The sequence below is a fragment of the Arachis hypogaea genome, chromosome 5 (genome assembly GCF_003086295.3).
Source record: "Arachis hypogaea cultivar Tifrunner chromosome 5, arahy.Tifrunner.gnm2.J5K5, whole genome shotgun sequence".
Classification (NCBI taxonomy): Eukaryota; Viridiplantae; Streptophyta; class Magnoliopsida; order Fabales; family Fabaceae; genus Arachis; species Arachis hypogaea.
Window position 1 is genome coordinate 107,411,998 of NC_092040.1, and position 68,485 is coordinate 107,480,482.

A 68,485-nucleotide genomic window follows, 5' to 3' on the forward strand; every position below is an offset into this window, starting at 1 on the left:
CAGGCAACCAAACCTAAATACACTAAACAAGAAACAAAAACTAGTCACTTAAAGCAATAACCATAATCAATAAATAGGAAATACTAACCAGGCTACTAAATCTAATCCACTAAACAAGAACTAACCAGGCACTTACAACAATAATCATAATCAGTAAACAGGAAACACATTCAGTCATTCAAACCTAAATCTACTAAACTAGAATCAATTTGAGGTACTTTCAGCAATAACAATAAATAGGAAAAGGGATGCTTATCCCATACCGCCATCAGACCAAATGGTCAACCGTACAATGGGAGGTGGTGGAGGGGTATCAGCTACCTCGCTTCCGTGGGAGGACTCTGAGGCCGCGACATTCGTCGCTGGAGGCGGCGTTGCCGTGGCAGCGGCCTGCTAAGCAATAGAAGGTGGCGTCATCGCCGTAGATGGAAACATGTAGTTGGGGTGGGACCATGATGAATGGTCGATCTGCTAAACCCGCAACCTGTGACACTATTGGGGTAGTCAGAGTACAGGGAGAGGATCCATAATTTTTGGGGATACCGAAAGAATCCCTCCCTCTACCACGACCACCACCACGTCCACGACTAGTAGCCTGATCCCCAGCACCTCTACCTGTCATGATGTATGTAAATAGCATACCAATTAACAGAAATTCAAAACAACAAATCAACAATAAATAATAATACCAATGTAATTCTTATAATGAATACCACAACATTAAGTTCAACATTTGATGATATAAACAGCAAGTATCTTAGAATAGAACCATTTCAACCATAATATGTATTATCGGATCTAAATCAGATACTAAGTGTGGAAAATACTTCAATCAAGCAACTTGGCATTTACACACAACATATATACACAAACTCAATTAGCAAATAATTTCCAACACATTACAATCCTTTATCACAAAGAGATTTAGTTAACTATGCCAAGCATATATCAGACATCCTAAATCAGATAGTAGGTATAACATGTAATTTAAAATGGACAATAGACATAGAGGCATATAAACTCACACTTGGCGTGCACATACATCAAAGATGCAAAATCAACGGAACTAAGTAACAGTTGACAATTCAAATTCAAGTCAATGCTATTCAACTAAATTTCAGCAATTGTTCAACAAAACAAATAGTCTTTTAACATCAACACAAATTCAACATATTCAATACAAAATCAGTAGCATTATCCATCAATTTAGTCAATTTTCAACACTTTCAGCAATATAACACAAACCAATAATTCTAAAATTAATCTATCTTAACCACCTAAAATTCAATAAAATAAAAAAAATTAATTCTAACTAAATTAACTAACTAAAAATAAAATAATGAAACAACCTAACCAAAACAAAATTTGAAAAAAAAGAAAAATAGAGTTAAAAAAACCTAGAATGCAGAACAAGGAGACAACAGAGAAGAGGTAAAGATGCAGCAGCACTATGATGTTGTCGGAGCTAGAGGTAGCGGAAGGATGGTCGTTGAAGGCTGGGTAACTTGCTAAAGGTTGGGCAGCAGCGGCGCGATGATCATGGGGCGACGGTGGTAAGGCGGCACGAGGAGAAAGGAGAATAAGGAAAACGGGAGAAGAAAGGAGGGGTCGATGGTGGGTGGACTGCGACGGAGAAAATGTCGTGATAATGGTTGTCTCGGAGGTGGTAGATGGTGGTCATGCAGAGAGTAGAAGAAGTGAGAGAGAGAGGGATGGTGGTGATGGTGGTGAATCATGAATGAGGGTGAAAAGGGTTCGTGATTTGAATTTACGCCCTGTTTTTGTCGGATTTACTGTTGAAAAAATTCAATGGTACACCATTGTGGGTAACCAAAATGCAGTGTTTCACTAGCTAATTGGGGGTACCGTTGGATTTACCGTTGAATTTTTCCGATGGTAAAGGATGCGCCAATTTAATTTTTTTCTCCAAATATTTACCGGGCGGATTTATCGTTGGAAACCTAGATCTTCCGGTAATTACTTAACCTTACGAATTCGTCGTCGTTACCACCGGTAAATTCGACAGTAAATATGCCACTACTCTGTGACACTAAATCTAATAGTAAATCCGACGATACTCAATATTTTTCTTGTAGTATATCTTGCATTACGTGAAATGTTATCAACTAAAGTCCTAGAATCTTTAGAAAATGTACAAACTTAAAAATTAAATAACAAAGAAATCATCTAGCATAATTAAATAATAAAATAGTTAAACAAACACAACAAATCAGAAACACATCACTAACAATAATCACAATACATTCAAAATTAATAATCAGTAAACTAAAATCACAAATTCACAACACACATCAGCAGCACAACCTTTAAAATAATTAATATAATCAATAATCAAATAATAAATAAACAGCAGCAACAAAACCATAACAAATCAATAAACAGTTAATTAAAAATACAAATTCACAACACACAACAGCACAGACCTTCGAAATAATCAATAATCAATTATCAAATAATTAATAAACAACAGCAGCAAAACTAGAGCAAATCAATAATAGTAAATTAAAATCGCAAATTCACAACATACAATAGGACCTTCGAAATAATCAATAATCAATAAACAGAAGCAGCAGAACCAAAGCAAAAAAGACAAAAAAAATGAAGAATAGCTGAAGAACAAGCGAGCACTGAACCACTAACCTTCAAAGACAATGCCGATAGACCGTTGACCACGACAAACGACGCCGACCAGATGACGGCGAGCATCTGAAAATGATGACGAGCAACTGAACATGACGGCGAGCAGATGATGACAACGAATGGGCCAATCTCGCGAAAGAAGAGAGCATGGGTTGGAATTCGAAGACTTGGAGGTAGTGGCTAGATGAACGGACCGACGACAGTACATTTGAAAAGATTCTAAAATAATAGGCAATACATTTGAACTTAGTTAAAAGAAAAAGTTGAGTACATTTATGACATGGCCGACCTTCGAAATGCTTGTCCCTAGTGATGTAGGCTTGCAACTTTTCTTGAGGCTTATTTTTTTCTTTTATTTTAAATTTATCCTTCTTTAAGTCACAAACAAAAATTATTAGCAAATATATGGAATTATATATCATCCAAATAATAAGGTTTAAAATTTTAACATTTAAATTATATTTATTTAAATTTTAAATATTTTAGAGTAAAATATGTTATTATTAATAAAAATTTGAGAGTATTATTTAAATAAATATAGATAAATATACATATTAAAAATTTAAAATATTATTTGAATATATGTACTAAAAATTTGAATGAGTTAGTTAAATAAAAAAATTAAAATTTAAATAGAATATAATTCTATTTAATTCAAATTATATTAGATTAAATCAAAATAATTTGAAAAATAAATTTAAATTAGCACTGTCAATCATTTGCATAAAATTGAATTAGATTGAAAAGTATAAATCAAATCAATATTATCCAAATCGTTTAAAATTATATTATTTTTACCATTTGAATAAATTCAAAATGTACTACAAAATATAATCTTATTTCATTGATAATACAAATGATAGATATAAATATATCCCACTCACTCTATGCTGATATATATAGTGAAACTCGTGTATAAACCGTTGGATTCTTTTCACGGTTTATACATGTTTTATATTTTCACAGAAACGGCCTCTACCTCTCAAATTTTTTATCAATATAAATCGTAGAACCTCTCCAGCGATTTACATGTATTTAAATCTGTGAAATTTCTTCTATAGTTTATATAAATTTATAAAAAGTTGTATTTTCGTATTCAAACTGCAAAAATTATATTTTCTTAATTTTAAAAGTTAAATATTTTATTTTCGTAAATTACCCTTTAAATATATTATATTTTCCTAGGAATAATATGGCAAAAGTGTAGTTTTCATCATAATAATAATAATAATAATAATAATAATAATAATAATAATAATAATAATAATAATAATAATAATAATACCTTTGAAGTTTTGAACGTTCATTGTATTAATTGTTTTATCATTATATAGTAATCATTGTTTGGTACGTATGGGCACTAGATGAGCATCATATACACCAATGGCAATAATATATATATACACCATTAGTCTCGCTATTTTTATTCATTTTATATCTAATTTTTAAACACGGTTAAAGTGAAGTATCGCAAAGAAAGAATATAAAAGGTCAAGAAAATTTATTATTTTTAGTTATTATTTTTAAATTTAATTTTTTTAATTTAATATTTTAATAATTTTTTTAATTTATATTTTTAAATATTAATAACTAATTAAAAAAATTTAAATTAATAGAATTTATTATTTTTAATTATTATTTTTAAATTTAATTTTTTTAATTTAGCCATCCAATAAAGTTTTTTCAGTTTATATTTTTAAATATAATTTCGTTAAATAACTAATAAAAGTTTAACCAATAATAAATTAACAAATATTTTTAAATTATATTTTATATTTTAAAATTATAAAATTAATAATTATTAATTAAGTTATTTAAAATTAAATGATTAAAATTTATTTACGTATACCTTTTTTTTTAATATTAAGGCTAACTGCAACCAGAACTCATCAAACCTTAAACCTTCAAGAAGTCAACGCTTTAACGAATCAGTGATTGTCGCTACCCCCCGAATGTTTCCTTATTATAGTGAGTGCTAATAATTATATATAACATAAAAACATAGTAAATTCTACCTATTTTTTTCTAAAATAATATATAAATTTTTTTTATATTGTATTATATTTTAATTAGTTATTTATCTTTAATTTGAGTTATTATTTTAACTATAATTAGATTATATTGTAATTAAATTTTTAAAAGAGAAAAATGTATAATTTATTAAAAGATTATAAACTAATTGTTTTTAATTTTTTAAATTATATTAACGTGACCCTAATCTTAAATTCTTCTTCCTCGTCCCTCTTAGTGTCACTCAATAACTCTTCTTCACCTGTCAGCCTCTCCTAAAATCTCAAACGACCGAACTCCAGAGTTCAAAAATCACGATCGCCAACTCTTCTAATTCGTCTCGCCAATTCCGATACATCTCCAACACTACGCGTGTCTGTGGATCCCTTATTTTGCGTCGTCGCGTTTTCTTGTTCCGGTACGTCTCTCGTCGTTGCGTCCTCGTCTGTTGCTGCTGTCATCCCTGGTCAGAGTCTGCTTCGCTGTGTTTGGACAGGTTGATTTTCTCTCTTTTTTGTGTTCTTAAAATTCTCTATCAGTTGACTTATAATTTAATTATAATCAAAGAGCCGATGCTGCTTGGAAAGCGCGACAAGGATGAAAGAATGGAGAAGGACAAAAGATTAGGATATATTTTCTGTAAATCATTTGGAAAAAAAGTTATATTTTAATTTTTAATATTTTAAAAAATTGTATAATTAATTATCTATTTTAAAAATTAATTTAATTATAAAATAGTCTATCTATAATTAACTTAATAACCAATTAAAAAAAGACACATTATACCAAATAAATTACATATTATTTTATACAATCTAATTAATAATTTAACTGTTGAATCACTAATTCAATTATTCAATAATTTAATTGTATGTCAATTATCGATTCAATAAGTATAAGTTAAAAAATTTTAAACTTTATCAATAGCTCAATTAACTTTAAGTACGACAGATGAATGCAATAGAATAATTTAATTAAAATGTATAAATAAAAAATAAAACTAATATTATATTTTTTTTTAAATAATAATGAGAATAATATGAATAAGTACACAACATCCAAAATATATAAAGACAATAATCAAGTGATGAATTGCCTTGCCACATCTCTCTTACTATTTTCAATCTAATGAATATTATAATATTCATGTAGCAGGTTGTTTTCGCCGTTTCTTATAGAAAGATTTGATTAATCCTTTGTAGTTCACAATATAGTCCAATTCTTTATAGAAGAGTTCCATTCTTTTACTTTGCTATACCATTACATTGAGGTATATATATATATATATATATATGAATTGTCTATGAATATTATTTTCCAACAAGATGTAGCAAAATCACCATATTTGTATTATTTCCATTGTCTATCCTAAAGCACTTTGATAATTTTCCTTCTAATTTCAAGCTATGATTACGCTTTGAATTCTTTGAATATTAGGAAACGCTTTGACTTCGTCATGATAGGAAACATCTATAGCCATTTCCATAAAAAAATATTTTACTAAAAATTATTAAAAAAAACCTTTTTCATATATATTTTCAATAAATTGATGAATACATAAAAAAATTTTAAAAATTATAATTTTAGAATACAATATAAATAAATTCTATTTTCATTTATTGATTACAACAGAAAAATATTTTAGTAATAAATTTTAAAAATAGTGACACATTAATAAAAAAATATAATATATTCTTAGTCACTATGTTTATTTGACCCCAAAAAAAATTAATTTTATGTAATCAAATAGCTCTCTCTCTCTCCTTCCCTCTCCTTGAGGGATGTCGCCGCCACCACCCCGCCTTCAAGGTAGTGCCAGCCTTAGCCTTAGCTTCTCTCTTTCTCTCTATCTTTCGTCCACTTTCTTTCTTCTCAAAAATGATTTTTCTCAATTTTTCTTTATAAATTATTATAGAGTGTGATTTCTCTCTATTTACTCTTTATGTAAGACTAAAAAAAAACGTGTCAGAATTTGAAAAAAAATGTTAAATAATAAAAAATTATACTTAATAAAATAACTAAAAAATAAATTAAGAAGAATTGAGAGGATTCATTTTTTTAATTCTATTTTAATAACTTTTTTGTGGTGTTTTTCCCTTTGTGGTGGTATTTTTTTGTTTCCTTTATGATTAATGTTAATATGATGTTAAAAATCTGAAAAGAAAATATTATAAAAAAAGATTTTGGTTTATAAAAAAAATTTTAGATTTAAAAAATGTTTAAATTTATGTAAAAAAAATATTATTTTACTATTTTGTAGCACATTTATGTAGATATAAAAAAAATTTATATTTGTCTTTATTTTTATTTTTTAAGATTTTTAGTAATTGAATATTAAGCTTCTCTTCGATTATAATTCAACATATAAGATATTTATCTTTTTTTATGTAACATTTATATTGTTACGCTATCTATAAGTACCGTTTAATTTTTTTGTGAAGGAAAAATGATTTCTTCCAAAAAAATATTGATTTTAATACACCTTTTGGTCCTAAATAATTATTTATAGTTGGAATTTGATTTGGTTTTAAAATAATGTCTATTTAAGAAAGTTAAGTGCTTTTTAAAAAGTATAGATAGATAATAAAAATATTAAATAATGTGAATAATAGATATATCGAATGTTTAATTCACTAGGTACATAAATGGTTATTTTAATATTAAGATTTAGGTAAGTAAGTTAGAGTATAGTGTATTTTGTTTGAATTGGTCAATTTTAAAAGTCAGTTGTTCAAGAAATTGAGAAAGTTATTGGTTATCTAGCATAATCCAATTTTTTTTAACTAATAACCCTATTTAAAAAATATTTATACTTCATAATAACAAAAGTACAAAACGCATCCATATTTAATTGATCCTGCTTTATATATATATATATATATATATATATATATATATATGAGGTTAACTCATGTGATCTTCTTTCGTAGTACCAAATTCGCTATATATCTTCAACATTTCTCCAGCAAATTAAATATACTCAAGCCATTGACACGAATTCTGAGTTTATTAGTAATATCACAAATTTTTTTGCAGGGTGAGAATTTGGATCATCAAAACCATACAAATTCAGAAACAGACAATGTGAAGGAGCAATCCATGATAGTGAATGGCACATCTCATGCATTTCGTGGTTGGTATGCTGATGGACCCTGGCAAGGTAATAATAATAATAGTATTATTGCTTCTTTTTATTTTAAGAAAAATGTAAATAGATATTTTTCTATCCCAAGGCTTAAACCTAATCCAAAAAGTGTACTCAACCAAGAAAGATACAACAATATTCAACTTAAATTATAATATATATATATATATATATATATATATATATATATATATATATATATATATCTTACTAATAGAACTTTATTCACTTTTATTTTTTTTTTAATTTGGTTCAGTTAGCAAATCTCATGCATGTTTGTAATATATATATATATATATATATATATATATATATATATATATATATATATATATATATATATATATATAAAAGCTAAATTAATAAAAATTAAAATATTAAACGGCATTTTTAATAATAGAATTTACAAAAAAAAAACTTTTTAAATTCAATTACTATGATGCTATAATTAATATTTTTTATTGTATTAATTTTTATAATATAACTAGGTGTTCAAGCGTTTTTTAAATTAAGTCTTCAATTAAATTTGTTGCGTTTTTTTTTTTCTAATATGTACATATGTGTTACTATTGTTGCTTCTTCTTCTTCTTGTTGCTTCTTTTAATGTTATTGTCGTTGTTGCCACAATCGCGATCATTATCGTCGCTGTCGCCATCGTCATTATCATCGTCATTGCCACTACCGCCTCCTTCATCTTTTTCTTTAATGATGATTTTTTTTTCTTCTCTTATTTAATTTTTTTTTCTTTTTTTTCTTTCTCATCCTCTTTCATTATCATCATCGACACGTCGTATTCGTCTTCTTCTTTTTCTGAGTAAAAAAATTTTGATGTACAACACGTAAACTTTTTAAGGATTACATGTCCAAAACATTGACATGCAACCAACAAAATACGCACAACATATAACTTTTGGTGTACAATACAAAAATTTTGATGCATAACACAGAAATTTTGGTGTGCAATACAAAAATTTTTAGAAGACTATATACCTAGAACAATGACTAACCTAACTAACAAAATACATTAATAGCAAAAATTTGTGTTATATACAAAAATTTTAATGCTATATGCAAATAAAATTTTATGTGTTATAAATTTATATGCTATATATCGATAAATTTGTGCTATGTACAAATTTTTTGTGCTTTGTGCAAGAATTTTTGTACTATATTACTAAATTTCTATACACTCAAATAAAAATTTATATGTTGCAGAAGTGTAAAAAAAAAGAGAAATGATGATGTATGAGTGCATTTTTTTTGTTGGACTTGTGACAATTTAAATGAACTTAATTACAAAAATGCTTCTATTCGTAACATTTATATCTAATTCAATCATATATTTAGCAATAATTTTAATTGAACTTATATCTTTATATTGATGAATGGTAATACGCTTTGGAGAAAGTAAAGATTATAATGCTTTTTAAATTTTATATCCTAAATTTTAAATTCTAAATTTTAAATTTTAAATTATAAATTCTAAACTCTAAATTTTAAAATCTAATAAAAACCTAAACATAAAACTAAAACCAAAATTGAAATTAAAATTTTGCATTGTGATTTAATTCCAACTCTTAAGTATAGTATTATATTTATTTAATAATTTGGACAAATTACTTAATTAAATTGTTTAAAGATTAAAATTATCATAATACAATTTTTGTAAACTAGAAATATATTTGCAATATTTATATCTTTATATAAATCGTGAGAGGCTATAGTGGATTCAAGATTGAACATAAACCGCTACAAGATGTAGCAGTTTACGTTGAAACGCATGATGGCCAGAAACCGCTAGCAATTTTTGAAAAAATTGAACCATGAAAAAATCACGAGAAGCTATAGCAGTTTTTTTCTCAATTGTGTTATTTTGAAAACCGTGTGATTCTGCAGTTGTTTCTTTATATAGGGAATGTCTACAAATATCCGGTATAAGGTAATGGCGAAGTAGTATAATGTCATTTTTACAAATAGGGAGTGAGGAGAGTTTTTTTTTTTTTTATCTCTAGTACATTGCTTTAGAAAAATTCCAAAAAACAAAAGGTACGATGTTAAGCTTACTGATAGAGAACCAGTGAGTATTTTTATTCGGTCAACAAATACATTGTCAAAGCTAAAAATCAGTATATTGTAAAAGGTTTGAGTGTGTGGGACAAAGTGGGTAAAGAAGTTGTTCTACAAGATTTCTATTGCGGTTGCGTCAACTGGTGTGAAGTATAAAACATTTGTGATAAGGTCCAACGAAGATATACAGGTTTTGTTTCATTGTTGGCGAAGTTTTCCAGAAGTGAGAATACACGAGCTATATATGCCAAGCTAGAAGATGGCGTCGACAGTTCTGGGGCATCAGCACCAAATTTTCAGTCGACTACGGTGAGAGTGCTTCTACCTTGATGCTTGTCGTTGCGCCTGCTTTTCTATTGATTGATCCTCCTTCTATTGCAGTTGGGATAGTTAGGTCACCCTGTCTGATTCCGAATATTGCATGTGAGGGCGAACCGGATCGGGTTAAAAATGCGATGCCAGATGATGATTCGGGTGAAGAGCCTGCTGGCACTATTGGGGACCGTAATGAGGATCGGATACCCGGACTAACCTACCAATATATCAGAGATCGACAAGTTCTGGTACACACCAACATCCTCCACATTTTTCAACCCTAAACTTGGAGGCCATCGATCAACAACCAAACATTGATCCTATCTTTGGAGGTCAAAAATTGTATGAGAAAAATGCTGCTATGAAACCACTATAGTCTCTTGTGATTTCTTCGTGGTTTGATTTCCTCAGAAAGATATAGCGATTTTTGGTCATCACGCATTCTAACGTAAACCGCTACACCATGTAATGGTTTACGTTCAATCTTGAATCCATCATAACCTCTCGCATTTTTTTATAAAGATGTAAATGTTGCAAATGCGTTTGCAGTATTAAAAAGTTATATTCTAATAATTTTGATCTCCAAATAATTTAATTAGGTAACTTGTCTTTACAATAAATTCTAATGATTTTCTAGGATTTCTCTTTACAATTTACGACATGCTTAGTATGAATTAAAGTATTAATAATATTTTTTATTAAATAAATTAAAAATTGCTATTTTAATAACTCGAAGCATATGTTGTGCTATTAATATTGACATCTGGACAGGTGAAGCACACTTGTATAAAATGGAAAAGGTGATATTTGAAGGGAAATCTGAATTTCAAGAGCTTCTTGTATTTGAGGTATGCTTTGGCAAACAATATTGAGAATATTTGATAGTCCTTCCAAAGCTTACTTGTTTGCATTTCACAGTCAGCAGGACATGGCAAGGTTGCAATTCTGAATGGATATCTCCAACTGACAGAGAAGGATGAGTTTGCTTACCAAGAGATGCTCACTCACCTTGCTCTCTGTTCCATTCCAAATCCTAAAAAGGTTTCGTTTTAAGCCATATAACATGGAATATTATCCATTATTTACGTCAAATTAAGGAATCAAAAGGGTTTATGAACATTTCAGGTGTTGCTAGTAGGAGGGGGAGATGGTGGTATTCTTCGAGAGATATCTCGCCATTCCTCGGTGGAGCATATTGACATATGTGAAATGGACACCATGATCATTGATGTATGTATCTACTACCCTTCATATTTTAACTTTCGCATGGTTTTCTTATCAAGTTTCACAAATTAAATTAAAATGATGAGTAGCGCACTTAATTAAATTTAGGATAAAGTACTATTTTAGTATAGACGAAGCCATAATTTTGTCTCAAAGTTTTAAGTGTCCTAATTATATGTCGAATATTTTATTTTATCCTATTTTAATTACTTGATAAAATAAAATTAAAATTTTTTCTTCTAAAAAATACCATTTTGTTTATTATGATTTTTTTTAGGTAATGACAAAATTGTAATTGTAGTCATTATAGTGATGGTTAAAGTGATTTGAGAATACAAATGACAGAAAAATAAGAAAAAAAATATAATAATAAAAAATAATATTTTTGAATTTTTTTTTAATTTTGACGAAAAAAGGACGAAATAAAATATCTAAAATAAAAATAATATATTTTAAATTTTAAAAACGAAATTAAAATTTAACCAAAATGGATGTTAAATACTAAAATAGTATTTTATTCTTAAAATTAAAATTAAAGAAATGCTGCGCATGTATACAAATAAGGCTCATCTAAAGTAAATAAAATGAACAAATAAAAGTTTAATCATCCCTAAATTAGAGTAATAATTAAACTCTTTATTTTATTTTATCATTTTTCAGTTAAAAAAATTCCTTTTCCCATGTATATATATACTCTCTCCTCATCGATCATCACTTTCTTGATGTGTTTGATTGAGCTCACAACAGGTTTATAAGCAATTCTTCCCTGATATAGCTGTTGGTTATAAGGATCCTCGAGTGCATGTTCACATTGCCGAAGGTAACTAAAAAAATATTAGATAAATTCTTAAATATCTTTAAGAATGATTTTTGCACAAAACTAATGTGCAAAATTAAAGTTTTATAAATTAGATAAGAAAAATTTTATTGCTATGTATATTATATCCTTTCTACTTCAATTATTATTTGATGAAATCATTGAAGTAACAATAACAATGTTACATATATACAAAAATGTAATTTTGATGGGCATGCAGGTATTGGGTTCATCAAATCAGTTCCTGAAGGGACCTATGATGTGATCATATTGGATGCTTTCAATTCAATGGGTAAAGATAGTTGTTTCAATTCAATTGAGAATATAGTGATGATTAAAGTGAGAAATGAAAGAGGTGGATATATATATATGCAGGACCATCTGCAAAGGTGTTGTCAAAGAAAAGCTTCTTAGAAACAGTAGCAAAGGGTCTAAGAGCAGGAGGAGTGATGTCTGCTCCTGCAGATAGCTTGTGGCGTAAAGGATTTGTGGTTGCAGATACCATCGCACTTTGCAAGAAAATATTCAAAGGCTCAGTCAATTATGCTTGGACAACCATTCCTGCATATCCCAGGTAATAACCTTTTTTATTTAGGACATTCTATGCTACTCATGCTCAAAATTTTCAGCACCTATAGTTAGAACAAGTGTGTATTCTTTTTATTTTTGCCGTAAGCACTATGGTCTCATATTATTACTGACTAATCCTGTTAGATAATCAATAGGAGCACACTCAATTACTATCATTTTATTTTAAGTTTTTTTTTTTTTTAAAGGATGTGCATAAAAAAATCTAAATTTAAATAAAAAAATATAAAAATAATCTAAAACCATTTTAAAAATTTTAAATTTATTTTGAAAATTCTAAAATTATTTTAAAATTTGCTAATAAAAAAAACATCCGAAAATGTATAAAAAAAATCATCCAAAATCTAATAAAAATAAATATCAAAAATCATTTTTAAAAATTTCAAAACCTAACAACGAAATATATAAAAAATATTGAAAAAAAAAACATTTAAAAAATTAATTAAGAACATCTAAAATTATTAAAAAAGTCATCCAAAATTCAAAAAGTAAAAACATTCAAAGCATAAGAAAAAGAAATATTTGAAATTTGAGAGAAAGAAACATTCGAAACTAAGGAAAAAGAAACATTCAATACCAAGAATGAATGTCATGGACTAAGAAAAGCCACATTTGTTGTGTTTGAATGTCATGGGACACGATGTCTAAAACAGAGGTTGGTGCGTTTAGGAAGGGAGGACTACGGCGGTGATTGACGGTGCTGCGTTTGTGACGGGAAGAGTTGCAGCGGTGATCAATGGTGATGTATTCGCGAGGGGAAGAGATGCAACGGTGATCGACAAAGCTGCATTCGTGATGGAAGAGCTACCACTACAAGAAAAATGATGAGTACCGTCAGATACAATTCGACAGTGTAAACTTCGTCAGTAACTAATTGCCGATAGATTTATTTTTCTGATGTTAGTTACCGTTGAAAATTATCCGACAGTACAGTTGGCGCTAAACATTGCAACTTCACGCCGCATTACCGTCAACAAAATCCGACGGTAAGTTTTTTTAATTTTTTATTAAACTAAATTATTCTTACCGTCGGGTAATTCCAATTGTAAATTTGACAGCAGCCTTAATTTTTTTTCGAACTTATAGTAGATCCCAATAATTAATAATTGATAGTCAACTCCCAATTAATAAAGAATAAATTAGTAATTTATCTGAAAACAATGATTTATATACGATGTGAAATATCAAATATACAAAATTAAAACAAAGTCCTAATGACTATGGAGTCTAATAGTCATCGTTGTCGTAATCAAAACAAGGCATGCTTGTGTCACGTCAATCTATCGTCATCCTTACCTGAAACAATGTAATTATATTACAATCTAATCAAAGTTTGATAAAGAAATAAATAAGATAGAACTAAGTCTAGCGTGCGTTGTAATTATATGATCTTATTAAATAAAGTTCAAACATACAACAAGCTAATTAAATTATGTTTAGGTTAACATTATTTAGATTCATCATCGTCTTCTTCCTCTGGTTCATCATCCTCCTCTTCCGAAGTAATTTCTTGATCATCAAACTCGTCATCTTCTTCTTCGTCTATATCGACCTCCTCTTCTTCTTGACATCATCATCTTCTAGTGGTAGTATCTCATCATCCACTTTAAGGTCAATGATGTCATCATCCATAATAACCAACCTAAAGATGATTGAATCACTGGTATCAACCACCATTTTCAAAGGAGTTGAGTCATCAATTTAGTAAGGTTGAAAAACCTCTGTCCTATTAGATCGATGCGACTTCTTAATTTAGTCTTAACTACAACCATCTAATTAGACTTGTATAACCCCAGATAAGACAAATAATATACTTATCGTGCATAACATTCACCTGAAATAGACCAATCTAGACATTCTTTCTTCATATAGATTATGTTGTTTTTTAGGAGTTGTATTATCAAGTGTTGTATTTATTTTATTTTTCAAGAATTATGTTGTTTTTCATATAAATTAACAAAGACTGAATTGAATTTTACTATTATGGTTAAACTAGAAAAATAGTGTTGTTATAATTAGTTTTTAATGGTCTATACTACTAAACTTGATTAATTCCAATTATTCTTTGTTGGGCCTAAGCCCATTCCCGATGAGCTTAGTAGGTATGTCGTATGAGTTGTATTTAATGGTAAAAGTGCGAAAATAGATTTTTTCCAGTTTTTTTCACACTTGAAAAAATTCAGCGTGATCTTTCATTTTTGATTTTATAAGTGGGACCAAAAATAAATAAAAGAGAGTGTAATGAATACTTAGATTAAACACTGCACACTATCTAATTTTTTATTCAGTGGAGAGAATCTACTCCCTAAAAGTGCTAAATTCCGCCAAATATAAAACTTATAAAGGTGCTAAATAATTAAAAAATCTGAATTTAATTTGTGATATTTCAATTTTCTTTATTAATCGAAGAAGATAGTTTTTGATCTTTCGGGGATTAACTTTATTTTTTATAAGCTTTTTTTTTATTGCATGGAATTAGTTATAACAATCCTATTAATGTTTGTTCTCTGATTTAATTTGCTTTAACAGTGGAGCGATAGGATTCATGCTATGCTCCACTGAGGGGCCAGAAGTGAACTTTAAAATTCCAGTTAATCCATTGAATCCAAAGAAAAATGGGGTGGCAAAGGGGCCTACTAAATTTTACAACAATGAGGTAATTCATTTAATTTGAAAACATTCATGTTTATGGCTTATATTAAGTTACCAATTGGGTTTTGTAAATATTTCATTATTTGTTCCAACAATTATTTATTTTAATCATTTCAGATCCATGCTGCTGCTTTCTGTCTTCCTTCTTTTGCAATAAAGGCTACGGAGGATGATGATCCCAACATGTTTTGATACTCAAATGATGAGAAGTTCTACTCTCCTTGAAAGAGGAAGAAACTTATTATATCCTATATTGATTTTAATCGCAAATTTAATATTTATTATACTTTCATTTTTATGTTGTTTTTCAATTTTCTGTTCTGTATGTGTGTAGTTTATATCAATGTGGAAGAAAACAGAAAAAGTATTTACATTATGAAAGAAATTAATTTCAACTTTGTCATTTTCATGTTGTCAATAATTATGTCCACTCCTTGTTATGTCTAGAAAATTGATTCAATTATCAAAGATAAAAAATAATAGAAATGATCTATATTTTCCCTTTCATTTTTTGTTCTGTTATTTCTTACTAACTATACAACTAAACTTGCTTAGTTAGAAATAGTCAAGGTAAGTTATATTCTATTATGCGCCACATTATTAGTGTTTGTAACAAATAGTTTTTTTGAGGTTCCATGTAAAAATATCATTCCAGATGAATATTATATTCTCTCCTCCTCTTTTATTCATGAACTAGTTAAATCATCAATATGAATAATGTAGTAATGCATGTACTACCATCAGTTCCGTAAAGAACTTCCTTCTTGGAATGCTCTAACCACTACTACCATGGTAACTGAATATTGATGTCATGTCTAAAAATCTCTTGTGCACCCTCTAACAGGCTTGCGCTCAGTATGTAATTCAAGGTGATATACGATATTCTTCTACAAGGGGATAGTGTATTCACCCAAGGATAGATGAAGTGTGTTCACATTCGGCCTCTATTTTTTCATGAAGACAGATATCAAGATATTGTGAAAGATAAAATCACGTATCTAATTATAACAGGTTCAACCAATAATTTAATGGTTGAACTAGTAATTCGGTAGAGTTAAACTCCATTTTGGTTCTTGAGATTAACGAGTTGCATTAATTTTGTCTTTGACTTCTCAATTACCACAATTTGGTCTTCCAAATTAAAAAAAGTACACTAATGTAGTCCCTCATGTATTTTTCGTTGCTGAAATTCAACATCGTTAGTGGCGTAGTTCAAGCCTTATCACGCTAGACATATTAAAAGGACGCAGTATGTGTTTTGGCGCTAATGAAGGCATTAAATGACGTCGTTTGATGCCGACGGTTTGAATAATACTAAAACGTTATACTTCTCCCTTTTAATATTGTTCAAACCATGAAATGACATCATTTAATGCTCTTTTAACGTCAAAACGTTTACAACGTCGTTTTAATATGTTCAACATGGCAAGACTTGAGCTATCTCACTAACGGCGTTCAGGAGTGACTATATTGGTGCACTTTTTTAAATCTGGAGGACCAAATTATAGCAATTGGAAAGTTAGGGACCAAATCAGTGCAACTCGCTAATCTCATGGACTAAAGTGAAACTTAACTCAATTCAGTATTCTGATTTTGTTAATTATCTCCACTTAACTCAATTCAGTATTCTGATTTTGTTAATTATCAGTTCGGTTATGATAACTATAGCGATAACTAATAGATGCAAAAATTTAATTAATTTTAAAGTTAATTAAAGTTTTTTTTGGTAGATTAATTAATTAAATTATTTATTTAAAAAATTTCATATTTTATGAGACATTTGGGTCCAAATAATCTCTTGGACTCTTGGGCTGCCAGTTAGGGTCGATAACGCCTGACTCTAGTCCTTTTTTGTACTAATTGGGCCTTTAAATATTAAGGAAAAGACTAAATCCAAGATTAATGTCCCAATAAAATGTTAACTTTCAATTGCGTACTCGACCAGAAAAAAAAAAAACTTCAAGTCTTCAATTGACTCATGACCAGAAAACATATTCGATATTTCCTTCAATTCATAACTACCGATCCCCGTTATTGTAGCACAATGGAGGAACTGTTGTTATTATATCATTAAAATTTAATACTCCCTTAAAATGAAACAATAAAAAAGAATATCCCAATGATGTGTACGCAAGCACGATCTTTGATTGTTGATTCATTTTGGGAGTTTAAAAAGGTAAAGAAAGAAAGAAAGAGGATAAGAGTGGAACATTCGAATACTATGCACCACCTTTTTACGGATAAGGACTGAGGAAAATTGTGGAGTTCGCACTTTGGAAGATTTTTTTCTTTTTTTTCTTTTCTCTCCATCCCATCACAACATATATATTAAACAACATAATAATAAATATATATACAAGAAGGTTAACGCATATTTTTATAAACACGATCACGCAAGTTCAATTATTTTAGGGTTATTAAAATTAATTTGATAAATGATTTGTAAACTTGTTATAAATATTTTAACATTAGTAGGTGATGTGTTAAACACTTAAACTTATCTAAATGTAAACCTACCCAAAAAGCAAAAGAAGCATAATAAAACTTTTGCACTCTGCAATTCGCTGTACCAAACCCTTTTGGTAGGGGTGTTCCAACACATGACGATCCCACATAGCTTGCCTCAATCTCAGGGTTCCAACATATCACATTCAAGGCTTATCCCACACCCTACTTTCCAATGTTTCATATTCTTCAACCATATTATACATGCTATAGCACAAAGTAGTTATGATCATGATCACTATCATCACTGTATAAGTATTGTTAAAACTCAAATTATACTTTTTTATATTTTAGATTTTTAGTAATATATTTTTTAAATTAAAAAAAGTTGTTAAATAATAAAAAATTACTTTAATTTTAATAACACTGTTTAAGTTATCATAACCACTTATTATAGCATAGACACTATAATATATATTATATATATACTAAAAATCAGTAATTAAATTAATTATTTATATAAAATCTATATTAAAAATAAATTAAATAATAATATGTGTATATATTAAATTATTAATACATATATTTATAAATATAGAAATACATAATAATTGAATTTTATTGTCTATAACATTTTTGGTACACCAAATTCTACAAAGTTCAACTTGTAAATGGTATTAATTTCCTCACTCGTGTCCTGAATTCCTGATTCAATCACCAAAGAAATTATATGTGAATGCGTGATAGTAAAAGGGTTTTGAAAAGTCTATATATTTTGTGGGTTAATTAAATAGGACAAAAATTAAGATTTTCCTTAAAAAGAAAAAAGAAAGAGAGAAAAATACAATACCATAAAAATGGTGTTATCCAAATAATAGACTACAATCTTAGACGAATCTTATCTATAATTGTATGGTTTGAATTGCAAGTCCTTACTTGTGGAAGAAATACTTTAAAATAAATTTTGTTTCCAAATACGAAAAGTTAATTAATTTCATACATAATGTAAAATAAAATTTTTTTAATTTAATATATTTTAAATATTTATCAATAATAAGTTATAATTCAAGTGGTATAATCTCTCCATATTTACTTAAGAAGCCGTGATTTCAAATTTCTATATCTTTAGTAAAAAAAATATATATTTTAAATATTTAAAAAACATCACCATTTAATTATATATTTTATATGTTTAATATTTAGGACAATCAAGAATCACACTTTTACTAGCATGCCGACATACATAATCAAATAAATGTGTGTACAATTTCAAAATTAATCTCACCCGACAAATTTTTTTTTTGGTGACTATCTCACCTGACAATTAATCTCATAAAAGTATTTTATACTTTTTTATTTACTTTATGCTTTACATTTTATAAAAAAAATCTATTAAATAATTGTCAAATTCTAGCTGCCCAGTGCCCACGGTGCATTTATTAATTAATAGGTTTAACAAAATAAGTTGTTGAGAATGGCTAAGGCGTGGATTAACATCGTTACATATATTAATTATTGGCTTGCTTTGAGTATATTCGCGTGACGTAGTGTGGATGATTTTTCTTTTCTTTCCTAAATAAATATTTAACTTTGGCAAGGACGCATTTTTTATTATAGTAGTTTACGTTACCTGACTAATTAAGAAAATTTCATTGTGATTTAAAAGGTTCTTGTCACAGAAAAAAAGTAATTAAAAAACTATTTTAAAAAAGAAAACATTTTCCATCAAAAAAGTAATTTAAAAAATCTATGTAGAATTTAAAAAATATTTTTTTTTAAATAAAATTTATTGAAAATTATATTTGCTTAATTAATCAAACGCCGAATTATTACAATTGCATTTTACTTATTAGTTTATTTTTTTAAATTATATTAAATAATTAATAACATAAATAACAGATCTTAAATTTAATTATTATTAAATATTAATTATTTATATTACTAATTAAATTTAAAATTATTTTTTTTTAATTTCATTATTTACATTGTTTAGCAATGTTGTTGTTTATCGGGCCTATACTTTTCCTTTTCGCTACAACTTGAGTTATTCCGTCTTCAACTAAGGAAGGTAGAAAAATTGAATGTTCTAACAAGATTATTGGCTGAGGGTTGGAAATTGGGAATCGGAACAGCAGGAATAATCGTTAATCAATACTACAAGGAAAGAATATGAATACCATATATCATGTGTGACTGAAGAAAAAGTCAACGAATCCAATCCAATCCAGGTGGATAGATGTTGTCTCCAGCATTTCTAGTAAATTGACTTCCACAACTCACTCCAAGGTTTTTTTAAAAAAAAAAAAAATGAAAGGTTCCTCGTCATTACCTTAAATTATCATTAAACATGCTTCCTTATTTACATAATTGCCAAATCATATCTATATGACTATATTCATATACTATATTTAAAATATGCTGCAAATATGTTTGCTCGGTTGCTAGTTGATGATATAACTTGAACTCTTAGCTTGAATGGGAGATCTCCTATTCTTTAACATCAATAGATGGTAGGAACATTTATCTCCAAATGATTCTGATGCTAAAATCAAGGTTGAGAGAGTGCTAATTTAGATCCTAAATTGGGTCGATTCTCCTGAAAAAAAGGATGAATTTTTAATTTTGCAACGATTTAAAGAAATAATGATGAAATATATTTATAAGGATTCTAATATTAATGGAGATCTGAGGTAATAATTAAGGTTAAAATATGTCTATTTTAGGTGAAATTATTGTCGTTATTTAATTTATAGTATTTAATTTGAACAAAATTTGAGCACAATCCGATTGGTTCTATTATCTAACGAAAACACAATATAGCTAAAATATAATTCAAATTTACTTCGAGTTCGAGGTCCAGCCTACTACTCTTAGAAGGGATATTTTTGAGAAAATTGTCATTATAGGCCTTGTTTAAGAGCTCGCGGACAATTTGTCGAATTTCAAACAGAGACTTTGAGATGATTTTATTGCAGCAATGCACTAGCTTGAATTGGTGAATGTATGTTGAATTGGTGAATGCCACAGCACAAAAAAAACCTAGTGTATTACTATTCGTACCAGGCGTGGAGATCCCAAATTAATGCGTTGAATAGATTGAAGATTTTATTTTTGGTAGAAACAAAATTAGACTAAGAAATAACCTACAAAATATTCCTATACTTAAGTTAATAATATATTATTATTATTATTATTTGGTTTAGAATTTACCTATCGAATTTTCTTTTCTTTTATCCCTTTATTCCGGGATTATAGTTTCTTTAGGCAATTATTGCCTTTATGTCGTGTTCTTAATGCCATAATCTGATAGTTTCATGACTTATGATTTAACAGTTTCACGACTTAGTAATGTGGCTATTATGTTGTACCCGATGTTATCTTGTAACGTCAGATTTTGTTTAATTATTATTTCATGTGTCATTATTTGTCTAGAACAATGCCCCCCACTCGAGTCTCTTAATTTTATGACTTCGTCAAAAGTATCCGAGTTTATGAGGTTGGATTTAAGTGATATCCTTAATCAAAATTCTAAGGGATCCGTAAAAAAATTATTCAATTTCCTTCAGCCTTTTTTGCACAGCTATAATTTTACTGGATTTACGAACCATCAGGTTATTTATGAATTCTCTCTCCATCAATCAATGCTATATTAATGTCTAATTAAATAATATTTACTTTAACTTTACTTTCGAAAATACTTCCTTTCTCTTCAAGGAGCTTTCTTCCTTTTTTTGCGAAAGGCTAGCTTTTTGCAACTATTTTCGAAGCGCCCTTCAAATTTAAACAAATTTCGATAAGGTTTTTTTAGCCTCTTTTCTTTTCTTCAACTTGTTAATGTACATTTCTTACTTTTATGTTTCACACTTAACTTTTTGTCATTGTCTTATGTATTTCTTCCATGATTCTAGTCATTGTTTCATACATTTCTTTTGTGACTTTAGTTTTTATGCCTGCCACCTTTGATTAGGTTAACATAGTAGGGGTACTATTGTTTTAGGTTTTCCTATCTTAATAACAATGGTTTTTATACTTCTTTTGGCCCCATTCTTCCAACACATTTCTAAACTTTCTAGAATTATGGTGAATTTTTAAATTTTCTGAGTTGACTTTAGAGTTTTTCAATCCTTTGTTGCATAGTGATGGTGCCCCTATAAGTTTTTTCGAGATGTCGAGGAAAAAGGTTATTGTGACTCGTGAACATAGTGGTGCCATTAATCGTTTGAGGCCCCAACCTGCTCCAATTCCTACTATGAACAGCAAGCTCAAAGTGGATATTTACTCTTGGATTTTCAAAGAGGTTAAGGCTGTCCCTTGTACTATCACTCAAGAGGAGCTTGATAACTTGCAAGAAGCTAGGGTTATCTTTAATTTTGGCTTGAGCAATTTGTATGTTTTTTTGGTTCCCAGACCAGGGGATCATTTATGCCATATTGATGAGCACGCTGGCAATGCCCCTGACTAGTTCTAGATGTACGAGACTCTATTTTTCTGAGTTGGGATTCGACTTTCTTTTTCCGATTTTCAAGTGAGCATCTTAATTTACACTGGATGTGCTCCTTCTCAACTACATTCGATTAGTTGGGCCATCGTTCGTTGTTTTGAACTTTTAAGCTCGTTTTTAGATATTCAACCTCCCATTAGAGTTTTCTTCTACTTTTTCACTTTGACGATGCCTTTTAGATCATAAGGCCATAGGTTCATCTCCTTTCAAGGTGTTCCGAATAGAAGAATTTTTAATCTATTTAAAGAGTCTTATCATGAATTCAAAGAAAAAATTTTCAAAATTGAAAGGGTTGAAGTTTCGATTCCTTTTTTTCATGACCTTAGAATGTGGGAGGGAGTTAAACTTATATTGGAATTTCAACATGTCTTCTCCAAAAATCCGAGTTAGTGGTGTTAATGCTACTGAGCTTGTGAGCATTAATATGTTAATGTTGCTATTGAATGAACGTCTTTTTAGTTTGAGAGACATTATAGTGAATGAGAAGGTTGCTCAGAATGCTATAAGTAAGCTTTTCCTTCTTATTTTTTTCCTTTTATATGTATGATTTTATTTTTACATTGAAACCTTATGTCTTTATTTTAGTTGACGTGGTTGGAGGTCTTGCTGCCATCGCTGCTATGAAGAGGAGGTTGGAATCTCAATCTATCTTGTTGATTAATGTAATTGGTGACCAGGTTTCCTCTTCCGCTACAATTAGCCACCAACCACTACCTCAGAGAACCGAAGAAAGTGGAGAAGGACAAGGTTCTGAGGTTCATATCTTGGAAGAAGATTCTTCCATCAACTCTCCAAAGAAGAAAAAAATTGAAGAACACAAGAACATCGGAAAAGATAATGCGGATGTTTTGGCTTCATTGTCGTTTGACTATGTGTTAGATAAATGATTCCGGGCTCTTGACTTTGTGGATCATCACCTTCTGAATGATGATGCAAAACTAGGACTTACTAAAATGTCCCTGGAGGATACCATGGTCCGAGTTCAAAGAATGCTTCTCCGTCCGGCCACATATGTTTGAGATACTGAGGTCGAGATTTCAAATCTTTGTTTAGATTTTTTATCAAAGGATACAAAAATTGCTGATGCTAATACTCAGATTCAGAATTTGAACAACTCAGTCACTACCCTTTAAAAAAAGCATATTATTCTCGAAAATGAGGTAAAGAGTTTGAAGGAAGCAAAGGCTTCTTCTGACATGAGGAAAGATAATATGAAGAAGCAGGTTTCCGAACTTATTGCAAAAGTTGAGGAACTCGAACTCTCAGTTAAAAAGGCTGAACGTGCTGTTATGGATGGGGTTTTTTATGCTGAACGGAACATCCTTGACCAAATCAGACTGATAGCTCCCGACTTGGACGCCTCCGATGTCGACGCTTTCAAGAAAGTGGTGGATGGAAAAGCTGATTCTATCTTGTAATATTTTTGCAATATTTTCTTATCCAATAGTACCCTTAAAACATTTTCTAAGTGCACCTTTGATCTTAGCCTTTGACTATTTATTTTGGTGATTTTTTTTGGACAAGTATCTTCCCGTGTAATTGGGACATAACTTTTTAATTACTTAAGCTAATCTTATGCAATTTTATTGTCTTTGTTTGAATTTGATAATTGCACTTTTAACTCTGTTATCATTTTCTGATATTGTTATTCAATGCAATTGGTAAGTTTTAATTTTTGTTGTCCCTTTGTACATGCTTTGTTTTGATTTTAAGAATATGCTATATCGTTGAGATAGTATAAACGTTGTACAAATTAAGAAAACAATAGAAACTTTGGATGCGAATAGATAAAAAATGTTTATTGATGAAATGAAATACAAGGTTTCTAATTCTCAAGGCATTAAGGCCTCATTAAAAACCTAGGTATCTAGGAAAAGAGTGTCTTTATTTCTATTATGAGATAATCCTAAGAGTAAACCTTTTCAAGTAGTGGACCACATTCTAACTTCTCGGTATCTCAGTACCATCTAAGGTCTCTAGCTTGTATGCTCCCTTGCCTAGGTTTTCTTTGATTCTGAAGGGTCCCTTCCATGCTAAAGCAAACTTTCCCAGAGATACTAAGGTTTTGACATCAGCCTGTTTCAACACCAAGTGCCCTCCTGGGAAACTTCTGGGATTGACTTTAGTGTTATATCTTTTTGCCACTTTTTGTTTCAAAGCTTGTTTAGTTAAGTTAGTCGCAGCTCTCACCTTGTCAACTAAGTCCATGCTTTTATGATTCTCCGACCTTCCTAAGATCATTCTGGGACTAGGTTTACCAACTTCTATTGGGATTACCGCTTCTTCACCATAAGTTAGCATGAATGGCATTTCTTTGTTGGAGGATTGAGTTATAGTTCGGTATGACCAAAGTATCGACCATTATTCGTAACCCCATGATCCCAATGAATCACTAAGTGCTTTTCCAAACCTCGCAGAATTAATTTGTTTGCGGTTTTGACATATCCATTTGTTTGAGAGTGTTCAACCGAGGCAAAGATTTGACGGGTTTTGAACCCATTCAAAAACTCTCAAAACTTAGAATCTGTAAAGTGTGTTCCATTATCTGTAACTATTGTCTTAGGAATTCCAAACCTTATAAGGACCTCTCTCCACACGAACATCCGACATTGGGCCGAAGTAATATTTTCTAGTGGCATAGCTTCAATCCATTTTGTGAAGTAGTTTATGACCACTATTAAATATTTTACCTGACCATGTCCTTGTGGGAATGGTCTTAACAGGTCCATGCCCCACTTGGCAAATGATCTTTTCGATACGACAGATACAAGCTCGTGGGCCGGGGGGTGCGAGATGAAGGTTCCCATGGAGTTGGCAATTTGCACCACTTTTTATGTACCCCATGGCATCGATAATAATGGTGGGCCAATAATAGCATGTTCTAATGATCTTTTGGGCTAACGACTCCTCCTCTACATGATGTCCGCAACAACCCTCATGAATTTCCTTCAAGGCATACTCTGTTTGTTGAGGACTTAAACATTTCAATTATAGTTGTGAAAAATCCTATTTTATATAGTTTTCCATTTATCATCATATATTTAGCTGCTTTGAATCGCAACTTCTTTGCTTCTTTAGCATCCTTGGGCAGAATCCCATGCTCTAAATACATACGATGGGATCCATCCAAATGCTAACATCACTGGAATGAAAAATCATAATATTTGATTTGTCAACAGAAGATTTTGTGAGGACTTCTTGTTTGCTATGATTTTCGCTTCTAGGTTTAGTACTTGCTAATTTTGATAACACATCAGAACGTGTGTTCTATTCCCTTAGTACATGCTTAATAAAAAAGGAATCAAAGTACTGTACCTCATACTGTACTTTCTTTAAGTACTGTTGTAATAACAGAACTATTGTCCAGTATTCACCGTTAACTTGGGACGTTACGAGTTGTGAATTACTGAACACAACGATTGCCATTACTCCGACATTCCAAGCTAACGCTAAACCTGCAAGTAAAGCTTCATATTTAGCTTGATTATTGGAAATGGGAAAATCGAATTTCATCGATGCCTCAATCACCATGTCATCACCCTTAGTCAAGATAAGACCGGCACCCCCATTTTTCATATTGGAAGCCCCATCAACATGAATTTCTCACTCCGATACATCAAAAACTGGATGGGTCATCTCGGATAAAAAGTCAACCATCACTTGAGCTTTAACAGCTAAACGTGGTTCACATTATATATCAAATTGAGACAATTCTATAAACTACCTTACCATCTGATCTGTTAGGTCGGGCTTCTGTAGTATCTTTTTAATAGGTTGGTCGATTTGCACTACAATTAAATAACTTTGATAATAGTGACGTAACCGACGTGCCGAAGTGAGTAGAGCAAAAGATAACTTTTATAGTTTTGAATACCTTAGTTCGGGACCTTGGAGTACCTTACTGATAAAGTATATAGGTCGTTGGTGCTTACTTTCATTTTCCAAAACTAAAATTGAAGCCACAGTTTCTCCAGTGATAGACAAGTAGAGATATAAAGGTTTTTCGAGTTTCGATTTTGCTAGGACAGGAGAGGATGATGGAAAATGTTTGAAGTGCTGAAAAGTTTTCTGACACACTTCTATCCATGCAAAATTCACACCCATTCTCATTAAATTAAAAAATGGCTTTGCTTTTTTAGCGGAAGTGCCAACAAACCTTGACAAAGCGGCTAACCGACCTATACACCTTTGTATCTCCTTGAGGTTTTGAGGGCTCGACATGTCTAGGATAGCTTGACATTTCTTAGGATTAGCTTTTATTCCCCGTTGAGTAACCATAAAGCCTAAGAACTTACCTCCCCAAACCCCGAACGCACATTTCGTCGGGTTCAACCTCATCTGATGAAGTCGGAGGCATTTGGAAATCTCTTGTAGATTAGCAATCAGGTCAGAATCTTGCTTAGTCTTTATCAATATGTCGTCGATGTAAACTTCTGTGTTCCTTCCGATTTGTTGCTTGAAGACTTTATCCATCAATCTTTGATAAGTAGCTCCTACATTTTTCAAACCAAAAGGTATTACAGTCTAACAATAAATCTTTTTAATGGTAATAAAAGTTATTTTCTCTTCATCAGGCCTATGCATGGGGATTTGATTATACCCACTATAGGCATTTAGAAAGCTCTAAATATGATATCCTGAGGTCGAGTCGATCATGCTATCGATGTTAGGTAGGGAAAAAATCCTTTGGGAAAGCTTTAATTAAATTTGTGTCTATGCACATATGTCATTTTCCATTAGATTTTTTCACCATCACAACATTAGATAACCATGTCGAATACATCAATTCTCGGATGAGTCCAGCATCCAACAACCCTTGAACTTGCCTTTTAACCTCGGCAGATCAGTCGGGCGACATCTTCTGTCGTTGCTACGTAATTAGCTTGAAGGCAAGATCAACGGCAAGTTGGTGGGACATGAATGTGGGATCAATACCCGTCATATTAGAAGGTTCCCAAGCAAATAAATCCACATTATCTTTCAAAAAATTCTGAAGTTTTGACTTTAAGAGATAAGGTAATATCTTGTTGATCATGGTGTATTTCTCTGGTATGTGACGATTGGATTTTTGATGGTTTAGAATTCACAAATGAATTCTTGTTGCAAGTATAGTTTCTAAACCAATCATTAATCCTTTCATACAAAAAGTTGTTTGTCACTAAAACAAACCCCTAAAATCTATAAACCGAAGTATTTAAACCTCGAGTCGTTCTCCCTAGGAATTACAATAAAGTGCCTTGTTATTGGTTAGAAATGTGTTTTGGGGTTTTTGATAAGAAGCATGAAAAGTAAATGGCAATGAAAATAAACTAACAACTAACAAAGTTCTTGGCAAGATATGAGAACTAGAAGTTCTATCCTAGTTATCCTTCTCAATTGTGATGAGTATTGTTCATTGCTACCACTTAGTTAACCCTTACTAAAGAAAGGAAAGTCAAGTGGATGAATTGACTTGAGTCACAAGTCCTAGCCAACTCCCAAGGAAGGAAAGACTAGCTTTAGTGCACTCCAAACCAATTAGCAATCTCTCCAATTACCAATCAACAAAGGAATTAGATAACTCAAGTGTCACTAATTACTCTACCTAGGCCAAGAGGAACAAAATCTATACTATATCTAGAAGAGGCATTTCAACAAACACAGAAAAGGCAATAAAAGTAAACAACATAAATTGCAAGAATTAAAGGGAGGTCTAACTACAAAGGCAAAAGATCAACAATAGAAAAGTAAAGAAGAACAATTATTATGAATTACCTCTTATTGAATTGGAAGAATGTAGAAAGAACAATACTAGATCTACAACAAAATGTAAGAACAACATAAAGAAAATTACAACAAAAGAATAGAAGAAGATGAATGTAACAACAAAGAATTGAAAGGTAGAAGTAGAAGAAAGCAAAGATTAAAACCTAGATCTAAGAACTAATTCTAATCCTAATCCTAATTCTAGAGAGAAGTGAGAGCTTCTCTCTCTAGAAACTAATTCTAACTACTAAACTAAACTAATGGCAACTAACATATGTTTCCCTCTTTACTCCTTGGGTTAAATAGCATCAGAAATGAGTTGGATTGGGCCCACAAGGCTTCTAAAATCGCTGGCCACGTTTTGTTTCAAGTGGACTAGGTGGCAGCAACGGCGCGTGCGCGTACTTTGCGCGTGCGCGCCACCATACTTGTAGCAACTATGGCAAATCTTATATCGTTTCGAAGCCCCGGATGTTAGCTTTCTAACCCAACTGGAACCGCATCATTTGGACCTCTATAGCTCAAGTTATGGTCATTTAAGTGCGAGGAGGTCGGCTTGACAGCTTTCCGGTTCTTTCATTTCTTCATGAGTTCTCCAACTTTTCATGCTTCTTTCATCATTCCCTTGATCCAATCTTTGCCTCCTAAACCTTGAATCACTTAACAAACATATCAAGGCATCTAATGGAATCAAGGAGAATTAGATTTAGCTATTTTAAGTCCTAAAAAGCATGTTTTCACTCTTGAGCACAATTAAAGGAGAATATACAAAACCATGCTATTTCATTGCATAAATGTGGGTACAAGGTGATAAAATCCCCTAAAATCAATACAAGATAAACCGTCAAAACGGGGTTTGTCAGTATGTCACCGATTTAAAATTTTTCCATGTTCCTGATAGCACCAACGGGCTTGATGTAGGGGTCTCCTAACCCCACCACCCCAGGAAGATGCTATTTCAAGTGTTGATCCTTTAAACCCAATGCGTCAAAAGCATTTCTGAAAAGCAAATTCGAATCTACTCCTGTATCAACCAAATTTTTTTTACGATTCTATTCCCCAACTTAACAGTGATAACCAAAGGCTCATCATCATCATATGTGGTGTACTGGAAATCTTCTGCCGTGAATTGCAAAGTTGAAATTCTAAATATCTTCAAAACTTTCAAGTTTGCAACCTTAAAATCTTTCTCATTGTATTCTTGGATTTGGATTTTGATAATCCATTTTTACCCGCCACTACATTCACCACGACTAGGGTTGTTTCCTCCGGGGCATCCGTAGTCCTTGTATTCCTTGAGTATCTTACTTCTCAATCTTCATTATCAGTCTGCCATTTAGGCGGCCTGACATGGTGAACAAACTCGGGAAGCTTTCCATCCTGAATTGTCTGTTCCAGTACATCTTTCAAATCAATATAATCTTCCGTTTTATGACCATAAAATTTATGATAGTCACAATATTGCAACTTATTCAGTAAAACCCTTGGCCGAATTTGTCTTGCTTTTGGAAAAAAGACCCTATGAGATACTTGTTAATATACTTTCGGCAAGGATGCCACAAGAGGTGTATAGGTAGTGAACTTTCCGACTTGAGGAACAGAGGATTTCGGGAATGACGATTATCCCGATCCTCCGACTTTGTTTGGTGATGGAGCTGGGTTCTTTCTTTTCGTTGATACCACCTTCGAAACATCCTCATCTCGCATGTATTCTAAGGCTATTTAGTGAATTTTTTCCAAGGATTTTACATCTTTGGAAGTTAAGTGCCTTCTGAAATATCCTTTTAATAATCCCGTAATCAAACACAGACACACGACTTCGGGAGTTCGTGTGTTCACTTCCAAAAGGGCTTTATTGAAGCGATCCAGGTAATCATGGATGCTTTTTCTAGATCTTTGCTTGATACCAAGCAACAAAATCATATGCTTAGCTTGGGTTCTTTTATGGTAAAATGTGCTAAGAACTTGGTTTTGATGTCAGCAAAAGAGATAGATCCGAAACAAAGTGTGTTAAACCATACCATTACTGGGCCTGACAAGGTCACTAAAAAAGCCTTGCATCGGATCGCATCTCCTACACCTTCTAAATTCATCCTTTCTTCAAAAGCATTAAGGTTCTCTTGAGGATTTGACTTTCCATCATACTTCAAGTCAGTTGGCTTATCAAAATGCTTTGGCAAGCAAACTTGAAGGACGTGGGAAGTGAACGGGGTTTGACCCATAATCACATGTTCTCGGGTTTTCCTATGCCTTTTAGGACTTGGACTCCTTTGCAGAGTTCGTCACCTTTTAGACTAGGAGGACCGAGACTCATCCCTTACCCACCTATTAGGTTCATGAGGTTCGACATTGCATTGAGGCGACCTCCTATGTCGCTGTGGTGAGCATGAATGTCGTTGATTGTTATCCTATTGTTGCTCAGAGATTATCTCTGAGTTTTCCCTTTCACAATTACGACCATTATGCTTTCTAATCATATGACTTCGGCAGTGGGATTGTCGTGATTGTGATCATTCTACCAATTGATATTCCAACTACAGGCGATGACGTTTTAACTCTTGTATCCGATGACTCATTTCCTACATGGCATGATGGTAATCATCACCTGACCTTGCAAAGTGACGGGTTCCATCATTATGAACTTTCAGGCTGGGTATCTCCTAATTTTCATATTCGAAAGGAACTTGATGTTCTTCATAAGTGGGGGTGACATTCGTTTTATGTCCATCTTCTTGATGCTGATCTTTAAAAGGAGTATCCGGGTTGATCACTAAATGAATTTTGTGTTCAACCATGATTCTTAGCAAAGTAGGATCCTAACAGACAACACCAAATGTTCGTTCTAGGTGTAGAGATCGTGAATTAATGTGTCGAGTAGATCAAAGATCCTATTTTTGGTAGAAGTAGAACTAGACCAGGGGACAACCTGCAAGACACTTCAATGCTTAAGTTAACAATGTACTTTTGGTGGTATGTTTTAGTTCAGAGTTTACCTACTGAGTTCTCTCTTCTTTTATTCCTTTATTTTGGTATTACCATTTCTTTGGGCATTTATTGCCTTTATGTCATGCTCTTAATGGCATGATTTGGTGGTTTTATGACCTATGATTTGGCGATTTCATGACTTAGTAGTGTGGTTGTTATGTTGTACCGGACGTTGTCTTGTAACGCCGGATTCTTATTTAATTGCCATTTCATTTGTCATTATTTGTCTATAACAATTACCATGTAGCACGAAAGCTTGCCCATAAGTGGTTCATGACATCGTTGAGGTAATCATACGTCAAGTTTTCTTCTTGGTTCCCTGATTTGATTAAAGCCAGGTCTTCGCAAATAAGGTCTATGATCCTCGCACTAGGAATATCGGTCCCCTTGCTAAGGTTGGGGAGGAGTAGGAAAAGGTATCTGAGACATCATATGTGGCAGACATGGAGAATTTCCTATGAAATTTTTTTAGTAGCCTTATGTGTTGTAAACTTGTGATTGTTTTCTTTCGCCAATTTTAAGTCCCGACAAAGTTGTTTGGATTATAGATAACTTTAATTATATCAATGCCCTTTATATATTCTCTTTGTTTTATTATGCATTGCATGTTCATGTTTAATATTAAAGTAGTTCAACATCTAACTGTTTGATTATTTCATTAAGGTTGAGTGATGAAGATGAGGTTTTCAGGTTCAAATTGAATAAATTTATCAACATTAGTGGTATGCATGAGACAAGATCTTGTTTTCTCGAGGTGTGATCATGATTCACATGAATAGAGTAACATGCACACTGCGTTTCATGCCCTATAATGGATATAGGATAGCATTTTTGGAAGGTTGTGATACAATGTGACCACAACTAGACTTTGAATAATCAGACAGAGGAGTGGTGCTTTGAGATGGTCCAGAAAGAGAGTCTCTCAATATGATGCACCTTTTCTTGTCTCTATAAAGGAAAGTAAATGTGAGATTTTTAAGACATAAAACTTAAAGAGAAAAACAATATAAGTGACTAAGCTTTAGAGTAAATGATAATAACTTTAGTTAAATGTGAAACTGAAAGTTCATGGCTTGATAAAAACCCTTTTATGGGTGTAAAAAGAAAACAAGGTAGCACTATAAGTACTAAGCTATGTATTGTTAGATTTATTGTCGGATTTTAGCATGAGATAAAAAAACAAAATATAATTACAATCGAATTTGTTGATGGAATAATCTACATTGACCCAAAAAAATTGACAACCTTGTCGGGATTTTTTATGTTAATAATGTAGATTTATGGAATAATCTACATTAGATAGTATACTATATTAAAAAATTAAATTATTAAATACAAAATATATCAAATCAAGCAATACAAATTACAGATGATAAAACTAAATAATCTATGGGTCAACACAGTCATCTATGTTATCCTCCGGGCTATTGCTCACCTCTTGTTTTCGCTTAGCACTATTGCGTATCAGAGAAAGTGATAGAAGAGTTAGCGGTGTTGGTGATGAACCCTCATCAATGGAGTGGCCACTAGCAAAGACTTGTTCATAATATACCACTATGTCCTCTGTTATCTTTCGAATATTCTCTTTATCCTTCAATAGATACATGCAAGCCAGCCCAAGTAGTCTGTCTATTTTTTCCCACCATAAACACGTTTATTTAAGCGAAATAAGATGTGAATCCACTCCTTAACTTTATGCAAGTGCTGGCCTTTGGTCATGTAAGCTTTACATGAGGTTGCGGATATGCTCACATAAATCTCAAATTATCTCTTGAGAAAGTGATGGTGTATTTATAGTCATAGAGGAGGAAAATAGACTCAAATAGAAAGTATTAGCAAAAAAGGTCAACAAGAAGCCGTTTTGTAGAGGATATGTTCACTCTACATGTTATTGTGTCCATATTAAATCTTGTTATTTGTTTTTCCACGAGAATGTGCTATGTTATGGAAATTCAACATGGATACAATAACATGTAAAATTCTCAAAATTGTAGAATCGTAAGAGTGAAATGTCCACTCTCACTTTTTCACTATTTTAAAGGCCCTATCAAATAGCATGTAGCATAGTTTTTACTTTCGATTGGCATTTTCTTTTTGAAATGAACGTCTTGATATAGCTAAAACTAGTTATGAACAATTACATTACAAAGGAATAATCATTTAAAACAACCAAAAAGTTAACCAAACAGTACCTACAAGTTGCAAATTGAGGCGATATCATAGTTTCACATGAATGAAGAACAAAGTTTTTGTCACATTTTTTAGGTCAATCACAAGTACTTTACAAAAGAAGTTCACCACCAAATATAAAAGAGGCTAGAATACTGATATAGTACTATAACTTCTTGCACCCCCAAAATTCTATTCCTAGTTTGGGCCTTGAAAAAAGTGAAAAGGTCATTATGGAATTGGATGCAGATGAATAAGGTCGAGATAATGGCTCAAACCTGTTTGTGAGATTTTTTGGTCAAGTCGCTCGATGAATTAGATTTTGTCCCATATCAATCAAAAGATGGGATAAGGTGTCAAAATATAACACAAAAAGACAGTAGAAATTTATTGAAGTAAGTTGCTTCATTTTGATGTGTATGTTTATTGATTTGTTGTCATTTAATTATTGATTTTATCTATGAATTATTTCAAGAACAATTTTGAGGTTGATTATACTGCTGGCATCAAATGGGCTCTAAGGACCTTAGGTAATAGATGGAAGGCCCATAAGTATTATTTACGAGAACAATACTTCTATCCTAACAAAAGAAAGACATAAATTCTGGCTGCAAATCCATCAGATATACCACCTGTTGAATGAACTGCTTTTGTGGACTATTATATGGACCCTAAAACAAAGGTAAATAGTTATTCTATGCTTTTGTGTTTTCTTATTCAATATTCGCTATGGTTATTTGGTAACATTTATTTACTAATTTTTTTGTGTTTGAAAATCATAGAAACAATATTTGTAAAACGCCAGAAATCGTGAGAAGCTTATGTTTCACATGCCGGTGGAAGTAAAAGCAATGCTAAAAGAGTAACTCAGATGGTAAATTTTTGTTTTTAATTTGTTGTGCCTAGTTCTATTATACTATTTACTTATAAAATTAGAGTTTACAATAAAATTTGTGAATACCTTTAAAATTCTATTTATTGTATTAGGAGAAACAATTGGAAAAGTCTGTATATCGAAGCGAGGTTATTATATCAACTTTGCTAAAAAAAGATGGGAATTATGTAAGCAGAGAAGGACAACGATTAGCCATAAGTGTCTGACACTTTTTTTATATGGCCGTATGTTTTTTTTAATGAATTAATTATGTGAATACACTAGTCTAATGCAATATGTATTTGTTTGTAGGAAAAAATATCAGAACATTTGCCTCAAGATTAAGAGCATGCTGCTACTGAAGGTATTCATTTGAAAGTCTTGACTCATCCAGATGATGCAATTGGGAAAGTCTGTGGTTTTGAGAATGGTAAGCGAGTCCGTGGTTTTAATAATGCTACAATCCCTAGTGATTTTGGTAAGTCATCTTTGGAGTTGCAAATTGCGGAGGTTTTAGCAGTGTATTGCAACAGCCTGTCGCAGATTTTGGTAAAATTTTTATTTTTCAAAAGTAGCTTATAAAAGCTAACTTGTAAAAGATGACTTTTTAAAAGTTGTAACATTTATGTTTGGTAAATCACTACAAGAAAAGAGAGTTATTTTAACACTTTTTTTTAACAACCATAGTTAAGGGTAAAAATTAATATATATTTTTGACAAATATTACAAATGTCAATTTTTCTATATTTTCTTGATGAATAATTTGACTGTAGAAAATTACTCCTCAATTTTGACACTCATTTGTTTTCAACTTACTCCACTGTTCTTCTTCTTCGTTGAGCTCCGTCAATTTTGGCATCACATTGCTCGATCATACTACTCATTCTTCATCTTCAAAATCTCAATTTATTCTTCAGTTTTAAGATCTCATCTCATTCTTTGTTAAAAATTTTTGTTGAGAATTTTTATGGTCAATAAGTGTCAAAATAATAGAATTTTTTTTACGGTTAATAAGTATCACAAAAAATATATTCTCAAATTTTTTCAACAAATTATTTTTGACGGTCAATATTTATCAAAATAAGATTTAAGCTTTTTTTACAATTACTTATATGTTAAAAATACTATTTTTGACAAAACTTTTATTAACGTATTTTCATAGTTAAAATTGTGTCAAAATTTGTTTTTTTTTTACGAATTTTAATTCTTTTCTGACACATATAATTCTAAAAAATAGTGTATATTGTTATAGTGAATCAAATTAAAAATAGCTTTTAATAAACACAAGCAACAACAATTGCGTTTGGTAAAATAGCTTTTAAAATTTAAAAATACTATAATAGACATAAATGCAAGCATTAAATTTGAAAATTAGTTAACACTATGAGGTTATATTAGATTTTTAAATTTTAAAAAGCACAAGCCAACTTTGAAAAGCTCTATTTTAGGTGCTTTCAAAAGTGTCCCGATCTTTTAAAAACTGCAAGTACAAGTACATCGTCTTTTTGATTTACTAAATACAAAATGAGGAGCTTGAGCTTTTAAAAAGTACAAGCATCTCTTCGAAAAACTTTACCAAACCAAGCCTTAAAGAGGCAAACTTCAAGAAGTTAAGAATTAAGTGATAACTCACCATAGATTTATACGACAGAAATACAGTAATAAAGTACCTACCTTCTCTGATCATGTGCCACACACTCATTCGAAATGATGCACCTCATGCCTTTTAATTTTAATGTCAATTTCTATCTAATATATACTGTTATTAGAGATAATTTTATTTTTTATTGTATAGAATTATAGAACTTGGTGTTATTTTTTTTTAATCTTTATTTGAACAATGCATATTTTTACCGTTATTATGTAGTTTGTTAATTTTATTTTAATAATTGTTATGGTTGTTTTAATGGTATTTATTATTATAAAATATTTTTAAAATGTTAGTAAATATATAGATAGAAAACAATATATGCAATTCAATTTGAAAAAAAACTATTTAATTGGTAATTATAGCCTGAGAGTTTATTTTAAAAGAAAATATTAATTTTAGCCATGGATTTATGTGTTATTAAATAGTTAATTAATATTGGCCACGAAAAAAGACATGAAAAAAAATTCGACCTGTCTAAACTTTTTCGTACATGAATTTATTTTGTCACAAAAATAATCATGGCTAAATAACTCACTAAGATTAGCCACAGAAAAAAAAAGTAGCAAAAAAATCCGGCCTGCCACTATTAGTTACAGAAAAAAACGTGATAAAATTATACATTTCGTTTATATTATTCTTATTTAGCCACGATTTAAAGTGTGAGTAACTATATCAAAACTGTGACTATTTAAATGTTTTTATAATCTACAAAATCGTAGCTAATAGACCAAACACTGCGACTAAATAAAAATATGTCACTCTTGTTAGTCACACGTCTTCATTCGTTATTAGTGCGTCTTCGCTACAATTTTTATTTTTACTTTAGCCACAGTTTTTTCATGGCTAAAGTCCATATTTCTTATAGTAGTACTAGCAACATCTAAAAAGCAATGTGTAAAGATGTTAAAATTGTGAGACTTAGGAATCTCCTCTTTATTTTTTTGTTTTTTTTTGTTATTTTCATTCCGGTCATTAATAAGAAAATATGCATCAATTTTATCGTTTGTTATCTAAATTTTATTAGTCCATTCTTTTTTATTACACTTGTAGATACAATAGATTAGATAGAAATGAGAAAAAAACCATTTGAAAAAGATCGAGTTGGGATAGCTCTAAGTAAAGCAAAAAATGGTAGAATATTATTTTAAATGTATCATATATTTGATTAATGTAGTTAATAGTTAGTACGTAGTATATACAATTTTTTTATACGATTATATTAGTATATATTAAAATTAATTATTAATATAGAATATATATTAAAATATAAAATATATATTAAAAATAAATTAAATTATATAAATATATAGTAATTAATTTTAATGATTAATTTTAATATATAAATAGTATTTTTATTTTGGTATTTGCTACGGTACGATGATAAATTCATACGTACCAATATGTTTAAAATATGGACAAATAATAACAATCTACGTGAAATTTATTTTACACATCAACATTTAATTTTTGTTTTTTTAAATATATATTATATCACTACTTTTACTAATACGTCCCTTTAATTAAATAAAAATAAAAAAATATTTTTTATTTAATTTTATAAAAAGTCTTAAACATCCTTCTTTTATTTGATTAGAAAAAAATATCCTTTTAAATTAAAAAAAATTTAGAATTCAATTAATCCTAATTTTATAATTTTAAATAATTTAAACAATAAAACAAAACATATTAAAAAATAAAAAATCAAAATTTTTTCATCTTTTTCAATTTCTCTAATTATTCGTGCCCTCTAAGCAAAACATATCAAAAAAACAAAAAAAATCAATCGTTTTTCATCTTCTCTAATTACCCCTCTTAAACAAAACAGGAAAAATTTCAAACCAAACCCTAGGTTCTTCGCCGTCGTCGTCCCATAGGCTCCACTTCATCTGCAAATGAGCCTCACCAGGGATCAGATCCGAAAGTAATGCCTAAAGAGTCAAGAAGCTCTTCACCTTTTCGTCGATTAAGCCTCAACATTGGCCATACAAGCAAAGGTTCTACCTCTAAAGAGGTTGGGCACATGTCGCATTTGAGCTCCACACCAGCTCTTAAATCAAACATGCAAGATGTGAGGGGCTATGTTAGATCAAACACTTTAGGCGATGATAAAACTTGTGATGCAGGCAGCGGGGAAGAACCTAGGATTTTGGTTTGGGATTTTCACTGTTTTGTTTCAGAGGGGTAACTGAAAAAAATGAAGAACGATTGATTTTTTGTTTTTTTTATATGTTTTGTTTAGAGGGGCATGAATGATTAGAGAAATTGGAGAAGATGAAGAAACTTTGATTTTTTGTTTTTTTAATATGTTTTTGTTTTGTTGTTTAAATTATTTGAAACTATAAAATTAGGATTAATTGAATTCTAAAATTTTGTTAATTTAAAAGGATATTTTTGTCTAATCAAATAAAAGAAGGATGTTTAAGACTTTTTATAAAATTAAATAAAAAATATTTTTTATTTTTATTTAATTAAAGGGACGTATTAGTAAAAGTAGTGATATAATATATATTTAAAAAAAACAAAAATTAAATGTTGATGTGAAAAATAAATTTCACGTAAATTGTTATTATTTGTCTATATTTTAAACGTATCGGTACATATAAATTTATCATCGTACCGTAACAAACACCTTTTATTTTTATATATACCATGAAAAAGCAGTGACTCGTCCTCCACATAAGTTTAGTAGCAAAAAAATAATTAAGATAGAGTGTGAAGATATAAGAGAGAGGAATGAGTGGTTGTAATCATCTATGGAATAAGAATTTTGTCTTGCACAAACGGTGATAGAATCTCTCCTTAGTTTTTCGGTTAGGAGAATTACACTAATTATATTTTCAAAAAGTATAATTGTTTTTATTATAGAAGAATGAATTTATATATCTATAATTCTATATACTTATCTATTTGATATAAACGAAGGGATTGAGAAGAATTTGATGCACAATCTTCTTTTATTAAAAGATATTCTGTTTTGCTATTTTTTTTTAGAACTTAATCTAAGACCATATTATAAAAAAATAAAATACTTATTATCATGATTAATTTTAAATTTATTATTCTTATAATATTTAATAAATAAAATAAAACTCATAGGCACATTAATCCCATATTTTCATAATTAGACTAAATTGACACTGACCAAAAAAAGACTATAAATTGAATAACATTTTAATATATCAGATTAGATAAATATGTTAAGTGTATATAAAAAATTAGTTATTAAATTAATTTAATTTTTGTGAAATATATATATTAAAATATAAAATATGTATAAAAATAAATTATATAATATATATTTATATAAAAATATATAATAACTTTTGATGTGCACATATAATTTTATTAAAGAAAAATGGACAAAAATACACTTAAAAATTTATTAAAAAAAACATAATTATTTAATGAGTTATATATGTATACAAATAATTCCTATCTTTCTGTGGTCACATTCATTACTCTAACAATGAAAATATGTCTCCATTAATAAAACTGTATATATGTAATGATTTCATCTAGCATGGCACTACTGTTTTCATTAGTGATGGCTCTTTTGGTGACAAAATGGATATTATTTTTAAAATTTAATTGTGTTGCAATTCAATTATTTTTTGGACCTGTTTAGAATTGACATAAATTAGGAAATAAATTTTCATTCATTCAAGGAAAATTACACAATAAATATAACCTAGTAGATGAATTACATTCCAAACTTCAATTTTGAACAATTACCATAAACAACAAGATACAAGTTCTCAATCCTAGACAAATAATAGTCATCATTATTTTCTTAATACACTTTAATTTTTTTTAAGCTGACTAACAGTAAGCTCTCCCTTCTTTGGACATGACTCATTCCATAAACTTTTTTTTTAATTTTTTTTTGAATTTTCATATTTCTTCCGCCTTCTTTAATTTTATCAACCTATATAAAATACTCACATCTCTGATCAATTTTCTATGCAATTTTAAGAAATAACAAAAGAAGAACACAAATCATGAAATGAAAAAAAAGTATAAAAAAATATAACACAATATGATACTGATCCGTTACCTAAATACTGGCCCACCACAATAATCTCGAAATTGGATCTTACCAAATAAAATAACTTCTCCGAGAATCTCTTCAACCAAAACTACTAAAAACCTAAAAATCAGAATATCATAAAAAAATTCCGTCAAAACCAATAACAAAGATTCAAATAACGGCCACAGATACAGGTATGTAATTCATTTCATTCTCACTTTGAATATTTTTACACACTCACTTACTTGAGCGTTGGAGTCTTTGTCCAACGCCGTCACCCTCACAAGAAGAAGACGTTTCACTCTCTCACTCTAAAAAAAGCTAGTTCAAACAATAACAGAACGAACTATAATTCAGAGATATCTTTTACACAAGAATAAATACCTTTTTCAAAAGACATCAAAAAATAATCTCAGAATTTAAATTAATTCTAGACTTCAACATTTAAATCCATATAAATAATTGTCATTATTATAGTAAAACTTCTTCTTGTTGTTTTTTAGTAACGAAGATGAGTTGTCGAAAATACTGGCACAATTAAGGGAGATGGAGCTCTTCTTTCATTACGAATTTACGATATAGCTATTTTTTTTCTTTATTAGGGTTTCAAAAATTTCTTCAATTTGTGTTGCTATAAAAAGAAATAATAGAGACAAATTCTTTTACTTAAAAATTAAATTTTAAAATCAAATATTTAATGTGTCATAAAGAATGACATCACTAATAAAAACAGTATTAGATTGAACGAAATCGTTATCCCTATTTAATTTTACTAATGAAGATACACTCTCATTGCTGGAGTGATAAATGTGAGCATCGAAACATAAAATTAATGTGTACAAATAATTTATTAAATAATTCAAACATAATTATATCTTTCATGTGACCTTTTATGTATATTTTTGTCTAGTCTTCTTTTTATTAAATTCAATCTACCTGTATTATAAAAGATGAAAAAGGTGTGCGTTATATGCGTGTCAAACGGGTCAACGAGATAATAAGTTAATAACACTTTCATCATCAGTTTAATGTGTCAACAGAAGAGACCATAACTACTCTAACCTACTAGAAGCCGTGTCCTCTATTTTGTTACTGTGACTGCTTTTTTTTTTTTTGGTTTATTTATTGGTATTAGTTGCTATGACTTTGTTGGACAAGTCTATCTGTCTATGTTTATCTGCATCCAGTCACATTGCCCGAAATTTCTAAACTTAAAAAAGTTACATATTTTAGGTTTTTTGTCACAGAAAGAAATTAAAATGAAGAATTAACACAGCGGATTTTAAAAAAAATTCAAATTATATAAATTAGTATCAATACTCACTAACGTGTTATTTATTAAATATGTAGAAAAATAAAATTGGTTGAGATACTAAATAATTTATAATTTAATTAAAAAAATTTTAGATTCAAATCTTGAAAATATTTTTTTTATGAATTATATAATAAAGAATATTCTAAAAATAATTGACACTAATTATTCTTTCATATTCCTATTATATATATTATGAAAATATAGATATTATTCGAGCTCAGTTTATCTTTGCGGATTTAACTCTTACTTTAGTGGGTAATCTATAAGACTTTATAAGTGCTCATTGTAACAACAAAAAGAAAATAAATTTAGGTTTACGTTTCATGTTACTAGATCCCTAAAGTTGGGTTTGTTTATAGGGATAAGACATTGAAATAGAGATACTGAGATATAAAATTGTGTTTAGCAGATAAAATATGGACAGAAATGACGTATCTAGAGATACTGAATTAGTGTATTTTGTGTAGAAACACTAACTAGAAATACAACTTATTTTTTATTTTTTATTATTCTTGTTAATTTTTTATAATTATATTTTTTATTATTATATTTTTCATCTCAAATTTTTTGAATGAAAAAAAAAAAGAATAAATTGAATTTTCATAATTTATTCTAGTTTATTACTAAATAGAATACAAGAACACAATTTTGTAACTCTGTTTATCAATGTCTTATCCTATGCTATTTTTAATGTTTTGTCCTGTCCTATTCTTAAAAACAAACGCAACCTAAATGAATTGTATCAAATATTACCCTTTTTAATTAATAAATTAAATCTAAATATTACGAAAAGAAAAAGAAATAAATAATTTAGGATATGCTCTGTCTAATGGTCAATTATCTCCATCCTATGATTAAATAGTTAACTTAATTCTTCGTTTAAATAAATATTAAAAATTTGAATTTTATTTTTTATATATTTTAATTATTGATCTATGATAAATTTTTTAAAAATTCAAATTTTATTTTAATTTATATATATCATAATTCATTGGCTACTAATAATTTTTTAAATAAAATTTAATTTTACAATAAATTAATGTTTAATTTATCGGACTAAAATGCAGCGCAGGAAAAAAGAAAGATTTCATCATACTATACGTGAGGCGTATGTATCAAGTATCAACTCAAATTCAAAGTCAAGTATATGGCAAACTCGAAGAAAGTAGAATGGTCATTAAAATGGTGATTTATTATTAATTATTTAATTATCATATCTAACGCATACTTACCAAAATAAACGTGCGGGCGTGGTCCAAAATTATATCCACTCCAACAGTGGCATTGACCTATTTCGTGGTAATCCCTTTTTGCCCTTCAATATTATTCGTCAATAGTCATCGACGTGATTACATTAAATGTCTTATATATATTAACCACCTTTAATTTCTCTTTTCTTTTGTATTTTTTGACATAACTAATTATATGAAATAATGAAAGGAGTTTTTTCTACTCTAAGAAACTTTTATTTATCTATAGTGGCTTTTTTGTTTGAAAATTGAGCATTATTTTAAGTTTATTATTGTTGTGAAAAAATAACATTATGATTACTACTAGAAATAATAAAGTACAGAAGAAGCAGAGAGAATGAATTTTTTTTCTATTATTGCCATTTTTTTCTTATTGATATTTAGAATTAATAATAATCATATTTAAATCTTAACCAAATGAAATAACAATAAGGATAAGAAAAGGTACATTCAAGTATTTTATAGCAATGATTTATTTATTCAAATTTAAGAATAATTTCTTAATTAGTTTCCCAAATAAAATTAAAGAGAAATAGGAGGAGGAAATATAAGCATGTTCAAGATTTGACTATTGGCATATTATATCATCATTCTGTTCCAAGTACTCCCAACAAAATAAGAACGTGAAAAACATTACAATCCGAATGACGTGTTCCCGTGACAGACGCTACGATTCTAAGCAAAGTCTTTTAATTCAACAAAGGGCATTTCTGGTACTAAGCAAAGTCTTTTCATCCCAAGACCATAACGTAAGACCAACTACATTTGCAAATTCGAATAAGTGATCTTAATTCTTATTTTCTTTCATTTTCTATTTTGGGTTACAATCTTATATCATCATTTAAATTTATTTATCACTTAATATATAATCTAACCGTAAAAAAAAATAAAAGGGAGATAAGTTATGTAATTATTTTTTTAAGGACGTTAGTTCTATTAATATTTTTTATAATCTATATATTATTAGATAAGATGTAAAATCTAACTATGTTGATATACATTGGATTTTCAAGATTATCCCCTTTTTTATAATTGGAAAAATTAGAAAACGAGATTAATTCCTTTCGAGTGTAATTATGTGTATTTTCAATTAATATTCTCTTCAAACAAATATTCATATTTTTGTGGAAATTATATAATTATCTACTACAACGATATCAATAATAATACAATCATTTCAAATATACATAAAAAATTAATTATTCATACGAAATACATATTAAAAATAAATTAAATAATATTTATATTTATATTGGAATTTAGTAATTAATTTTTAATGTACCTAATATTATTTCTGTTGATATATGATGTCTTGTATGTATATGTAAGAAAAAAGACGGAAATAATATATATACCTATCAAAACTCTAAGAAAAATAAATATTAAATTTATAAAAAAAGTATCGCCACATAATAATAAATATAAATAATTTTGACATAAAAAAAATATCTTGGGGATTGCAATCCAACTAGGATGATTTTGTGTCTCCACAAAATTATTAAAATTATTATTACTATATTTAAATGCAAGCAGTATCTTTGCTTCCCCTTTTTGACTTTGTAACGTTTAATCTGTCGCCAGCATCCTTTGTTGAATCAATGTAAACACTTTCTCCAGCTAACACAAAAGCAATTCAAAACAAAACGGAGCCAAAAGAAAATAAAATAAAATCCTATCCCAACATAATTTCCAGTTTTTATTTTTCAACTCAATAATCATCATTAATTATTAAAAATATTATAAATATTCTGTGTGTTTCTTTTAGTTGGTTTCTAACTCATAAAACTCCCACAAACCTCACCAGCTTCCAACCTAACACACTTAATTGTCTAAAAAATAAAGAAATCTTTTCTTTGCTGACAAAAAATTCTTTCATTCTTGGTTCACTTCTGTTCATCCCTCCCCCTCTTTTCATCAAAATTCATGAATTCTATTTGATTCATTCATTCTTTTCTTCATCTCGAACTGTATATTCTCATCATTGTTTCTCTGTTCATAGAGAGGGTCTTGAAGAAAGGTAAGAATGTGTCAAACTTGTGATTTTTCATTGACTAGTTTTGTACTTGGCTTGAATTTTCTTCTCTTACCACATAACCAACGTTCCTTTTCATATTCCTGTTGCTCCCTCATAGGGAGAGATAAATTATGATAATCCCCATGGGTCTTTTGGTATCTGATTTTGTTTCTTGTTTTTTGCTTATCAGGTTGATGATTCTTCTGTACAGTCACTGATTCTTGATCTTTAAGCTTTCAGGTAAATACATTGCTACTCTTTCTTTAACCTTGCTATTTGGGTCTTGTGGATTTTCAATATTTTTTGCCTTAGGAGTTTTTGGATAATTGGATAAAGTATCTTTTCTGAGAGAGAAAAGAAAAGTTTGAAAGCATGATTGTGTTGCATGTGCATGAATGCCATGAATCATGGTGCTACAAAATTGATGGTGTTGTCGACATGCTAGGCTTTGTGCGCATAGCGACAACTTTAGTATAAATGAAACCACTTTAAGAGGTTTGGAATGGAAACAGAAGAAAAAAATGGGAAGTGCAGCTGTTGAATTGTGTCTCTTATGCATTAACAAACAAAGCCTCATGCGCAATTTCATGTAGTTGCAACTCAGGTGTAGCATGTGTGCTTCGAATTTCGCTACTATGGTTTGCTAATAAATATTGACATGACACTATGGGGACAATGTTTGGTTGTTAAGTATTCTGTATTAAGCATAGGGACTATGCAGGAACACTTTGAGTAGATGGATTCCATGAATTTATCTAGTATCCAAAATGAAGAAATCAATAAGTTGGTTTCCTTAATTGAGTGATATGCATAGGAATGTGTTACGGAAATTTCGCGTTTTCTAGGTCCTGATAGGCTGTACTGTCTAGCTGTCTCTGACGGTAACGCCTTCTCATTCACAGGCTTCATATGATTGGCATTGACAAATAGTGTGATAGGCTAGTATTTGAAAAGAGATGTGCACAAGTTTGTGCAATCTATTACGGTTGGTGGTCTTTTCGTACAACGATTTGATGGAAAATCACTTATATAAGTTCTATAATTTTGTGTTTCCAATAAAAGTTTTCTGTCCTTATATCAAGTTCGATGATTTAGAGTCTGGGTCTAAAGGGATATTTCTGATATAGGCTGCATGAGTTTGAGTTAACTTTAGGTAACGAATCTTGCTTTATAATATGCATTTCTTGAATACTTCTGTTTCAATTTTTGTATTTTAATGTTTTAAGCTGAATTTTTCTGCATTATAGTTGAAAGTATAGTGACATACTGCTGATGTTGGCAGGAAGTTCTTTCTATTCTAGAGTTTACAGCTCTTGAGAGTCTTAAAAGTGTATGAAGAATGGGAAACACAACTTGTAATATAAATCTTTATTAAGAAAAATTTTGCTTAGGAGCAGCTAGTGAGCAACATTAGCTCGTCGTTTGCAGGGAAAGAAATTTTAAGAAAATTTAGAATAAGGATGTAGTGTTACTCCTTATCCGCCGCATTTATTAGAGCAACTTTCCTTGTGTTTATACGAGTTTTTAGAAATCAGACTTTTTAATGCAGATGTCCTTTCATGTTCTGATTTAGTTAGCTAAATTTTACTCCAATATTTTGTACCTAGTAATTATATATAGTAAAATATCGCTGTGCTTGTATAGAATCCAGTGATGCAAAGATCTGGTACAACCATACAAGGGGATATTCCAGAGATTAACTGCATCAATTTATTCAAATCTAGATTCTCTTTCTAGTTTTGTGATTATGTGTTTGTCCGATTGAATCTGCTTTAAGTGTATAGAACGGATCATCTGAGAGTTGTGCCAGAACCACCAAATTAAACCCATGTTTAGATTTTCTGGAATATTTTTCTTCTCTTTTAAGAAGAGAGTCCAGTTAGTGTTATTTGTGAATTTTGAAGCTTTGAAAGAAAATTTATCACCAGAAGGTTCATAATCATAATACTAAGTGCTGATGGTTATCTATGTAGCCTTTTCTTCATTTCTTTAACATTGAGTTAGAATTTGAGCAATTACCTGAGGCAATGTGATGCTTCTTATTTGTAGATGGGAAATAAGTTGATGCTTTCTCTTTCTTGCATTTTAAATAGATATTGAATCAGTAATTGAATTGAAGTGCCGTGCTGCAAACTTGGTGAGGAAATTTTCTGTGATTGCTTATTCATACATGCTGTAAAATTTCCTTTGTATTGTAGTATTCAATGATATTTTTACTTGTTGGACTTATAATATCATCAATGAGAAAGTTAAATATTAAATATTAATTGAACTTGGGAAGTTTGATGCAGTTGTGTACTTGTGTCTTGTGCCGCTGCATTATATAGCTATAACTATTTCTTGTGTCTTCGCAGGTTCTTGCTTTTCTCTGGTAATTAATTCGAGATTAGTTGACACCGTTCCATACTTTATTCTATACTCAAAATTTGAAAACTGGGATTCAGATTAACCATGGTGGCAAGATCATACACCAATTTGTTGGACTTAGCGTCAGGGAATATTTTAAACACCCCTCAAACTCCAAGAGCACTTCCGCGAGTTATGACTGTTCCCGGAGTTATCTCTGACGTAGAAAGCAAGCAAAGCAGTGAGGATTCTTTCCAGTCGGAACAGCGTCAGAAGATAATTATTGTATCAAGTTTTCTTCCTCTTGATGCTAAGAAGGATAAGTCTTCTGGAAAATGGAGTTTCAGTTATGACAAGGACTCAATTTTTTGGCAGTTAAAAGATGGTCTCCCTCCTGAAGTTGATGTTGTTTATGTGGGATCTCTGACGGTTGATGTTGATGCTAGTGAGCAAGAGCAAGTTTCTAATCAGTTGCTGGAGGAATTCAAGTGTGTGCCTACTTTTCTTCCTTCCGAAATCGAGGATCAGTTCTATAATGGATTCTGCAAGCAACATTTATGGCCTCTATTCCATTACATGCTGCCAATGTATCCAGGTTATAGCAATCGCTTCGATAGGACACTGTGGCAGGCTTATGTTTCTGCCAATAAGATATTTGCAAATAAAGTCACAGAGGTAATTAACCCGGACATAGATTATGTTTGGGTTCATGATTACCAATTAATGGTTCTTCCGACATTCCTGCGAAAGCGTTACAGCAGGATCAAGCTTGGTTTCTTCTTGCATAGTCCCTTTCCTACATCCGAGATATATCGAACTCTGCCGGTCAGAGGTGAAATTTTGAAAGCTCTGCTAAATGCAGATTTAATTGGTTTTCACACATTTGATTATGCTCGCCATTTTCTCTCCTGCTGCAGTCGAATGCTTGGCTTGGAATATGAGTCCAAGAGGGGCTACATTGGGCTCGAGTACTTGGGCCGAACAATATACATCAAAATACTACCTGCTGGGATTCATATGGGAAGACTTCAATCTGTCTTAGATCATACTTCTTCTACTACCAAAGCAAGAGAAATCTATGAACAATTCAAGGGGAAACAACTTATTGTTGGTGTTGATGACATGGACATATTTAAAGGTATAAGTTTAAAGCTCTTGGCGCTTGAACAACTCCTGGAGGAATATCCGACACTTCGTGGCGAATTGGTCATGGTCCAAATCTTGAATCCACTGAGGGGTTCTAGCAAGGATATTGAGGATGCAAAGGAGGAAGCATACATCACTGCTAACAGGATAAATCAAACTTTTGGTTTTCAAGGTTATGAACCTGTCATCATCATCGATCGCCATGTTCCTTTCTATGAGAAGGCAGCCTATTATGCTATGGCAGAATGTTGCATTGTGAATGCGTTGCGCGACGGAATGAACTTGGTTCCATACAAGTACATTGTCTGCAGGCAGGGAAGTCCTAAAATGGATGAAGCTTTAGAAATCGACCATGATTCTGAGAGGACGAGTGCACTTGTTGTTTCTGAGTTTATAGGTTGCTCCCCATCTCTCAGTGGAGCAATCAGGGTGAATCCATGGGACATTAGTGCTGTAGCTGATGCTCTATATTCGGCTGTTACAATGTCTAATGCAGAGAAAATTTTGCGGCATGAGAAGCACTATAGATATGTTAGTTCTCATGATGTGGCTTACTGGGCTAAAAGTTTTGAACAAGATCTTGTGATGTCATGCAAGGATCACCGTAGTAAGAACCATTGGGGCCTCGGCTTCGGCCTGAATTATCGAGTCTTGTCCCTCTCTCCCAATTTCAGGAAGCTTTCGGATGGCCACATTGTCTCTGCATATAAACGTACAAGTCACAGGGCAATCTTTTTGGATTATGATGGCACAGTTGTACCTCAATCTTCCATTGATAAATCACCCAGCCCTCAGGTTATATCGGTGCTGAATGATCTTTGCAGTGATCCTAAGAACACAGTGTTTATTGTCAGTGGCCGCGGGAAATCCTCATTGGGTGATTGGTTTGATCAATGCAAGAATCTTGGTATCGCAGCTGAACACGGCTATTTTATCAGGTTAGTGCTTTTGTAGTTTGTCATTTTCAATTTGTTTACTAACAATAATGGCATCCCTTAACTGATTTCAATCAATTCCATACGTTCCTCTTAAAACAATTATAAAGAACTTGCTAGCATGTTGTCTAGATTGATAATATATTTGTTTGATCTGTGCCATAGGTGGGGTAACAAGTCAAACTGGGAAATGAGCCACATAAGCACAGATTTTGCTTGGAAAAAGATTGCTGAACCTGTGATGAGGTTGTATACCGAAGCCACTGACGGCTCGTATATAGAGACCAAAGAGAGTGCCTTGGTGTGGCATTACTATGATGCCGACCCGAATTTTGGATCTTGGCAAGCCATGGAGCTTTTGGATCACCTGGAGAGTGTTCTTGCAAATGAGCCTGTGGTCGTTAAGAAGGGACAGCACATTGTTGAAGTCATGCATCAGGTATATATCCTATTTTTTCATCTCAACCTAAGTGAAGTACCCAAAAAAAAAAGGAGTAAATAACCATTTTGTACCCCTAAATATTATGATTTTGACGAAATGGACTTCAAAAGATGCAAGTGACAAAATGATCCTCCAAAGATATGCTCTATTTGATAAAATAAACCAAACGTATATAAGTATATAAATAAATTGACTAAACGTTTGGTTTTGTTTGTCAAACGGAACATATCTGCTGTTTAGATCTTTTTAGGTTCATTTTGTCAAAATTGTTATTTGTCCAGTATACTCAAATTCAACTTTGCAGGGAATTACAAAAGGGCTAGTTGCACAAGACGTGCTGTCTAAGCTAGCCAGTGCTGGAAAATCCCCAGATTTTGTGCTGTGCATTGGGGATGACAGATCCGACGAGAACATGTTCGAGGCCATATTAACCAAATCTTATAACGCAAACACCTCTGCAGCACCAGAAATCTTTGCATGTACTGTCGGGCAGAAACCAAGCAAGGCGAGGTACTACTTAGACGATACGGCCGAGGTGACAATGCTACTTGAAGCTCTTAGTACTGCTTCAGAGCCTCTAACAACATTTTCTGCAGAAGCTTCTTCTCAAAATGCAAAATCTTGCTTTGAGAATATTGGTCACGTGCCTGATTTAGTGTGACTATATTTTTCGTTTTTAGTTTTCTTGCAAGAAATTAGTCTTGATTATAGAAAATACTGCAGCTTTAGGTTCTAGATAGTGATAATTAGGGGAATTACAGTGATTGGTTTTGATTAGTAGGTAGTAACAAAATCTAGGCATTCTAGGTTCGGTATGAACTAGAAAGGTTTATAAAGGATGAACACCATTAATAAATCTCCAGTCATGAATTATTTACCCTATTTTTTTCACCGAGTAAAGTGTAAATTGTGGAGATTTCCATGCTGCATTGTGTATATTTTGTTTAGTGCTTGACTGTTTATTAAACTTCAACACATTATAGCCGAAAGTCAGACACATAGTTGTCTAGGTGCCCTGCTTTATCAATTATCTACAATAAATTTGTTGTTTCTTGTGTTGTGTGCTCAAAGAAATAAATTGCCTCTTGAAATAAATTTTGTACCATAATTTAATAGCTTTCTAGTTATAATTTAGTAAAAAAAAATAAATAAATAAAACACTAAAAATTGCCTCTCGAAATAAATTGTGTCCCAAATTTTATAGCTTCTTAGTAACACGATATATTAAGGTTCAAGTACATTGTCAAATAATCAAGAATCGATATATCGGTGTTTAGTATTGTACATAATGAGCAAGGGATTTTACGTTTTTATAAATAGATAACGATAAATAAATTAGTTCACAAAAAAAATAAAAAAATATTAAAATTAATACTAACTCTTTATACAGTAGATTTAAGTGATGTTTTCTCCTCTAATAATACCATGTTAGCATGTTTGATTATTTGACAAAATTTAAAAATCAACCAATCAACTTTTAGTAAATTATTTTAAAATAAATTATTTTTCAATGAAATAAAAGGAGTTCCTTCTTCATCTCTACTGTTCTTACTCGGTGAAAACATGGATGTCATAACCCTCTCTCTATTGGTATCTCTTCATGAGCCATCTAGTACCTCAACTGAGGAACTCATGATCTACTGCTATTTTTCAAACTAAGACACTATTTTTTGCGATGTTTTGCGGTCCCATGAGGCACCCAGTACCTCAACCGAGGAATCTATGAGCCAATACCATTCTCCGAACCAACACACTATTTTTTGCTACCTCTAGCGGTTTGATTTACCCATGGCGATGTCGAACTCTGGCGGAACTCGATTGCGAAATCTAGAGCGACATCCGACACAGTTTTTGTTCCTGAGCAGGTTTAGTGCACTGACATTTGAATAACATTCATGGCCACACTGATAGAAATGTCAGTGTAGCAAACTCTTTACAGGTTATTTTCTATAAGTTTTTGAATTCATTGTTTAGTCCTCTCTTATGCTTTTTTAAATAATATTTTTGATTGATTATTTATTTGTATTTAATTGTGGCCTTTTAATTGTGAAATCGTTGCAAGCAGTACAATCTTCTATATTTCTCTTTTTTAACAGTTTTATACTACAACAGTCACAGACTAATATTAATGTGCATTTTAAAAAATGAGTTCATATATAGTGTTGATTGCCTTCTTTAGCATTCAGAATAGAAATTGTTATTCTACATATGGAGTATTGCTTGCACAATTTAGTCAAAATGGATTATCGTTCTTTGCTCATATCTTATTCTCCTTTTTATAGAAGGATTTTCAGCGACTATAACCAAGATCAAAATTTAGTATCTAAAATAGCTAAATTATAAAGGGATCGACGATGACAATCTTTGCCAAAAAAAGAAAGACAAGAGGATATGTGCCTTCAATATATGATTATGGAATCTGGTTAGTTTACTATAACTATGATTGCACCTTCTTTATTTTGTTCTAAATTAATTCATAAAATGATTTTGATGCTTATTTTGAGAATGCAAAAATACAATTATTTGAAACATTTAGATTTATCTAATTTAAATCGGCTAAAATTACAAAAATTTCACTTATTCAAAACGTTATTTATATTATTCATTTATATTCTTTATTGTTTATAAAAACTAGGATGACATACCAATCAAGAGATAATTAAAGAGAAAGAAAAGTAAACAAATCCAAAATACATTTTCAGACGAAGGACATACATACAAATATGAAAAAAAATAGAAAGTGCATAAAAATCAACAATTCATTAAGAATATGTCTTCACAAGAAACTATAGAGTGGGAATCATGAAGGAGAAAACTGTGATCAATTTTGAAGAAAAAAACATCCAAGGAAGACGAAAAAAGATGCGAGAGGAGCCTAATAGGAAGATTGCTAGCAGATCGGCAATTCTCATCTGAAACAATGGAGGCAGTAATGCATTCTATATGGAGACAACCTGAGAAATTTAAAGTGATTAATCATGGAGGGAACATATTCCAATTCTTCTTTAGTGAGGAGAAGGATGTGCTGCAAATTGAGAGAGAGGACCATGCTTTGCAAAAATACATCCTTAATATAAAGAGATGGAGAGAGACAGAATCGATTGAAGAGGCTGATTTTGCCTATGAACCAACATGGATTTAAATTTGGGGGCTTTCGAAACAGTTTAACCTAAAGAATTGGGTAGGAAAGTAGGTAGATCATTCGGTGAAGTGCTCGACATTGACATTTTTCAAATCTGTAGAAAAAAAATAGCATAGTAAAAATTTAAGTGGACATGAATGTGACAAAACCACTAAAGAGATATATCAAACTAGAAGGTCCTAACAATAAACTATTGGATGTAGCAATCAAATATAAAAGGATTAATACCTTCTGTAATTATTGTGGTCATACTGGACACGAGGTAGGAGCTTGTAACTTCCAGATTGAGGATTCACTAGAAGGGAAAGTTGAAGAAAAGGATGGAGAGATTGGCTAAAAGCAGAGCAAGTAGGGAGAAGAGAAGGAAATCCTAAGAAAGGCAGATGAAGACAGCAAGATTAACAAGTTAAACCAACTTCAGTCAATTAAATCAAACAATTAGCTGGTCTATCAATGCTCTCAACAAGAAAGGGAGAGCAAGTAAGAGGAAGAAGTAACAAGCAAAGCCTTAATATGATTAAGACTACAATCAACCAATAAACTCAGCAACTTAAATCCTTGTCAAACATAGAAGAAAGTACGGGAGAGAATATTTTGAAGGATAAAGGAGAGGCTAATGGGTTAGTGGTACCAGCATGCTTTACATTTGGCCAAACCACTCAACAGCTGAACCAAAATGCAAAGAAAAAATAGAACCTAAAGTAGCTAGCAAGAAGGAAGATAAATAGATAATCAATATCTCTGGTGTCAAAAGAAAGACATCAAGAGAAAAAGGACCAAAAAATCAAGAAAAACAATGTTTAAAAGACAATGCAATTGTAGAAGAGGGAGAGGGTGCCACCCTAAAATAGACACCCAATAAGCCATGAAGATGATGATGTGAAACTGTTAGGGTATGGAAAATTCCTTGACAATTCACAACATAAAAGGGATATGTAGATCTCATCCAACCGAGGTAATATTTTTATGCGAAACCAAAAATATTACCTAGACGGTGAAGAGATAGAGTAGTATGGCATGTTTTGCACACACTCATTGTGTGGAACCAAGAGGTATGGCTAGAAGGTTGGTGTTGGTGTGAAAAGAGACAACAGATATCTCGGTACAAGCCAGTTCTAATTTTCTAATCTATTTTAGTTGGTATGATCCAACTAAGCAAAGGAAACTAGAAGTGGTGTAGCTCATTTTGATTGTGATGGGGGAAACCGATTGGAGTAATACAGAAAGATCTTGGAGTTCAAACACACAGGTGAACCTTAATTTCCTAGTGATTGATGACTTCAATGCTATTGCCACATATCACGAGAAAGAAGGAGGCCGTATGAAGTCTGCCTCATCCATTTTCGCATTCAATGGCTTTATCAATGATGAAGAATTGGTTGACTTTATGTAAAACCCTGAAAATTAGTAAATGCTTAACAATAAATTAATTATATTTAAAAAATTAGAAGATTAAATTTTATAGTTTAGAATGAAAAAAATAATTAAAATACAAATTTTGACATTAATTTTAAAGATTTTGGCCCAGAATTGGGCCGAACGGACCAAACTGGTTAAACCGGGCCAAAATCGGCCCAAGGCCCAACCCATTTTAACCTCCCTTAAGAACTTCATCTGTTCTTCCCATTCTTTATACGTGAAACATGCAGGAAAGAAAGGAAACCTTGCTCCAAAGATTCAATTCCATGTAACTTACAATCCGGAGCTTCGATTGACGAGTCGTCAGTAGCCACGTGTTTGTTTCGGAATTTTCTACAAAACCCATCAAATAATTTGGTAAGGGAATCATGTTTTCTCACCCAGTTCTTCCTTTTTTATTTTGTGATTTGGGTTTTGGTAATTGAGAGATTTTGTGATTTTGATAGTTTAGGAGAACTCTACTAGTGGATAATCATTGAATTTTGTCTATTTGACTCATGGAAAATAGTAAGAAAATCCTAAATCTTGTGAATTAGTGATTTAGTAAGTTCAATGTTGATTATTGTGATATTGTATGAATTATATCGTATATCTTGTTGAATTGGAGTTAAATTGGTGGATATTGGAAGCTTGGAATTGAATCTTGGGAGCTGAAAATTCAATTGGTAAGAAAGTTTGAGCTTTGGAGCTTGAGGAATGGTAGATAATTGAGGTGTTTCAGGCTTAGGGAGGAATCGGCCAATGTATGGTTTTGGTTTTTCGTAGTTAATGTTTAATGCCACGTAAGAACTTAGGCTAGAAGACCTTAAGATAGGAATGAGTTGAATGAATTATTGATGGATTGTGTATATGGTATGTGATGTGTGATTCAATTCTGGAAACGGTTTGCTATTGGAGTTGGTTGGTTTTTGGAAAAGATTTAACATTGGAATTGGTTTGATTTTGAAATAATTTGATACTGGAAATGATTTGAATGATCAAGAGGTCTTTGGTTTGGTAGTCGGGACCCTTGAGGGATGGCAAAAGTCCAAGTTTTAGAGGAGATGCTGTTGAAATTTTTATGAAAATAGGATGCTTTGTTTGAAGTGGTTATTTAGAAAGATTTGAATTTTTAAGGATTTTATAATTTGATTTTGAGTTATTAAAAAAAGGATTATGTTTTGAGTTTGCTTTATTTAGATAAGAATGAATTGTATTTTGCGTATGAATGGTTGGTGAACAAAATCGGAGGTGTGATAATAAGGAATGAAGAATGATGAGAATTGAGTTTTAAGTCTAATTGTTGGATGAGATATGTGTAACCAGGTAAGAGGTAGTGTCATTGTCCACTTGCTCCGAGAAAAAGATAAGGAAGAAGAATGATGAGAAGTGAGATTGATTACGAAATTAGATAAATATGAATGAGTTGTAATGATAATGAGAATGAATTTCTGAGTGCGACTACAGGTAAGATGCAATGGTATTATCTACTTGCTCCGGGTAAGAGTCAATAAGCTGGGTAAGACACATTGGTGTTATCCACTTGCTTCGAGGAAGAGTTCGAGACTCTGGGTAAGTTGCAAGGGTTAATTATGTTCTGTCGCCACTTGCCCCGGGTTGAGAATTGTAACACCACCTGGGTGAGAGGTAAGGGTGAAGTTGTCCCATACTCTGGGTACGTGGGTAAGATACAAGGGTTCCAGCGTTGTCCTACTTGCTCTGTGTTTAGTGTTCTGTCTAAGGTTAGCTACCAAACATGTCGGATAGGGTTTATAACTGACAGATGAGACTCATCGTTCATAGGATAGGCATTTATCATATGTATTTGTTTATTTTGTTTGATTGTGCATTAATTGGACTTGCCTACGTGATTATTATGCTTAGCTACTATATTTACTACCTGCTGTATCTATATCCTACTTGTGTTTACTTTGTCTGTATTGCTTGTCAGTGCATTGGAGTTTTGGAGGAATGGAGGAAATAGTAAGTGAAGGGTTGGATCACAATTAGATTAGAGGAGATAGAGAGTGAATTGTGGGGTTAGAGTTTAATGAGACAGAAAGTGAATTGTAGAATTAAAGCTAAGTTAGATTGAGATTTGAATACTTTAGAGAGTTTTACCAAATTTATAGTTTTGTTTATTCCTTTAAATTTATATCTGAGTGTCAAAGTTCTAGGATTGCATCTGGCTTTTCCGAGACCTTTTATATTAACTATATGGGCACCTTTACCATGCTGAGAACTTTCGGTTCTCATTTCATACATATTGTTGCTTTTCAGATGCAGGTCAGGAGGCACCGCACTAAACATTCTGGAGACTCTTGGAAGTGAAGAACTATCTTGAAACTTGGTGTTTGTATTTGGTTTATGTTTATATATGTATATAGATTCTCCATCTTATATATATTATGTTTTGTCCCTCTTATAGGTTGACTTGGAGAAACGGGATTTATATTTATCTATTGGTTTATTTTTGGGGTTATATATATATATATATATATATATATATATATATATATATATATATATATATATATATATATATATTCTAGCCAACTTTTACTTCGCAGGTCGAGTCTAGATCTTGATTACATAACTATCATTTAGAACTCTACTTTTATATATCTGTCTTTTGATTTTCTGTATAACCTTTCTATCTTTCCGTTTTTCGTGAGTGTTGTACCTTCGATTTTATTTTCGTCGTACCATTTTTCTTTCAAGGCTCCTTGATATATTTTTCTTGTTATATATATATATATATATACTTTTAGAGGTCATAGCGCCTCGCCACCTCTGTTTTACATCCTAGGTGTAAAGCTCTGTATGGTAGGGTGTTACAACATGGGATACGAAGAAATGAAATTCACATGGTGCAACTGAGAATATGGGAATAATCTTATTAGAGAGAGGATTGATAGATGCTTTTCATCTACTCAGTTTAGAAGAGAGTACCTGAGGGCGACCATCCTTCACTTAGACGATGCCGGACCAGAACACTGCTCTCTTATACTGCTGACTGAGAAGGAAAAACCTAAATCAAAGAAAAGATTTCGATTTCAAGAAAGATGATGTGATAACGAGTGAACAACTGCAATAATTAAAGAGGCCTGCACAATTCAAGTTGAAGGCTCTCCTATGTCCAATTTTTCATTAAATTGAAAAGTGCCAACATGCATTAGTGGAATGGCAAAAGCCAGTACTAATAACTCTTAGAAACACATTTTAGAATTGAAATTGCTGTTAGACCAGGAGAAGAATAAGAGGCAAAATGCAATGGCTGAAAAAGCGGTATTGGAGAGAAAAAGCGGGAATGCAATGGCTGAAACGGGGTGACTAGAACACTAAGTTTTTCCATACAAAGTTCCAAAATATTTGCAGAGAAAATAAAATTTACAAAACAAACAGTTTCAAAAATTCTAATTCTGAACCGAGTGGCATAGCTCAAATAGAAACAAGTTACTTCCAAGAACTGTTCACTTCATCCAATCCTAGGTCAGCATTGGGTGATATTCAGGTGATATTCATAAGGAGGATCTCAGAAGAAGAAATTAAAAAACTACCTTCTTGATTAACCTCTTTTAGGCCCCAAGAGATGATGGTTTCTCTACCAAATTTTATCAACATTTTAGGGAGGTAATAAAGGAAGATTTTTGTGAAGATATAAAAATTTTCTTTTTTCGAGACAGGATGTTGGGGGCATTGAACCACACCCACATCTGTTTAATCCTTAAAGTCTAAAATACAAAGACTATGAGTCAGGTACAGCTAATAAGTTAAAATACTATCTTCTATAAGGTGATATCCAAAAAAATTTCTAGTTCATCGCATGCAAGAAATCCTTGATAAAAATTATTAGTCACAACCAAAGTGCTTTTATCAAAGGAAGACTTATAAGCGATAACATTCATATTGCACTGAACTCATGCATTTTTTGAAAAATAAGAATTTGGTGAATATGAGATGGCTGTGAAGATAGACATGAGTAAAGTATACGACATTATAGAATGGAGTTTCATTTGCCAAATCATAGAGAAATTAGAGTTATGTGAAAAACATATCGAATGGATTAAGGAATGTGTTATTATTGTATCATACTCTATTACTGTGGATGGTCAATCACATGATTTTTTTAAACCATGTAGGGGATTAAGACAAGGGAATCTCCTTTTGTCCTATCTCTTTTTACTTTACACAGAGAAATTCTCCTATCTGCTCCATAGAAGAGAACAGAGGAATGAAATCTCAGGGCTAAAACTAAACAATAGGTGTCCGCTGATAAGCCATTTATTCTTTGCAAATGAATCCATTTTGTTTTGTAAGGCGAACCCTCAGGAATGTGATAGGCAACTGCGAATATAAGAATGCTATAGTGATCAATGATCAAGTTGTTAATCTCTCCAAATCCTCAGTGTTCTTTAGTAGGAATATCTTGGACCATATTCGTGACTCTTTGGCACAGACATTAGAAATTTTCCACATAGAAGTCCAGAATAAGTATTTGGACCTCCTATCAGTGGTTCACAGATCAAAGAGACTGACTTTTAACTTCATTAAGGACAAAGTGGAGAGAAAATTACAAGCATGGAAAAGATCGTTACTGTCAGTTAGTGGTAGAGAAGTACTCATAAAGGTTGTGGCTATGACAATTCTAATTTATACACTCAGATATTTTAAGCTACCTGAAACTCTCCTAGAAGACATCCAAAAGAAATATATGAATTTCTAGTGGAGACAGCAAGATTCAGATAGAAAAATGTAGTGGATAAGATGGGACATCATGTGTAGAGAAAGAAACAAGGAGGATTAGGATATAAGGATCTAAAAGCGTTTAATTTAGCTATGTTGGATGAACAAAGCTAGAGGATTCTAACAAAATCTAATTCTCTTATCAGTAAACTCTACGAAAGTAAGTACTATTGATATTCCTCTTTTCAAAGAGCTACCTCAGGTCAGAATCTCTCTTGGGCATAGAGAAGGATTTTGGAAGGAAGGAATATCTTAGAACATGGACTATATTGGAAGATTGGAATGGGTCATTAGGTTAGAATTTATGAAGATTCATGAATGAGCAACTTTAGTCCTATCTCAAACTACCAAATAGCTCGCATAGATTCACAACTCATTTGGGTCAATCAACTACTTAATAATAACAGACAGTGGGACAAAAACAAAATCAGAAATAGCTTCAACCCAAACATAGCAGCATAAATTTTGCAAACTCTAATTCTACAAGAGGAACAGGATTCAGTTACCTAGAAAGGAGAAAAGCATGATTTCTACTCGGTGGCCTCGGGATGTAAATTGTCCTTCCAACTCTCGCACCCACCGAAAAACCAACTCCTTGCACAATGGCAAGACAAAAAGTTGTGGAACATGCCTTGGGAACTCAAGTGCCTGCCAAAGGTGAAAATATTCCTTTGGAGAGCTTTTCATGATGGGCTACCAACTCGAAGCAGACTCAATAGCCGAATCCTAGAAATCTAAGATATGTGCCCTAGATGCAATGAAGCTGAAGAGACAACGAATCATTGCCTAATTGATTGTCCAAAGACTCAATTAATATGGAGGAAAACGAAATTTAGGATTTACTTGAGCTCGATAGTGACAAATCATTTCTAGCAACGATGGGAGAGGTTGATAGAGGAATCGAAGAAGAGACCATATTGTACGAAGGAAAATAGATTAGTAACAACGTTACTCTGGAGAATTTAACAAGCTAGGAATCTTCAAGCTTTTGAAGAGAAAGACTCTTCTGTTGAGCTAATATTCGTGTCAGTAATAAAACTTGCGATGGAATATGAAAAAGGATTATCTAATTAGTAAAGTTGAGTGATTTAGTAATTTATTATAATTTAATGTGGGTATCTCATTTTATTTTTGTCGTATTTTTCAAAAGACTCTAATATATTCTGTTCTGAATTTTTAGAAATGAATATATTTTATCTTACTTAAAAAAAACCTTTTTGTTAGTTGATTTGAGTTTATGTTTAACTTAATATGAAAGATATATTTTTAATTATTATGGTTGTTATTTTTTTACGAACAAATTTTTTTTCTTAATTTTAAAAACAACTTTGGTATGAATAAGTAAAATCGGAAATTCTTTTCTTGTTGTAATTGCATCTAAAGAAATTAAATAAAGTCGTAAAATAAAGCAATAAAAAATAAATAATTTTAGAGATTTATTAGCAAAAATATATATACATCTCAAAGAAAAAAAAGGTTGTACGGAATGAAGAGAGATTTTTTTATCAATGAGATTATATGACCAAATTATTTTGGTAATTAAATTTAGTTAAATTAGTTTACTAATTCAAAGATTAATGACAAAAAATATTAGTCGAAGAAGAATGGAAAAAAACATAAAAAAATTTAATTAAATTTAATTATAAAAATAATTTATTTATCTAAAATTTTTTATTGAAAAGATTTAATTTAATTTTTTTATAGTATACACATAAATAGCTATATCCTATAACGATTTACGTTTAAATTTTGAAATTTATTTGGCATGTAGCATATTATATTAAGGATAAAGTATTGTTTTGGTCTTCAATATTTGAGGTGAATCTTATTTTGGTTTTAAACGTTTTAATATTTTACCGTCAAATTTTTCACTAACAATATGCTTTTGTTAAAGTTATGTTTGCTCAACTTCCCTCTTCTACTTTCACTTTCTTAGTAAACTCAAATCTCATTCTCTTATTCTCTTCTTTCTCCTTCTCAATTTTCTCTTAAAGAATTAATAGTATAAAAAGATGTAGGAGAATGAAATTTAAGTTTGTTGAGAGGGTGAATGTAAGAAAGGAGGTTGAACAAATATAACTTTAATAAAAGTATTATTAATAATACATCAATTTCGTTTAAGTGTTAAGAAAGAATTTAATGGTGGGATAATATTAATGTCATTTTAAATGTTTTAAAATAAAAATAAGACAATTAAATCGTTAAAGACTAAAATAGAATTCATCCCAAATTTTGAAAAACAAGACTTTAACCTTATATTAATTATATTTAAGATCAAAATTTAATCATTTTACAAATGTTATAAATAAATAATTTTAGACTACATTTTATTTAAATATGTAATTTGTCCAAAAATTATAAATTATAAATATTGCAAAAAGAGGTAGGAGACAACTGTTGCATATATACTTGATTCATCAGCCAGAGGATCAGTTTGGTCCCAAAAAAGTCAACTCACTGAAAAGAAAGTTGTGTTGCCAACCTGTCATGACTGTGTCACTGATTTGGCACTCCCCCAGATCCGGATATGCTTTGGTATCACCAGTGCACAACGCACAATTAAAGGGACATGGTTTTTGCTATGTATAGTTTTTTTTCCTTTTCCAGTGAGCATCGCAATAATATCTAATTAGCTATGTGCTGATATTTTGCCAATTCTGTGGTCTCCTGCAATGGAAGTAACGAGGATGAAAGAGGAATAACAACTAAACGTTTTCAGTACTTATCCGCTGAATCTAATTATGATTTGTATGTTTAAACGTTTTTATTAATAAAAAATTTAGGGTTTTTTGTTTTACTAGAAAAGATTAATTTTGGCATATTTATATAAATTTTATTACACGATAAAAATTAAAATTTTAAATTTTAAGGTTTTAGATACCAAATAGAATATTTTTTTTGTTAAAATCCATTTTTATTTCTTTTCAATTATATATAAAGTTAAATTACAAAATTATTTGTTTAATAACTGAAAGAAATGCATCCAGTATCTTTCGAAAACATCTTTTCTGGGTGTTTCATGAAATTATTTCAACAATAGGTATGGATAAAAACTAAAAAGGTTAGACTATGAAAATGTAATATTTTATTATAATTTATTTTTCATGCAAAGCATATGTAATGGATAAGGACCCAACAATAGGTGGACACCGAAACAACTGATTTGGCACCCGTCAAGTAGCCGCCTCGCCAACGAAGATCTCTTTACCTTGTTAAACGGCTCCTCCTCCAGAAACGCTAACAGATAGGATATGGTAACATTGAATTGGGCTCATCATTATTAAAATCGACTTGATAATTAATTTGGTCAAAATATTAAATTGTTAAATTAATATTTAAGATTTTGGTTAATTTTTGTTCAACATCTGACACTATTACTAATAATTATGACTTTGGGATAGTTTTAGTAGAGGTGGTAAAAAGGTTAGTCCATCCTATTTTATTTGTTCCGCTAAAAATTTGTTATTTTGCGAGTTAATTTATTTGATTCCGTCTGTGGAGTTGTCTCAAATTTTTATCCAATTTCACCTAATGACAGGTTGGTAAATTAAGCCTGCTAATTTTTTTAATTATTAAATATTAAAATTAAATAAATATATAATTTTATAAATATTTTAATAAATTTATAATTTTTTAAATTAAAAAATATAATTTTTAAATTTACAAATACTATATTTTTTATAATTTTAAATATTTGATAAACATAATCATTAATTACATTTTTTAAAGCAAAATAATAAATTGACATTATTTAATTATTTAAAATATATAATTAAATTAAATATTGTCCAAATCTCTAATCAATCAAATATAGTTCAAATTATAACTTAAAATAAAATAGACAAATATTTTAAATACAAACATAAAAATAATATTCTAAATTCAATTATCATCTTTATCCTCTTGTAAAATGGCGGATCCGCAGAGTAAGCCGATCCTACTTGCCGAAATCCGCCAAAATTTGTAGGTTAGACGGTACAAATTAAACAAACTTTTTATTATGATGGTCTCAAATTTCTAATTTAGCATGTCTTTTTTGGTGAGTTATACGGATTGATCCGACGAGTTTCAGTCCGACCCGTTTGCCACCCTAATTTTAGGTGAGTGTGAAATTTAAGATGGAAGAGATATTTTTTTGAGTGGGAGTATAAATATTGTAAGAAATTATTATTATTATTACAAAAAAGTATGTTTAAATGTAAGTATAGAAGATAAGTTTATTTGGAGTTGTTTCGAGAAAAGAAGTTTCTCAATGAAATCGTTCATCAACTCAATGGAGTCAAAAGTGTTGGACTTTGGTGAAACACGTCATACTTTTAATAATATCTGGCAATGAGCAATATTTTCAGGGTGAAGATGATGGGTTAATTTATGATTTTAGGTTAATTTATGATGGCGGGTACGAATGAGGTAACCGTGTGTTATATGTGATTTAGATGACGATATAAATTACTTCTTTATCCACTGTAATTATTTGTCTCGCTTGTGGTATAAAGTTATAGTTGCGGGTGACATTAGATGGGCTAGGCCAAAGAAGATGATGAAAACTTGTTTTTTAAATTTTGGTGTGAGTAAAATGGTGTGAGAGGGAAGAAGAAAATGTAGATAAATTTTTTATTTGAATAGTATGGGCGATATGAAGGATTAGAAACCGAGTTATTTTTGAAAGAAAAAATATATTGTGGAAAGATGCCGTAAACTCTGCTAAATTAGTAAATAATTAGTCAATAAATTAAATTTTAATAAGAAAAATTAGAAATATAAATATTATATTAAATTAAGATAGAGCTCATTAAAATGAGAATTTTAACACTAATTTTAAAGAATTCGACCCAAGATTGAGTCGAACAGACCAAACCGGTTGAACCGAACCTGTGAGCCCAACCAGCCCATCAATTAAATGAGACTGAAGCTCATCTCCTTCCCCATTTAGCATGAAGAACGCTGAACATAGCCAAGGGAAGAGGAGAGCTTTCAAACCCTAACCTCCACATTAATTCACCATAAATTCTTTATCCGAGCTCCGATCGCTGCACCATTTGCGGCCATGCGTCCAGTGCGTCGAGCTCTATAAACCTATCAGAAAATTTTCATTAGTAAGATTATTTATCATCACAGTTCTTCCACCCCTTTAATTTTTGAAATTTTGAGTGCTCAAGTTGAAGAATTTGTTAATTTTGGTTCTCTAGGTTCAATTTAGCCTGTGGAGCTTATTGGTTTTGGTTCTTTTGGTCCGTGGGTACGGTAAGGATTATTAACCCTGGTTAATTTATTGAATTAGTGTATGAGTATTGAATTTTATATATGGATATGTGAAATTAGGTGTGTATACATATATTGGAGTTTGATTTTGGGCATTGAAAGGCTTGGTAGAGAATTAGTGTTGATGCTTTGGTGATTTTTGGACCTTGGAGCTGTGTTTGGCTTAGTGGGTTGCCTTGGACATATGTAAAAATTAGCCAAGGTATAGTTTAGGTTTCGCGCATTTAATATATAATGTTCTATGAAAACTTAGGCTAGATGACCAGCCATAGGTTAGGTTGGAACGTACGAATATACTTAATGTTTAGTAATTTTGGCAAGAATTGTGATATGAATTGGGGTGCTTATTGGATAAAATAAGAATGATGAATTCACGATGTTATGTGTTTGCATATATATGTTGAACAAGTGAAATGACATTCTATTGATGAATTGAAAGGTTGAAGTGTGATGTTGTTGAGTTGGAAAATGGTAGGATTGTAAAGATTGTTGTGATATTGTTAAAAGAATGTTTTATTGATGATTATAGGTATGATGAGTTGTAGGGGTGAATATGGGTCGGGTGAAGGCGGATTTGATGTGACTCAGACCCGTTCCGAAATATACACCGAGTCTATTTATTAGACCCGAACCCGACTCTAGACCCGATGAAACCAACACAATTTCGGGCCACAATTATATCGGGTGAAAACTGGGCCGTTAACATTACATTACGTTTATACCTTCTTGTAAGTTAGGGTGTAAAAATATCCAAATTTTCAAGACTCCAACCATTATTTGACATGGTAAAATTCACTTAGAAAAATATAACAAGAACCAACCCTTCTTCAAAATTAAAGCATAACCACAATCAATACTAATATTGTCTAATAACACCAAATATTTAAATCAATACAAATAACATAATATTATGCATTAGTTTAAAGTCTGATGCATTCTAAACATAAAACATTAACTTATAGTCTTATAATGACTAATAACACAAAATATTAAAGTTTACAATACTTAAATTCCACATAAGAATAGTCATGATCTATCACTAATAACATAAAATATTAATTGTGTATGATGACCGGGCCACCGGGCCGAGTTCGGGAGACCCGAACTATGGCCCGGACCCGACCCGAAATAATGACCGGGTCTATTTTTGAGACCCTTACCCGACCCTAAACCCGGTGAAATTATACCAAATTAGCTCCTAAAGTGCTCGGGGCTAAGCCGGGTCTTCAAGATGGGCCGAGCCATGTGCACTCTTAATGAGTTGGGTTGGAGTGAGTTTTAAAAGAAGATGGAGGTTTTTGAGGTTTTGTGAAATTTGGTTTTTGACCAAACTTCGGCGGCTGATAACTTAGCTTTTGGACCTCCAAATGATCTCAAACTTATTTTATATGAAAATTGGGTCCGTGAAGTTTACGTCGTTCGAGAAACAAAAGAAAAATGATTTAAAACGAAAAAGTTATGTGCGTCAGAAGTTGGGGTAAAAAAAAATTGAAATTCTACAGCTTTTTAAACTTATGTAAATTTTTGGAAAAACGTGCGCCCATGCGTATGCGTGGCCCACGCGTACGCGTGGCATGGAAATTTCGTGCATGCATACACCCCATTTGTGGATTGTTGCCACTGCCTCCCCCCATGCGTACGCGAGAAAATATATATGCGTATGCGTAATGGGTCAGGATGCATGTCCACGCGTACGCGTGACATAGGGTGCTTGCGTACGCGAGACTTCCATGCGCATTTGTACGCTTCTGTTAAGCGCCCATGCATACGCGTATATAGGGAATGCGTACGCGTCTTGGTCTAAAAAGAGATCTGTGCGTACGCACACATGTCTATGCGTACGCACACTCCTATTTTCAGCAAATCATTATTTTGTGTTTTCAAAACCCATTTGACCTCCTAAACCTCTATTTTCATATTGTTAGTTCTAAACTTGATTAGGAAGTTTAGTAATGAAATGGAGCTAGAAAATTGAGGTAACTTGGGTTGAAGTAAAGGGTAAATATGATGAATCATATGAGAATGATGTGAATTTATGAGGAATTGATGATGACATGGCTATGGTGAATGATTATGGAATGAATATGAATGATTATGAATAGTTATATGGCTTATGAATTTAATGTTATCTGAGATACGAGTTTTTCTGGGTACAGAACCGTGGCTTGCCCCCATGTGTTCCAGATTGAGACTTGATACTTTGTTGACCTTACGTCGTAAGGGTGACCGGACACGTATAAATTTTTGGGAATGGATATCCTCCATTGAGTAAGTTATATATGAATATATGAATGTATGAATTATGAATGAATGAGAAAAAGCTATGCATAGACTCATGTGGATGCGCGACGAGGGACAGTCCAAGGGTTTCGGACTTGTCGGGTTGTCTTGATAACCGACAGATGAACCTCATCAGCCATAGGACAAGCATACATCATGTGTATTCTGTTTGTTTTGTCTGCTATGCATACTTGGCAATGCCTAACTGAATATATGTTATGCTAAATGTTATATTTGCTACTTGCATTACCTGCTTTCTACTTGTGCTTGAAATTGTTTGTTTGTCTGTCTTTGCTAAATCATTGGTGATGGAGGAATGGAGGAAAGCTGGACAGATTTAGTGTGTAAGTTAGTTTTAAGTTGAGTTTGGAATTTCCTAGACACCTACCCCTTTCATGGCTTCTGTTTACTAGTTTAAGCTTTATAACCTGAGTGTCGGCGTTCTAGGATTGCCTCTGGCATTCCCAGGACCTTAAATATTATGTGCGTAGCACCTTTACCATGCTGAGAACCTCTGGTTCTCACCTAATATTGTATTGTTATTTTTCAGATGCAGGTCGAAAGGCACCTCGCTAGGCGTCTGGACTTCTGAAGCGGAGTGGTTTCTGGGTTTCTGTTGCTGTATAGTTTGTGTATATATGTACTTAGCTTTCTCTCTGTATAACTTGTTTATTTTGTTCCTCTTAGAGGTTTAAGGAGAGCTAGGGTTTTATCTTTGTATTTTGGGTATTTTGGTATATGTATATATGTATGTAAATATTCTCCGGCCAGCCTTGACTTCACAGGCTGAGTTAGGAGCTAGTTATTCTGTATCCTTGACTCTCTATTCTCTCTTTTTGTCTATTTATACCTATGATCTTTAGGTGTCTTAGCACGCAAGTAATCTCGTTTTCTGAGCATTGCGCTTTTTATTTTGCGATTTTGTTTTATCTATTTTCCAAGGCTCCTAGTTATTATATTCTTTATACTATTATATGTATAAATTTTATTTTAGAAGTCCTAATACCACAGCACCTCTGGTTTACGACTTAAGCGTAAAGCTTTGCGTGGTAGAGTGTTACAGATGCAACGGAGTTTGTTTTGTATTTTAGCTAAGAATGGTAAATATTTAATAAAAATGGAAACAGATACAACCAACTACTATTCAAGAGATTGCCGATAGTCTAGAACTTGTTGCGAACATTGAAAATGAATGTTCCTAGTGAATTTGTGTTAAATATGTTGCTTCAAAATAATGTATAGCAGTGGGTGGCCACTTTGTGAATGTTGACAATAATATTGTTTTCCTTTTATATAAGTTTTTCAATGTAGATTTTCGTGTTAATGCTGTAGTGGAGTGCATCGAAACTTATGTTTAATTCTTGTTGGAGGAGTATAGTGTGTCTTTAGAGTGGTTGATTTTTAAAACCAACGGCATATGCTTGGTGAGATGCATGGGTCAAGGAAAAAGCGACAACTATTGGAGGCTGAATTTTGAAAAAAATAAGTTGAAAAGTTTCTTATATATTTTTAATAATATTAAAGTTCAATATGCTTCACACAAAGAGCTTAAATTCATCAATAATTAGAGAAAAATGACCAATGAATAGAATAGGAGTAGTAAAGTCTTGTGGTGCTAATCATAATTATCATAACCGAATTAGATCGGCCAGTTTGACCAAAAAAACCGGTGAACTAATGATCTGGGCAATTCGATTAGAAAATTGGACCAGACTTTCAATTGAATTGGTCAAAAGTGGTCAAACTCATTGAAAACTGATTGGTTCGCACTTTAGACTGCATTAGACTCACTAAGACCCACAATGCACTGGGCCATTTTGTTTTTCAATAATGTATGTGACAAAAGATAAATATATAATAAAATACGAATGAATATTTTATTTTTATCCTTTTAAATATGGATTGACATGGATATCAAACAAGTAACAACATATAGTATATAAATATGTTGATATATTGATATTGATTGTGTTATTTTTTATTTTCTCTTTTGTTCATTTAAATTAAAAAAAATATTTTGTACTAATAATTAATTTATTATTTTTTTTATATCATAAATTATATTAAGAATTAATATTTAATTATTATTAATATATTTTTTAAAATATACATTTAATTTTTAATTTTTAATTTTATTTTTATAATTTTATATTTTTATTTAATTATGACTAAATTAATTAAATAAATCAATAATTAAATCAGTAATTTAATTATATAACTGAATCAATTATCAGTTAGATTTTAATAACTATGGTACTGATCTATATGTCCCAAATATGCAATAAACAGATCATGTCTTTATTGTATAGAAGTTATCTTCACAATGGGCTTCA

General features: G+C 31.1%; 2 protein-coding genes and 1 long non-coding RNA gene across 6 annotated transcripts in view; 2 read left to right on the forward strand and 1 right to left on the reverse strand.

Annotated features, from left to right (window-relative positions):
* LOC112799836 (spermidine synthase 2) overlaps positions 1-15,882 on the forward strand; it is an 18,533-nt gene extending 2,651 nt beyond the window's left edge. The window contains exons 2-10 of the mRNA XM_025841846.2: positions 7,708-7,831; positions 10,970-11,046; positions 11,117-11,239; positions 11,324-11,428; positions 12,170-12,242; positions 12,460-12,531; positions 12,615-12,813; positions 15,357-15,483; positions 15,597-15,882. Coding sequence (XP_025697631.1) covers positions 7,708-7,831; positions 10,970-11,046; positions 11,117-11,239; positions 11,324-11,428; positions 12,170-12,242; positions 12,460-12,531; positions 12,615-12,813; positions 15,357-15,483; positions 15,597-15,671 — 975 coding nt within the window. The 3' untranslated portion in view covers positions 15,672-15,882. The remainder of the gene's footprint in view (positions 1-7,707; positions 7,832-10,969; positions 11,047-11,116; positions 11,240-11,323; positions 11,429-12,169; positions 12,243-12,459; positions 12,532-12,614; positions 12,814-15,356; positions 15,484-15,596) is intronic.
* A 28,119-nt stretch (positions 15,883-44,001) lies between these two features.
* On the forward strand, positions 44,002-50,419 carry LOC112802560 (probable alpha,alpha-trehalose-phosphate synthase [UDP-forming] 9). 3 transcript variants are annotated; one of them, XM_072237758.1, is made up of 6 exons: positions 44,061-44,458; positions 44,646-44,695; positions 46,549-46,592; positions 46,810-48,885; positions 49,048-49,321; positions 49,629-50,419. In XM_072237758.1, the coding sequence occupies exons 4-6, from the start codon at positions 46,907-46,909 to the stop codon at positions 49,983-49,985; spliced, it is 2,610 nt and encodes an 869-aa protein (XP_072093859.1). In that variant the 5' UTR covers positions 44,061-44,458; positions 44,646-44,695; positions 46,549-46,592; positions 46,810-46,906; the 3' UTR covers positions 49,986-50,419. The 3 variants fall into 3 exon arrangements, with proteins under 3 accessions (XP_025701610.1, XP_072093859.1, XP_025701609.1); XM_025845824.3 differs by lacking the exon at positions 46,549-46,592 and having other exon boundaries at positions 46,810-46,826; positions 46,900-48,885; XM_025845825.3 differs by lacking the exon at positions 46,549-46,592 and having other exon boundaries at positions 44,002-44,458; positions 46,900-48,885.
* A 1,547-nt stretch (positions 50,420-51,966) lies between these two features.
* Positions 51,967-59,695, reverse strand: LOC112802561 (uncharacterized). 2 transcript variants are annotated; one of them, XR_011882390.1, is made up of 5 exons: positions 59,117-59,695; positions 56,817-56,895; positions 54,163-54,218; positions 52,695-53,863; positions 51,967-52,560 (listed from the first exon to the last, which is right to left on the reverse strand). It is a non-coding gene; the product is annotated as an uncharacterized lncRNA (long non-coding RNA). The 2 variants fall into 2 exon arrangements; XR_003202440.3 differs by lacking the exon at positions 54,163-54,218 and having other exon boundaries at positions 59,117-59,682.
* Positions 59,696-68,485: the final 8,790 nt, after the last annotated feature.

Bases quoted from the DNA above. Each gene is read 5' to 3' on its own strand.
- LOC112802560 (XM_025845825.3), top strand. From the start codon at position 46,907: ATGGTGGCAAGATCATACACCAATTTGTTGGACTTAGCGTCAGGGAAT. The intron at 48,886-49,047 runs GTTAGTGCTTTT...TCTGTGCCATAG, and splicing joins GAACACGGCTATTTTATCAG to GTGGGGTAACAAGTCAAACT. The intron at 49,322-49,628 runs GTATATATCCTA...TCAACTTTGCAG, and splicing joins TTGTTGAAGTCATGCATCAG to GGAATTACAAAAGGGCTAGT.